The 55,069-nt window shown below is 41.0% G+C and overlaps 1 protein-coding gene across 1 annotated transcript; it reads left to right on the forward strand.

The window, feature by feature from the left end:
• Positions 1-7,157: 7,157 nt before the first annotated feature.
• Positions 7,158-47,156, forward strand: LOC140146819 (mdm2-binding protein-like). Its single transcript, XM_072168699.1, has 17 exons — positions 7,158-7,298; positions 21,568-21,615; positions 23,817-23,976; positions 24,574-24,626; positions 25,720-25,988; positions 26,504-26,650; positions 27,531-27,625; positions 28,043-28,230; positions 29,226-29,381; positions 31,821-31,940; positions 33,429-33,605; positions 34,217-34,354; positions 36,523-36,727; positions 37,887-38,153; positions 42,633-42,981; positions 44,647-44,760; positions 46,968-47,156. The coding sequence occupies exons 1-17, from the start codon at positions 7,238-7,240 to the stop codon at positions 47,085-47,087; spliced, it is 2,667 nt and encodes an 888-aa protein (XP_072024800.1). The 5' UTR covers positions 7,158-7,237; the 3' UTR covers positions 47,088-47,156.
• The last annotated feature ends 7,913 nt before the right edge of the window (positions 47,157-55,069 follow it).

The following is a 55,069-nucleotide window of genomic DNA, read 5'->3' on the forward strand; positions in this document are numbered from 1 at the left end:
TCACATCACAAGTTACACTCAAGATATGTAACAAAATTGGCATCTGAACATACCTCAGTTTGTTTCGTGTGAATCGCCTTTTGCGGTTTCATACACTAACTGGGCTGTTCCAGTTGAAATTCATACAACCTCTCCGGAAGACATTATCTTAATCTCCCACACAGGGAGTGTGAATTTCGAATAGGCCTACCTGAATGGGTGACTCCTTTTGTAATATTCACTCCCTGCGTGGACGATTCAAGTCATGTCTTGCATGAAGGGTGTATGGATTGCAGTTGGAATAGCCTACTAGACGAAAATTTACACGTTTTGATGTATGGATTACGATTGCAGTTGCAATAGCCAGGCGGCGAGTGGCATGATAGAGCCGGCAACTTGTGAAACCGCCCGGCCGTACGACATTTTCCACACGGTTGACGATGGAAATTTACTGAATTTAGAGAATGCACGGCATTCACCACCTGGCAATAGACCAATTCTGACGAAACTTTACATGTTTTGAAGCACAGACAGCAGAACCATTGTCTGTGGTTATCTCTTGTTTATCAAAACACTAGACTAGATGTCTCCATGTTGTTACTGCCCCTAACTGCCTATCAGCCAAATTGCTGCCTCTAATGATAGCTGCTTCATTACATTTCACTTAATATTGTCCCCAAATGACCCCTATCAAGCCTTACATGAACTTTGACCCCAATCTGTGGTACAACTTATTTGAAGCTTGGGCCAGTGGTTCTTGCTGACCATGTTTGGTGGTCATAGCATGTCATTTAAAGGAGCAGTAGCATTTTTAAGATTTTCACAAAATGACCCTAATAACCCTTATATGACCTTTGACCCCTATCCGTGTAGGAGTTATATTAAGCTTGGGTCAGTGCTTCTTGTGGCCAAGTTTGGTCACAATTGGTGCAAGCGTCTTGCACTAGTAGCAATTTTTGGTTCTACTAAAGAAGAAAGAAAGAAAGAAAGAAAGAAAGAAGATTTGAGAGCTTCACAGTATATCAGGCGGATAAATCCGCCTGACATAAAGACAAAATTTGGCACAATTTTTAAAGCTCAATCTCTCTGAATGTGCCTCTAAAGAAATGAAGACATCTTACACTTCCCACAATGCATTTCTTCATTACAATTTTCTGTACTAATTTGCTATATAGTGCAACATATGGGTCAATAGTGAAGAAATGTACCTGTCTTCTGCGTGGCATGCGAGGGGTCCGAGGTTCGAATCCCGGGGGTGCCAAGTGACTTTCTTCTTTATCTTCTCTCCTTTTTCGTTCCTTCTTTCCCTTCCGATAGCCAAAAAACCATGGGTAGGGTTAGGGTTTAATAATGGAGCAGAGCATAACCAGATCTTGCAAAATATGTTTATTTCTTGACTAGGCTTTAAAAAAAGTTGACTTGCCCTTCAGGCACTAACACCTGGGTCGGTCGATTTTTTTTTTTTTTTTTTTTTTTTGTGTGCAATGTCTGTAAAATAAAATGTGACGCTTATACTTTGCATAGAAAATTTAAGAGAAATAGAGACAGTATGCGCTTTACAAATGTACGCATCTTCGGGTGCGTATTTTATCGAAAATACTACAGAAAATGTGAATCAATGTAGGAAACGTGACTGAACACAATTTCCATCCCACATTTCCCTGTTACAGCTGCCAAAATTAACGAAACAAAAGCAGAAATCGAGTCAGAATTTGCAAGAAATTGATGATTTTATGCATTTATGGTGTAGCTTAACATAAATAAAACACATATTTTGAATATTAGAAACCAAAATATGATACTTCCCTAAAGCCAAATTTAAAAAAACACAAAAAAACGCGACCGTGTTTTTTCAGATTTTTGGGTCGGTTGATAAGGGCAAGTTAACTAATTTTTTTAAAGCCCTATCGGCCAAGAGAAGATGTCTTACACTTCCCAGAATCATTTGCAACATGATACATCACCTAATTTCATCAAGTGACAGCCATATTTCCTTGTTCATGTTCCACTTGCTATCATGTTGAGAACAGACTTGGCTAAACATCACAGGCAAGATAATCATGAAATAAACATAATTTGCAAGCTCTGGATATGCTCCGTTCATTGAGGTACCTTTTGTTACTATCGACCCATGTTGCACTAGATAGCAAATCAGTGCAGAAAATTGTAATGGAAGAAATGCATTGTGGGAAGTGTAAGATATCTTCTCTGCTATCAGCCCATGTTGCAGCCAGTCTATTATTCACAACATGAAAACAAAATCTGTACAAAGTAATGGGAGTGTCATTTGATCCAGTCATTTGCTATAATGAGGTGATGCATCATATTGCAAAGGATTCTGGGAAGGGTAAAATATTTTTAAATTTGCTGCATGTCTATGGCTACACTGTGCAAAGCATTATGATGGAATATTGACGCACTCTACTGCCTGTTTTTATTTTTTCCCAAATGGCAGGTGAAGAGGATATTGGACATTTTGATTTCATCATAGAAAAGATCTTATTCCAGAATATCCCCATGTCTTCATAATGGAAGATATCTTCCCCTTCCCAAAATCCTTTGCAACATGATGTATCACCTTACTACATCAACTGACGCTCCTATTATTTTGTACAGATTCTCTTTGTTTTATAGACTGGTTAAACATGGGTCGATTAAAGTCAAGAAATAAACATATTTTTGCTAGATCTGGATGTGCTCTGTTCAGAGGAGTAGAGGTACTCTTTGTCAATATCGACCCATGTCGCAATACATAGTAAATTGGTACAGAAAATTGAATTGGAAGAAATGTATTGTGGGAAGTGTTTAAAGATATCTTCTCTGGTATTGACCCTTTGCAAGGTCATCTCAAAACGAGGCTCTACCCGCAAATTGCGAGTTGTGCGTGCGCTTTAATTACCATGTACGCTTTGCAAAAGCATTTTGGCGCATTGGTAGAAAAGTGTGAGAAATAAAAAATGCACTTTTTGCGCATGCAAGATGGCGGATCCATGCAAAGGGCGACCACATTTAATCTAATATTATTTATTTATTTTATTTATTTTATTTATTACACTTTATCACTGGCACAGAATTACAAGAAATATATAATATTGCACATAAGTTACATCAAAAATTACACAATATTATGAAAGGAACATTTGTTATAAAAAGTCCAGTGAATGGCTGGAGCGAACAGGTGCCAGGCACCTCTAAGACCGCCCACCAAAACCAAAAAAGAAGGGAAGGGAAAAATAAATTAGAGGGGGAAAATGCAGGTAAGTTACATTTGCCTGCAATTTGGACAATTACAAAAAGAGGTCCAAGTGCAAACAGAAGTTGCATCAAAGGTGCGAGCAAATTTGGACTGGTAAAACTCCAAAACTTGGTGCTTAAATGAAGCAACAGAATTTGTAGATCTGATAATACTAGGGAGCTGGTTCCAAATGGGCACCATGCGCTGAAAAAAGCCCATCTTGTGGCACTCAGTTTTAGAAAGCTGATTTACCAGCAACAAAGGATCAGAGGAAAATCTGGTGGTGGGACGGTCTTTGTTAATACCATTAAAAACTACATAATCATCTAGATTGATGTCATATAATCCCAGATTGCACTTGAAAAATATATTGAGATCAACATATTCTCTTCTAAAACTTAATGGGAGAAGAGTTAGCTCTGTTAACCTTTCTTTGTACTCAGCCTCGGGATAATCTAAAATGAATTTAGTTGCCCTTCTCTGGACCCCCTCAACTTTCTGGATGTTGCGCTTTGAGGTACCACTCCACTGCAATATTCCAAATCACTACGAACCAAGGCTGAGTACAAAGTCCTGGATACATTACGAGGGGCATTGCAGCCAATGGTGCGTTTAATCATACCAAGTTTTTTGTTACACTTTTAACAACCCTGTTAATGTGATCATCCCAAGTGAAAGACGAGGAAATATCAAGACCAAGATCTTTAATGGAACTAACACGGTCTAGAATCCCAGAGCAATTACCAATTTGCTAGTGGCACTGTTTATATGCAATATGGAAGTCAAATGGACACTTTGTCCACTGGCGGTACATGTACAAGGTAAAAAAAGGGGATGGGGAGGGGAGTGAATTTCAGCAGAAGGCAAAAATCTTAGTATAATTTGAGGGGGAATTGATTTGCTTACCTAGTTCCCGGCCTAGTCCCCCATGCCCCATACCGTACATTTATATTTTATTATCTGTCAGTCAATTGAGGGCGCTATTATGTATTACTTATCAAGTCAATTTACCAGCAAGGAAAACTTTGGACCAATCACATAATCTTGCTTTATATATTAAAGTGTATTATTCATAGAGGGCAGTATAACAGACATTGAAATGGCTGTTTTATGTTAATAATATAAGAGGGCAGTATAATAGACATTGAAATTGCTCATGAAAATATTCTTACCATTGTACTCATAAACAATCAATATTGTATAATATTGTATAAATATGATAACTTGAAAACTTCAGTGATTTTTGAATAGTTGATTTTACATTTTATTTTTTTGAGGTGTGACTTATCATGAATTGGCAACATGTTTTATGGTTGATCATTTTATTTTGAAAGTCCTACTTTTGAAGTTAAGTCCTATTAACTTACCGTTGATTGTACTTTTCATTTTCAAAAGTGCTGGGGCTTTGCCCCCTTGGACCCTAGTTCACCACGTAAACTTGTATGGCTCAAAATTCGGACCGCTCGCCATTAAGTTTACTACTTTCTGTGTTTTGAAATTTGTTGACGTTTCAATGATCCCCCTTGGACCCTAGTTCACCACGTAAACTTGTATGGCTCAAAATTCGGACCGCTCGCCATTAAGTTTACTACTTTCTGTGTTTTGAAATTTGTTGACGTTTTAATGATCCCCGATTTCCGGTTGATTATTTTAGCTGTGTCATGTCACGTGCATGACGCTAGTGGGTACCAGCCAAACTTCAGAAAATAAAATCACGATCGCCGATAACGATGTGATATGGGACTTACATAGGATTACACAGAGATATTTCTTGCCAAAATTTGACCATTTCTAGGTAGCTTGGCCCTACTTTGTCTGCGTTATATGAAAAAGGACAGTCTTAAGTAAGTAAATGTGCAACGCTTTTGATGTTTTGATGTTTTGGGAGACTGGGAGGATCAGAACAAAAAAATGATGGAGCCTATTCTTGACTGTGTAATATTCCTTCAACCAGCTACCGTGCGGTAACAGTCTTATACGATGGACAGATAGTATCAGTTTGTGAATGAGGACATCGTATAAGTTCCTTGTACCCCCATGAGGGGCGGAATAACCCTGCTGGGAGTTTGACCCCCAGACCCCAGAGTGGGCCGTACCACTTTTGAGGGGGGAGGGAGGGATGGGGAGGGATGGGGAGGGAGGGGAGGGAGGGGAGGGATGGGGAGGGAGGGGAGGGAGGGGGGAGGGAGGGGGGAGGGAGGGAGGAGGGGGAGGGAGGAGAGGAGGGAGGGCGGAGGGGGAGGGAGGGAGGAGGGGATGGGGACCTGTGTGGAACCAGACAAAGCTATACATTTGTAGCCGGCAACCTACCTGATTCTCCAATCAGTCGTTTCTGATGCCTCCTGCAGCTGCCGGGCTGGTGAAATCCCGCGAATCCCTCAAATGTCGGTTCAATTGTGTACGAAATTATTTTGGAAGACCTATGACATGCATGCTCCCGGGCATGCATCGCAGCAACTTGAACTTGATATGCTTGGACTTTGAAGAGCTCGCAAGCAACGGTCACGTTCTGTGCAATAGAGATGACATGATCTCATAGTCTATTGATGAATTTACACTCGTCAGAGCAGATTACAATAATCTGACAAGGTGAGACCCCGATAAAGACAATGGTCAGACCAGGTATTTCTTGCAGGTATCTTTCCCCAACAGGTGTTTTTCCGGATCCCGATGATGTCTGCTCTACATATCAACTCTCTGATGATGCAACCAGATGAAACCGGCTCCAATTCTAAACACCTCGGCTCAAACCAACTCGGCCCAAAACCATCTCGGCTCAGACCGAGATGGCTCAGATAAATCTCGGAAAACTAACAGATGCACATTTTTTTTAGGGGGGCGTGCTTTGGGGTGCAAGCTCCCCGGGGGAAATGCAGGGGGCGGCAAAAAAGAAGGGGCGGCAAGAAGAATTATTAAAGAAAAAAGGGCCGCGGGTATGGGCAGCATGAAAAAATGGGAGACCGTGCGTGTGGATGGGCGGGCGAGCCCCCGGGGGGCGAGCGAGTGAGTGCAACATCAATCTAACCATAATAAGGGATTGGCGCGTATGGGTTCGCACCCGGGGAATGTAGAGAAGGTTGGCGTTGCGTTGCTCAATGATGCTCTACCATTTTCTCCACACACTGAACCTGGCCAGTGGCGACGCCACGGAGGAGGGGGCATGGGGAAAATGCCCCAGTCAGAACTCTTGCCCCCCCCTGTTTCCCCAGTAAAAATACAAAATTTATTTTGCCTCCCCCCCTGAAATTCACTAATTTGCTTGGTCCATAATCGCCCAGTTTTTTTCAATCAGATCCCTTCAGCCCCCATTGCCCCACCTGACCCTAAAATTGCCTAACTTAACCCAGAAATATGAGGAATGAGCAAATTTGAGGCCTTTTAGAGCTGAAATGATCAAAATCAAGGGTCTTTTGGAGGCCTATTTTGGTCAAATATAGGGGGTCTTTTGCCTTTTTTTTGTGGAGCTGCGAAATCCAAGAAGGGGGTCTAAAGTGCCTCCCCCCCCGGCATTAAGGCCACATAAAAATAATTTGGTTCACATCCGCCTCCTTCCTCACTTTTTTCAATTTTCATATTAAATTTAAGTTTTTCCATTATATTAACATGTTAATGCTGATATAAAACAAGTTTATTAAGGGTGAATCACTTTCAAGTGTTTTTGTGGCACTAACCAAAATTTTAAAAAAAGGCTGCACCGTTTTCCTCGAAGATGATGAAACTTGCTGGCGATGTCATTTTTACGTGAAAACTGCTGTATCAATATCAATTATGCCCAAATTAAAAAAAAATTAAATTAAATCAAAAAACACCTACCTCCCACGCACACCTAAATAATGCTCAGCCTGAAAATAATAGCCAGGGAATTGAATGAAAAAGTTCTTCACTGCGACTGGAAACTAAGACTATCAATATGTCAGTGAAAGGTCAAAGTTGAATGATTTTCCCGGACATTTACAAAATATTGAAGAAGAGAGATTTGTGAGTAATAAATCGTCCAATTTTGGCCCTGATTTACCACCGATAATGAACCTAAGGACAGATACTAGACGCTATGTTCTATTTCTACAATTTGAGTGGATAGAAAGTGAGTATAAATGTCCATATGAGGTTAAAATGTTATGCATAAAGTGATAAACCGGGACCTCGGCGTTAAAGCTTTTTAAAAATTAAAATACGGTAAGCATTGTCGGATGTCATGGATGTTATTGTTGTTCATCATGCTACATACAAGCGGCTACGGGACGACAGGTAACCTTGTCAATCAAACACTCAAGCTATTGTTCTCTCTCCGAGCTTCTCCGTGCCTGTGACTGTTATCCACTCAATTACATCGATCGGAAGTCGGGGCACGATGCATTGATACAAAAAATAACAGAAAAACGCAGAAAGAAAAAAGAAAAAAATAACACTGAAATACGTAACATCGTCATGATCATAGGCCTAGGTCTATAAAAAGTAAAATATTACAGGTCTATAATGAAATGAATTGTGTAGAAAAACAGTATATAGACAAAGTAAAATACATGTAAAGCCAAAACTGAAAAAGGAAATATAGGAACGAATTGAGAAAGAAAGTAAATATTTCGAATGAATAAAGAAATATGAAGAAAAAATGTATAAAGGAAAGGATCAGGACAGAAATAGGCCTACTATGAAACCAAGAAAGAAATAAAAATCATATATTAAAGGAGAAAAAGAAATATATTTTTGAAGAAATAGACAGAAAGACGACGAGAACAGAAATAGACAGAAAGACGACGAGAACAGAAATAGAAAATCTAAATTAAAATAAAGAAAAAATAATATAAAGAATTAGGCCTACTAGTGGAATGCAAATGGAAAAAACATTTAATAAAGTTAACAAATAAGGCAAATGCGTATTATAAAGAAATGAATAGGGCCTAAAGAGAAAAAGATAAAAGCAAAATTAAAGAGAAGAAAATAAGACAAATTAAATCATGAAAAATCAAATATTAAGAACGACAAGAACTACATATTTTGATGAGAAGAATAAAGAAAATGAAAGAGAAAGAAGAAAATATAGTGTGGGCCTAACAAAAAGAAAAGCAATAAATGCTGAAAAATAAAATAAACAATTCACAATCAAGAATATTTTTTATCAAGTTATTATTATTAATACATGTATTTAGCGGATATTGGATCAATCGATCAATTAGATTGATCCTGACAGCGGTCAACGAATTTACTGCGTGACAACAATAGCTGACCGGAAGGTTACCTGTCGTCCCGTAGCCGCTTGTTGCTATTGTCCATTGTAACTGCTTCAATCATAATTTGGTTCACCTCAAGTTTGGTAGTGACGTCAATGCTACTTTTGGAAATGCGCAAGGCATTGTGGGAAATTGTCAGAGCTGTGCACGTTGTGTAGCTTAAAGTTCCTTGGCCCCGATATCGAAACAATAAACATGGCGGAATAAAATGACCGTGCGTAAGCAGTAAAGGGACTGGTGGATTAATCCTATGTAACTCATCGGTCTGACAAGGTCAGGTCATACGCATCATCAGAGTTGGTAAATACGTCATCTGCTTAATTATTCATAGCTACGCTTGAACCGCTCGAATACATGGATTACGCCATTTTGTTGTAGCCGAGAGAGCAAGCGTGAGGTCTGGACACTTTTCGTGTTCTGGACACAAATTTGTCATAAATATATTGGCGATGTCCAGTATTTGAGGGCAATTTTTACATACAGGTATGTTTGCTTGTGATAGGGTAGATTCGATAGCTGTACAAATTGTACAAAATATCAATTTCATACTGACCTCAAATTGTTTACAAAAATATATTTTTCCATACGTTGTCATTGTATCCAGTTGTTCGACGTTTACATACACGCATAGTATAGGTATCCCAGGCAAACCTTAACACATTTACTAGTCAGCGAAATTCGCCGAGACCGGGACCCAAACACAATGCATATTTACATAGAAATTTGAATTTTTTCGAGAACAGGTCGGTGAAGGAAACCTACATAAATATGTTTCCTATACTTCACTTGACCCAAATATATGATTTTTTATGGTGATAATCAAGTCGCACATGAAATTTTAGAGGGATTTTGATAGCAGTACCATTTAAAAAAGCTGCTATCGCCATGAGACTAAGATCTAGATTCTAGAAACACCCCTAAATGCCGCTTTTGGGGAATTTTGCTAGCAGAATCTTTTTGATGAAAGTCAATCTTTGACAAGATGTAACTTTGTTACAGAAAGTGCTATGACAAAAAGGTTTTCAGTTTTGGCTCTCTTTACTCAAGGGCTTTAATTTGATATGTAAAATGATGCAGTTTTGCAATCATTTTTGGAGCAACGATTTCTTCGTACCGACGGCTAAGTGTGTACATGTGAATGCACATTAAACACATACAAACACACCCCCAGCACCTGTTGTTACATGGGTCGAATCCATGGGTTCCTACAGTCACCCATGGAAAACAGGGTACTGAAAAGCAGTACACCATGTCCATATAGGCCAAGGGATGGTTTGTTTACATGGCAATAATTCCTTCAGAATAGGCAATACAGATTCCAAACATATAAAACTTACCTCATATCAGTTTTAGTTGCCCCTAAGGCCCTTCACAATTAATTCTTAGTTTCCTGTTTCATGGTTGAAAACCAGGGATGAGGCGACTTTTAATTATTAATTATTAATTATCTTTTATTTTCTTTATTTTAAAATAAGTGGTCATAACCTATATCAAGCCATTTTGACAAGGAGCATGCATTTAATTATTTTACTATGTTTGATTTTATACATAAGTAATGGTACAATTAGGTTCTATGTTTATTCATCATTATAGATGATATGATCAAAGTCAGAAAGTAGCAAATGGTAGTCATTAAAAGTTATTTTTAAAGAGAAAATCCAAAATATAAATAAAATAATTAAATATTTTGCAATTCTCTACTTTGGACGCGGGCGGGAAACAGGAAACTAAGAATCAATTGTAATTGGCCTAATAACTCCAAATTTACATGACATTTAATTCTATTTGTTCAATTTCATTCCAAAATCAAGGAAAACATGGTGTTGTTATATTGCAAAATAACATAAAAATCAGAAAGGTTATATCTGGTCACTGTAGTAGGCCACTTGAAGTAATCAATATTGGTACTTGAATTGCATGACTCAGTGAGACTCAGTACACCGGTCGATCTTACCGTTTCCGATGTTGATTAAGATACTTCTTGCATCGATCCCGAGATGCGGAAAAACCAATAGTCATTTTGTCCCACATAAATGAATAAATAACAAAAAACCCGATCCCCGGTGGACTCACCCAAAAGGTGACGCCACACCATATGATCGCCTTATCCTCCTTGGTCTCCGACTGACACAGACGTGCCTATCGATTGTTCATAGCACTGTGTATCAATTTCTCGACCAAAAGGCGAGATATACGGTTGTAGTTTCACACCTTAGGTAAAACCAAACCGGTATTGTTCGGCTGAGGATAGTTTTGACGGCATTTTCTGGCGAAAAAGTGACAAAAACGATCCAAAACTTAGCTACATATCGTGCCTCCGTTTGTATACGGGACACACGAGCAATTCAAAATGGCCGCTCGTTGACGCCATTCATTTTGTTTCCCACGTAAAACAACCATTGCAGCCTGTAAGTTACAATAGATGTTTGTACATACACATTGTATTTCATGTACGGTAGGTTATTGTTGCTATGTTAGGGTGATTACTCTATCGTTATGTCTTCATTACCGTCCAATAAAGACGAGTTAATCAGATATTCATACGGTGGGGATTGGTAGGGACCCGCCTGACATTTTAGTAATAAAGTTAGCCAGTCCTTACTTTTTACCACTAACGTTAGCGACCAGCCTCCGTGCTCAGGTTTGCTTACTGGGCTTGAGTCGCGTGTTGGGGGTAGTGCCCCCTCCCTTTCTCCTCGTCGCCTCGGCCCTGTCGGGCTTGCCCTTCCTGGTGACGGAGCGGGACCCACACCGCTCTGTTTCACCCACAGGAGTGCTCACGATCTTCTAGATGTCTTTCTTTTGCTTAGGACTCTCCGAGTTCCAGCTTGACGATTGGGATAGGCTCCGCCATCGCCATAAGACGAAGAAGAAATCTACCAAGGGCACTGGTAAGGTCGACACGGTGGATTCTGCTGTGACAGCCCCTATGGGTCATGGCAGGTCTGCTTAAGGGGCTCCGGTCCCCGGACAAGCAGGCGGTTCCTTCGGGACTGCTAAGCGTCCAAAGGCTCAGCAGCCAGCGAAAGCACTGACTATACGCCGGAGCAAAGTAGCAGGCAGCAGAGCGGTAACCACCAGCTTAAAAACCCAGCGGGTTTTGCAGCAGGAGGATACCAGTCGACACGGTAGATTCTGCTGTGACAGCCCCTATGGGTCATGGCAGGTCTGCTTAAGGGGCTCCGGTCCCCGGACAAGCAGGCGGTTCTTTCGGGGACTGCTAGCGCGTCCAAAGGCTCAGCAGCCAGCGAAAGCACTGACTATACGTCGGAGCAAAGTAGCAGGCAGCAGAGCGGTAACCACCAGCGAAAACCCTAGCGGGTTTTGTAGCAGGAGGATACCAGTCCTCTAGCGAAAATCCTCACGGGTTTTTAGCAGGAGGACACCCGCCTGTTGCAGGCATATCTACGGGCTCAAACAGCCACAGTAGTAGCTAGCGACGGGCAGCATGCAAGGGTACCCGGCTTGCCTGGGTTGAACCCTAGCATGCATGGGTTCAGCAGAGACGATACCTGCTGCTAACGCTGTGGGTGTAGTCTTAGCAGAACCAACTGGGGTTGTCACACGGCAGCGTTCCATGGCGGGACCGCCGAGTGATACCCTGGGCCCTAGAATAGCTGCTGGCTGTCCACAGGGACTGGCTGGCGATTATTCAGGGGTTGGGCTCGCAGTCTCTCACGGGACAGCGACCCAGGTGCATTCGGTGGCAGCTACAAAGACGAAGCACGGCTTGACTTCAGTGGTAGCCGCTATGCACCCGCCCATAGCTGCCGTGAGTGGTCCGCCACACACAGCGACCTTGGGCGAAGCTCTAGAGGGTACAGTAAGTAGCTTGAACAGCCTAGCTGATCAACAACCCACTTATGTCCTCGAGAGCCAGCGGAGCGTGGGTGATCCATTACCGTCAATGGGTCAATTACCCTCTCTTGATCGATCACTGTCAAATCAACAGGGCATAGCTCCATTGATTGACGCTGCCTATTCAGGTGGCGAGGTGATTGATCGGGGTATGCACGCTCAGCTACCCGTGGTACTAGGCAAGCTCCCTCTAGCCAAGGGACAGCCGGTATAGCGGGGACCCGATAAACACGGCTTGAGCCCCTTGCGGGGAACGCAGTGAGGCATGGGTACAGTGGTACACAGCCGGAGCCCTCACGGGCACCTACGCTGGAACCACGCATACAGCGGTACACAACCGGGAACCCTCACGGGTACCCATGCTAGTACCGGCGCCGGTACCACGCCAGCACACAGCTTGATCCCCAAACAGGGAACGCAGTGTGGCGAGGGTACAGCGGTCCACAGTTGGGAACCCTCACGGGTACCCACGCTGATACCGCACCGGTACCGCAGCACCGCTTTAGTCGCCACAGTCTCTGTGGCAACAAGGGGAGGCGGTGCTGGTACTGCAGTACCATGGGGTTACCCTGGTGGCGGATCCTTTCAGGGTCAGCTGCCGGCTGGGTATGCCCGTGGTACCCGCCGCAGGGTGTTTCTTCCACGCCCAGCACCGTGGCAAGTGTCGCCAGCGATGGCCACGCAGTACCAACATCAGCTGTTGACCAGGCCAGCCGGCATGGGGCTAACCCAGATCTTGATCAGGGTAGGCCCGTGCTGCTAGCGCTAGGACGACGGCTGCGAGAGCATGCGGACCCAGTGGTGCCATGGCGGATACCTCAGGGTCTTGCGGAGTACTCCTCTTCTGCTGGCAGGTAGTCGGCGAGCCACACAGTGGTTATGCCTTCTTACCCGCTTTCAGATGCCCGTCCTCAGTTACCGCCATCATCGGAGCATGATACGGATACTGTGGGCGAGGGAAAGGAGTCGGAAGCTGAGTCCGTAGTGACATCACTACAATCTCCTTCCTCGCTGCCCCATGAGGGGAGCAACAGCACTGATCTTCCTCCGGACACCCCCTAAGGGGGAGTCCATGGAGGAGGACCAGGGGATCCTTTCAGTAGGATGCTCAGCTGCTGCTTCCTCGCAGGGGACGCCTGCACTCTCATTCCCGGCAAACCTCACGGGTAGATATCGAGGGCTGTCGAGCTCAGTAGAGCTATGACGCCGCGTGCTTGCACGCTTCCTCTGCGTGTAACGGGAGGACCACGGGACCTACCTGAGGGGATCCGAGAGGGACCCAGATGTCGCCAAGCGTATCACGCTCAGACAACATCTGAACTCTTCCGCGAGGTGAGCCTATGAGCGGTGCTAACAGCTAGCCTCAAGGAGAGCTCCATGGGCCTAGCCCATAGGGTGTCCACTCAGCGCCGGGGAGGGGCCTGCCACTCCAATCGCTCAACGCGATGGAAAGGCAGGGTCCTTTTTCTCTTTGGATGCTTCTGCGATACGGTGGAGGACCGTGCAAAGAAGCTACCAACGGGAGCACTCTGAAGAGGTCGGAAACTGCCCTTACCATGGGTAGGAGCTCCGACTTCAGCAGGCCGTGCACCACCAACAGTACCCGAGCCCACTACCTCTGCAGCACCCATTTCTGGGAGGCGCAAGGGTAGCACAGGAACAGCTGGCAAGCCCCGAAGAAGAGCAAGCGCTCTTCCAAGGGAAGCTAGGCAGAGCATTCCTGGGGGCTCAGCGGTTTTTCCACAGGGGATCTCCCAGTGGACGCACCGCTATGGCTTTCACCCAGAGGTGGGAAACCATCTCTTTGAGCGCCTGGGTATGGTCAGTGGTGAGTGGGGGTTACAGACTGGCAACCCAGTCTCCCACATTCGCCTGCACATTTCAGAGGTCCACAGTAGTGCCGCCAGACGGCCACCAGCGTCGGGCACTACTGACAGGGATCACACAGCTTCTCACGAAGCGGGCGATTGTCCCGGTCTACCCCCCGTTCTACGGGTGATCTTGGAGCCATTGGCTCCAAGGAAGACCGGCGACGGGAGCCCCATCCGGAACCGCAGGCTGTTGAACACGTTCTTCAGGCCCAAGAGGTTCAGAATGGGGACTCTCGCCTCGGTGCTAGCCTGCCCCATCAGGGGCATGGGAACAGCATCGCTAGATCTCTCGGACGCCTATCTGCATATGCCAATCGCCTCTCAAGATCGGAGGCATCTGCGCTTCTAGGTACAGGATCAAAATTACCAGTTTTGATACCGCCATCCGACCTGTCCATCTCTCCCAGGGTGTTTAACACTCTTGGTCAGAGCGGTGGCAGCGCATCTGAAGCACAGGGGTGTCAACATCAGTTGCTACCTGGACGTTTGGCTCATATACGGACGCACTCCACTGAAGACTACGGGTCTCATGGGGTTGATAGTCCGTAGGGTGCGGGACCCTGGATTTTTTTGATCACCTCAAAAAAGTCCAGCGTGGTCCCGACGCAGACACCACTATTTGTAGGGGCCCAGGGTGACGAACATGGTGCGGTGTGCCTGACTCTTGGCCGAGTCTCGGGCAAAACCCGCTGTGGCATGGATGAAGGTGGTAGGCCTAATGGCCAGTATGGTAGACCTCGTACTGTACTGCCGCTTTTACGTTAGGGCTTACCCAACTACACCTTCTAGCCTGCTTGCAGGCCCAGTCGTCACCAATATCCTCGCGGTTCCGTTGTCGGAGATCGCGCGAGAGGAACTCTGGTGGTGGACCCATCAGCCCAATTTGACCCAGGGTGTCAGGTGTCCTGCACCCCCGGTATGTCACGCAGTGACGACCATAGCGCCAAAACGGGGCTGGGGGGTCCACATCCACGGAGACCCCGTCTCGGGCCTATGGGGGCTATAGAGACAGAGTTTCACATCACCCTCCCTCGCTTCCGAGGAGGTGATCGTGGAATCACATACCGTTGTCCTGACGGATAACACAACCGTGGTAGCCTACCCCAACAGACAAGGGGACTCCGGGCCACCACGATTGAGCCTGCATGCACGACACCTGATAGGGTGGTGCAAGTTCAGGCAGATTACGATGAGAGCGATACACATCGCGGGCGTCACCAGCATCCTCGCGCACAATCTGTCACGAGGAAGGGTGTCGGGACCAGCAGAATGGTCCCTTGTTCGCAGAGTCGCTTCAGACGATCTTCAAGGGATGTACCACCCCTCGAAAGATCTGTTCGCATCTCATCGCAATCATCCACTGCCGGTGTACTGCTCAAGGGTCGCGGACCCCCAAGCATTCACCGTGGACGCTCTGTCCATAGACTGGGGAGGGATGACAGCTTATGCAGTCCCTCCGATCTCACTACTCATGAGGGTGGTGGCCAAGATCGGGTGGGAAGACTGCATTGTCATTCTGCTAGCGGCAAGGCCGCTGGCACTCCCCGAGGTACCAGATCTACTCCGGATGCCCGGAGCGGAGGTACCCAGTCTATCACTAGAGCACCTGCAGTTAGCTGCATGGCCCTTACCAGGGAACACGCAGCGGAGGGATACTTTTCATCAGAAGCTGTGTTTCTCATCGCCGGGGCTAGACGGAAGTCTACCCTCCGTACGTATAGCCAGAGTCTGGCTCCATACTACGCTTGGTGCAATGAGACAAATAGCTCTCCCGCTAGAGCCTCTGTGCTGCTAGTTCCGGAGTTTCTGACAGAAAAGTTCCAAGCAAGACTTCAGCGGGCCACTGGGGCCAGCTATAAGTCAGCTGTCCTCTCCATTCACCGAGGTTTCGAGACGGGTCGACTATCATAGCCGATGGTTACCTTATTAGTCTACGCCGACGGTATGTTCAACGAGTGTCTACCAAAAGGAAAGTGATCCTCCTAAGGGATCCCAACACAGTCTTAGATTACTTTAAGGGTCACCCTTTTGACCTTCCGCCAAAAGCGACGCTTAAATACGTAACTCTCAAGATGGCTTTCCGGTTTGGCGTTGGCTTCGGGACGGCGGTGCTGAGTTGCACACGGTCTCGAGGTTAGCTTCCGTGTTCACAAACACTGGAGCGACACTGTTTAGGCGCTCTGTTCTCGTGACTACGAACGGGCGCGGTGCATACCGACATTCGCCCCTCTCCAATCCCCAGGGTTGGGCAAGGTTCGGCTGAAGCCAAAGATAGGCTGGGGTGTCCGATAAGGCGCTGCAGCACTATTTCTTCGAACACAAGCCTTGCGAGGGACTTACGACCGCATTCATCACCCTTACAGAGTTTTCGGTCCAGCCGCTGTCGCAATGGCTGGTCCAGGTGTTGGTGGGGTCCGGGGATCGCGAAGGTTTCGCGCCCCACCACCCACTCGACACGAGCTATCTCATCATCTTGGGTATACCGCTCGGGTTGTCCCTTGAGGAGATCTAGTAGGCGGTGTCCCGAAGCCACCTTCGCCCTTCTCTACGATACTTCCGTTTACGTTAGTAATCAGAGACGGGCGGAGGTTTACCGACATTGTTCGGGCGATCATAATACGGTGGTGTACGGGTACCAGGTTTTCAGACTATACAGAATACTCAGCATGGTAAGAACCAGTGTCGCTATTCTTAACCACCAAACTTATTAAGTAAGGAGGTTTATGTCTGTGATCGCGTGGTCTTTTTTGTTTCCCGACCGCTGGGGAAAATATTTTCTGACCTCGCGAAAACCATCGTTACCGCTCCCGATCCCTGATCAGATGCTGACCAATCTTGTACCTCCATCCGTCGGTTACTTGCTAGATCGATCTTTCAGATGTTGATGCAAGAAGTATCTTAATCAACATCGAACGGTAAGATCGACCGTGTACTGAGTCTAGTCCCAAACAGAAATGTTTGGTAGACTCATAACCGTGCGATCTTACCTTTCCGATGTTGATTATCCCGACCCCGCCACCCCCTACAAGTTTGGTCCGGTAGGGGATCCCAAGTCGGATAAGGGACGATCATATGGTGTGACGTCACCTTTTGGGTGAGTCCACCGGGGGATCGGGGGTTTTTTGTTATTTATTCATTTATGTGGGACAAAATGACTATTGGTTTTTCCGATCTCGGGATCGATGCAAGAAGTATCTTAATCAACATCGGAAAGGTAAGATCGCACCGGTTATGAGTCTACCAAACATTTCTGTTTGGGACTACTTTCTGCTCATTGTAAGAGTGATAGTGTTGTAAACTTGATTGCATAACATTAAGGGGTACTACACCCCCTGGCCAATTTTGTGCCTATTTTTGCATTTTTCTCAAAAATTATAGCGCATTGGTGGCAAGTAAAAATATGTATATTGTAGGGGCAAGGACTACAACTACTGCGCTAGAAATTTAGCAACTCAGGGCAAGTAGTTATTGATTTATTGATCAAATATTGGTTTTCTCTCATTTTGACTCCACAACTGTTGTCTGCGTTGAAATAAAATTCCCAGTGCAGTAGTTGTAGTCCTTGCCCCTATAATATATCTTATTTGTCACCAATGCGCTATAATTTTTGAGAATAATGCAAAAATAGGCACAAAATTGGGCAGGGTGTAGTACCCCCTTAAGATTGCCAACTGATATCCTTTGTATTTGAGTTGTCTGTTGATGGTATTAGAACTGTCATGGATGTAAACATTACACAAAATGTCAACAAAACATGCTACTGCAGAACTCTATGCCTGTATGTGTGTGTCTCTGAGGGCTGATGACACACATTCGATGGGTGTAACCTGTTGTAGTGCCGCATACTATTACACTGACTTTCAGATTCGGGCAAGGAGGCGATTTCGACCTCCTGGTTTGTTTACAAACAGAGAGGTAGAAAAAAAGACCGTTCCGCTTGTCCAAACACTCAAGTATTAGAAGGATGGTCCACAATAGCGTGATTCACGTTTACAACATGAATAGGGATTAAAAAGCTGTCACATAGAACTATGTCCAATTTGCCATGAAGACTTCATATGGAAACAGTTCAGACCCAGAACAGGATCATTAGGGTGCATCAGATGCCCCTCATGTCAATGGATTCATCTGTCCCTTGTCTTAAAATGTTCCTATTGTCACAAAACTAACATGTGCCAAGTTTGAATTAATTCGTAGGTCGTCCTGGGGGGCCACCGAGAGCCTAAAGTTACAATGTGTGTTCCTATGTAGTAAAGTTCGTTGACCCCTGTACAATTCCAATTAGAAGCCGATCGAACAATTAAAAGTAGCTGCTATATCAAAACCGTTAGGACTTAGAGAATCAAATCTTTTGCGCTTATAGTACTGATAATCATCTTCGAATCGGTGATAAAAATTAATCACCAACAAAATGAGCATGTGTGGAATTGGCACAAGCGCCCTCGATACAAATTTCAGTGAAATAGGCATTTTGTGGTAATTTTTACCTCAAATTTTACAAATGTTGATGTCCTGGTTATCATTACACTTTTACAAAGCAGATTTTCTGAACTTTAGATCAATATATAATACATATTAACAACTTTCAGTGTGAAATAAAGTATTATAGCACTTGGTTAAGACAGAAATTATAGATTTTCCCAAGAATATGGACTGTGGGGCGCTTTTGACAATAAAACACACACGGTCATTTCTTTGGAGATGGATTTTCATCACAGATTCAAAGATGATTATCAGTACGCTTAGCTCCCAAGATTTGAGCTTCTAAATCCAAACGGTTTTGATATGGCAGCTACTTTAAATTGTTCGATCGGCTTCTAATTGGAATTGTACAGGGGTCAACGAACTTTACTACATAGGAACACACATTGTAACTTTAGGCTCTCGGTGGCCCATCAGGACGACCTCCGAATTAATTCAAACTTGGCACATGTTAGTTTTGTGACAATAGGTACATTTTAAGACTAGGGACAGATGAATCCATTGACATGAGGGGCATCTGATGCACCCTAACTGGATCATGTCAGAAATTAATATTTTGTTCTGGGTCTGATTATTCGGACTATACCTGTGAGAACTCCCGGTCGGAGCCAGGAGTTTCAATTATTGGAACTGTGCGGCACCGGCACAGGACAATGCAGGTAATATGCACATACATGACATACATGTATACCAGTTCCAATAATAATTGAAACTCCCGGCTCTGGTGGAGTTCCAACAGGTGCTGTGTATTGCTGGTTTCATACTTTCTTGCCGCTTTGCTGCTCTGAAGATGATTTTACTTCACTGAGCAATCTCACTAAAGCCGATATATCAATCACTCCACCGCTTTGCCGCCGCGTCAGCACCGCTGGGAGTTGAATTCAAGTCAACTCGGAGCAGTGCCGCTCTGACGTATGAGAACAAAATTTACGATTTTGGAGCGGTGCTGAGCAGCAAGAGTAGCTTTCAGAGTCATGCCGCTGCCGCTCAGCAGTGTGCCGCTCCGCTTGCAGAAAAGTACAAGCGGCATGATGAAGCGTCATGCCGCTCAGCGGCAAGCGGCAGAAAGTATGAAACCAGCATATGTGTATTCACATACCGTACACATTTAGCCGTCGGTAGGAAGAAATTGTTGCTCCATAAATGATTGCAAATTACACATTTGTAATCATTTTTCACCACAAAATATGATATGAAAACACAGGTGAGCAATGTATGAATACCGTAAACGTTCGCCTATTGGCACACCTGGGCTCCTTTGCCTTGTGGTAAATTTCATGTACAAATAGCTCCATCCTCTAAAAATCCCAACAATAATTAAGGGTATGTGCTAGGTTTATCCAGTCTGGACTAAGGCTCTCACCAATTCCCGGGTACCTGAGTTTCCGCCCGTTCTTGGCCTACCCGGGTCCGAATTCACGGGTCAAAGTACCTGAAAAACGCAAAAAAAAACCCAAAAAACATTTTTGGCGACTTTAGAGAACCACTGGATCTACCGTAATGGCTGTAATAAACATTCCCTTCTAATCAACACCAGTGCTGTACGGTGCAAAAACTGATTGAGGAGCGGCTCCTAACTTGATCAATTTAGGCGCCCAAATTTTGCTCCCAAGTAAAAAAACAATTTTTAGTTTTTTTATGCTTACTTCCATTTCCAGTTCCGGGTTCTACTAGGTTCAACTGCTGTTGGATTCCCTGATTTAATTGTTTCATCGTCATCCTTCTTGTTTCCCAAAAGCTCCATCAAATTCAAAGTTTTTTTTAAATTTTGATGTCATCTTGAGTGCTTAAAATCAATCAAAACTTTTGACCTATCCTATATTATCATCCATATATGTACATGTTTTGCATTTGCTGGCGATTAAAAGCTTCAACAGTTGGGCGCCATGGATTGAAGGTTTAGTCGCATCAGAAAAAATCTAGTCGCCAATGCGCCTAAAATGGGCGCACCATACAGCACTGATCAACACCCCCTCCAGTTTTTCAATGAAAAATTGACAAAAATGCAAACCTTTCCATGCCAGCCAAGGATCCAGAGAGAAAAAAATACGGGGGGGCAAAATAGGGATGAGATTTCTAGAGGCGACGAACCATATGGTCCAGAAAAGCGGTGATCGCGTTGGCGCTTATGCTAACGGGGTGTCTGAGGGGATGTGCCCCCTCAGAAGTGAGAAACTTTTGCAAAATGAAGACCTAATTGAAGCCATTTGGTGGACCATTTTGACACTTCTATTCCCAGCAAACACAAAACGTTTTCGACGTCATTCGCAAAAGGTTATAAAAGGTTGTCAGAAAACGTTTAAATGTCAGGTTCCGGTTGATGATGCGACTCACGGTCGAGTGAAAACAAGTCCCTGATTCGATTTTTGTTGATGATTTCTGTCATTGGTGTTATGTAAATTTCGATCGCAAATAGTCAGTGGAATCAAACAATCGTTTCTAAGTCTTCAGAGTGGAAGAAACTTACTTGATTTACCGTTTATATACTAACAAACTTAAAATTAAATCCCATGGTCGAGCGTTGTTTTTCCCGAAATTGAATGTCACTCCAACAACATCGCTATGTAGCTTCCTTCACAGCCGGTTTCTGTTGTTCATAACAAACCGTGAGCCACATGCAGTTTGGGCCCGAGACTAGAGATAGCCCGGATGTTGGACCGACAGAATAGTTCATTTGCGGTCGTTAAATGTGAAACATGTAAATATTGACACCCCTAGTTTATTCGTATCAGCAAATGTGGTGAAATCAATTTTTGAACAGTTCCCTCAACAAAATAGAAACTGTCTTTTAATATTTTGTGTATAAATGCATTTATTATTCAACAATTATTTTGTGTATAAATGCATTTATTATTCAACAATTATTTTGTGTATAAATGCATTTATTATTCAACAATTATTTTTTGTGTAGGTATTGTAAATCTAGTGAGAAACAACGTTGAAGATATCATAAAACAAGGTAAGCTTAGAAGCAGCAACACGCAATAGGTTAGCATCAAGTGATTTAACCCCCTGAGCACTACCTGCCGATCTGACATTGCCTCTTGATTGGTCAATTACATGATCCTTTCACTTTAATCACCAATCAGAATGGAGCTTTGCAAATAATTCACCACAATTTTTTTGTGTGGTGAAATTATTTTAACAGTGTTGCTGATTGGGCCAATTGATAATGAAAACTTCTTTTTGGCCAATCGGCAGGTAGTTCTCAACTTCTCATGGGGTTAAACAGTAGACAAATTAGTGTGCACTGCTTATGCAGATTGAAGAAGTAATGAAAACCTGTAGCCCAAAGACCAATATTGGATATGACCCTCCTTCCCCCTTTGCCTGCTGATGTTGCAATATTGATGCATAAACCTAAATTCGTTGAAATTGGTTGAGAATTAAAGAAACTGCGATCAAAAACCTTTAAGGAAGAAACAAAATCAAAAGTTGCAAATTTGTGCTGTAATCAATGAAAGCATGACATACCTGTAACATGCTATTCAATGGAAGCATGGCGATAGTTCTCTTGTTAGAGAACGCTTTGTGTGCAGATCAATAGGGCATGCAATGGAGCAAACGGCAACTTTTAATTTGCATCTTCCTTGGGTTTTTGGATTGTTGTGTCTTTATTTCTTAAACAATTTCAACAAATAAGGTGTTAAATTCAAGCTGAAAGATGCAGCTATTGGCTACTGGTTCCAATTATGACATATCTGTCTTTATATATCAGGGGTGAACATAACTGGTACCTTAATTCTTTTGCTTAAACTGTATACAATACCATACTTAAAAGTTATATACTATGACCCATTCCATGTCAACTCCAGGGATGTGCACCGCAGCACCTCTTCAATTTTTTTCTTTTTCTGTGTGGTGGTAGATATTAATGAGAAAGTAAAATCCCGAAAATTTGAGCTGTACACATTTTTGATTTCGCATGTATAATGACTTATGTACAAGTCTATGGAGAATGCAAACCTAACTAATGTGTTGAAGCCATCGAGACCCCAAGCCAATATCTCTCAGAAATGTTGTCCAAGGACATATTTTCAACATACCTGAAGTTGATGGTGGATCAAATTGTCTGACATTGGTTTTCAGGGGGGTCAAAATGTACAAAAAATGTACAATTGTGGTTTTGCATGGGTAATATCTCAGCTAAAAGTATTCTAATAGGCTCAATATTGGATAAGAGTAATGTCCTACCAAAGGGCTCTGACTGGCAAAAAATGGACAGTAAAATTATTTTTACTTTTGGAGTTCTGACCCCCAAAGTTGGTCCTGGATGGACGGTTGCATTTTGAGGGCCCTATATCTTTTAAAGTAAAGGAGTTACAAGTTTTCTGATGCCAGATTTGAATTCTACACAAATAAGTTTCCCAGGATACATACTTTTCAAAGTTGTAAAGGGTTCCCTTTATACATTTATGGACCTCCAAACGTCGTCTTTCAAGCGTTCGACACATTTTTATGCTGAAACCCCTAAATTTCAAATTGATGCCACGGGAAAACGAAATGGCGTATGAAGCTCGAATTTTCGGGATTTTACTTTCTCATTAATATCTACCACCGCACAGAAAAAGAAAAAAATTGAAGAGGTGCTGCGGTGCACATCCCTGGAGTTGACATGGAATGGGTCCTATGGTACTTAAAAGTTTAGGGCTCATATTGAAATTCCCTTACACAGGAAGGTGTGCGCCATCCTGCAGCTTTCCTGTGCTAGCCTTCTTTGTTAAAATCCTGGGCAGGGTGTATCACTGATGCATATAATCCATCCGTTTTATGACCAAGCTTTCCTGAGGCGCGCACTTAGCGAGGGGAATCCTGCCTTCTTTCTGTGTGAAAACATGGTAGGGTATTTCAATATGAGCCCTTAAGTAGTATGATACTGTGAGTTCTACTTATATTTGCAAGAATAATTTCTCCAGATCTTATAAAAATTTATCATGAGCAGGTTTTGACTACTGCAAATGGTATGTTGATGTCATACATAGTGATTTTTTTTCCAACAACAGCTAAGAACCGCCACATGCACTTGAGATTTAAATTGTTTAATTTTCATGATTTGTTTGTTTTTTCTTTTGTTGTTGTTGTTGTTGTTGTTGTTGTTGTTGTTGTTGTTGTTGTTGTTGTTGTTGTTGTTGTTGTTGTTGATGTTGTGTTAATGTGCAGCAAGTGACTCCTCTACTGATGTATTAATTGCTGTTGCTGGGAAGCCGACCACACCAGGTTTATCAAAAAGTAAAGAAAGTGGTGCATCATGGAACAGCAATTTAGAAGAAATCAAAACTTTCTTACAGATGGACGGTGTGAGCAACTCTGAGATTGATAGGTGAGCAGGGCAGGGTTGGAAATAAGTAGGGTATGGGCTATATTTGGAGCTTGTTGGGAGACAAATGAAGCCTGGAAGAGATCAAGAGTGTGTTACTGATGGATGGTGTATCATGTGAGGAATTTGAGATTGACAGGTGAATAGAGCAGGGTTGGAAATAAGTGGGCTATGGGCTACATTTGGAGCCTGTTTGGAGACAAATGAAGCCTGCTAAAGATCAAGAGAGTGTTACATATGGATGATTTTGTCAACTCTGGTTAGAAATAAGTGGGTTATGCAGTGGCGATTCAAGGATTTTTCAAAGGGGGAGGGAGGAATGGGAATTCCAAGGGAGGGACAAGATTGGCTGAAAGTGGATCAAAATGCCTGCATATCTGGAAATCGATCCGTATGAGGACAGGGAGTGGGTAAGGGCCACCAAAAATAGTGCTCAGATAAGCAACAAATATCTCAGTCATACCATTGATGCAAATTGTAATGAGTTGAACCTATGTATGCTTATTTGATCAATTGTGGAAGTAGTTAGTTCAATATTAAAAGACTGAAACTTGTTTCATTTTTTCCTTCTAAATTTTGTTGTTTCCTTTATTCTTACAGTAACAAGGTAGCAGAAGACATTCATGAGTTGGCTGATCAATTTCCAACAGCTGGTAAGAGAAGGATAGAATTTTGGTGCAAATTTAGGAGTTAGGTTTTTGTAATGATTAAAAGGTTCTATCCAAGAAGCGAAGTTGAATCCTGCAATGTGTTAAAAAATTGTACCAACCTGTGAAATGGGCGTCAAAAATACTTTAAAAAGTGAAATAAATTGTCACACTTTGCGTGAATCATAATGCATTTTAAACTTGAGAATCGAAGTGAGAATTGACATAACTTATGCTTGTTTCATACTTTCTGCTACTTGCATGCCGGCGAGCGGTGTGGCACTTTATTGTGTCGCTTGCATTTATCTGCAATCGGCAGTCACCAAGCGATACGCCACTGAGCGGCATGAATCTGAAAGTCAATGTTACCGCTCTGTGTTTATTGGCTGAAAAATCATATCCTGTTCTCATATGTAAGAGTGCCACCGCTCTTGAGTTGAATTGAAGTCACTCCAAGCACTTTGGACAAAGTGGGTCAAACCAGCATAAGTTAAACATATGAAAATTCAAATTATGAAGAAAAAAAAAGAAAAAAATAAACCCACAAGCCTATTTTTGTAGTTATTAAGATCTGTCGGAAAGGGCAATACAAAGCTTTCTTTTATTTTTAGACCTAAGCACTTCTCTAAAGACAGGTTAAATCCTACTCATAACATTTTTATATATCTGATTTGTTTGTGTGTGGTGGTACTAAGGGTGTGCAATATTGTGCTAGGCGACGATATCATGAAAAATATTATCACAATGCAATAATTCTCGCAGCTTCATCAATTTCCCCACGATAAACTCAACAACTCCCGAATGAAAGCTGAATAAAGTCACTAATTTGGCAATAATATTCCAAGTTTGTAGTTAGATTTTACCTTTCTAAATATAATGAAGCACTTGCAATGTACCTAATTCCTTTCATGAATCCATTTAATATTCTTTTAATTATTAGTTTCGTCAAAATTGTGCAGAAATTTATCGCGATATGATCAATTATATCGCAATAAATTTTGCCGCGATATTGCGACATGGAAAACCTTTGCGATGCCCACCCTTAGGGGGTACTATTTTCCTTTTATAACTTAATTGTTTCTTGTACCATTTACCTCAGGTTATCATTTAGATATCATCTGGCCCATCACCGTGGAAACAGTCTTCCCAATAGAGAAGCATCTCGCTTTGTTCGGTGCTCTCCAGCGACTGAAAACATGGCACCACGGACACCTAACAGTAGCCACGGTGCAGGATGGGTACAGTTGGTCCATAGAACCATGGCTGACTTATTTGAGAGGAGAGACCAAACAGTTGGCAAAGGATTGTGGGACCTTGTTAGATTGGGAGCTTGTGTGGCGAGGTGATTTGAAGTTTACAGATGGCAAGGTGAGGGTTAGAATTTGTCTGCTGTGTGTAATCCCATAATGCATCTTGTTTCACAGCCCATTTTAAGACTCCAGAAATTATGCCAATTTTTTACTGTTTCCCTTGTTTTTAAATTTGGGTTTCTTAGTTTCCTTATGTTGATCTATACACAAAAGGAATATATTCACACATTGTTATTTTTGTGTTAGAAGCTTGGAACGAGGAAAGCGCAAAAAATTTCTACTTTTGCAGTAATTGACATAAATGGAGTAGAAAACCCTGTTATACAGGCCCGACCGACCCAGATTTTACAAGATTTTTCAAATATCAAAAATATCAGTTGCAATTTTTTTTTTGGTATTTCCCCAAATTGTAAAATATTTACAGATTTAGGTGATTTTTGGGGTTTTAAAAGCCTGACCGACCCTACTTGAAAGGTCCATCTGCCCGTAGAACAGGGTTTTTTTTGTCACCTAATGCCTTTCTTTGTATCTGTGTACCTTTAATATTAAGTGCTTCCCCATCCCATGTTTTAGGGTATAGCTCCTGTGAATCTACCAGGATTTAGTCTCGTCAGAAGTCACCAAGAAGAACCAGTACTTACTATAGATGAGGAGACTAATGAAAAAGAGAACGATGAGGATCATACTCACAATGCTTTGCCTTATGATGATGAAATTAAGGTGAGCTAAAAATTACATGCACATTCAGTAATTTTTTCAAAACAAGAATTACTCGGACCAACTGTCCCTTATTTTGAGGGCCTGTCCCTCATTTGGGGTTTACCAAAGTGAAAAAGAGGGACAGTCCTATTTTCTGAAAATTTCAGTGATGGCAAATTTAAATGTAAAACAGCAGAAAATAATGCAAATTTCACTTTAACATTCTATTGCTATAGCATTCTTTTTAGTATATTGTGATTAATTCAGACCTGCAAAACCTTTTTTGAATTCCGAAAGTATTGCACACCTCAAGTCTTATGAATTTATTGGTACTTGGTTTGTGTACGTACAAGGTTTTGGGTTTTGGTGTCAATGTCCCTCTTTCTGACTTCGGTAGGTTGGCATGTCTAAAGAATATTTAATGAGACCATTTATAAACATGTTAAATCCTTTTTTTTCCAAAATATTGGACCTTAAGACTACCGACTCAGAATTGCCCATGCCTAATGCTACAGAAAATCCGCCCTATTGGTTTGTCATGTATAGAGATCAAAAGAGTAGTCGCCTGTGTGGTTTACTTAATTCGCAAGGGTAGCTTTATACAGTTTGTCCACTCTAACTTCAGCTCATTATAACTCATATAAAAAGAATAAAAATAGCTGGCTCTCAACACACGATTAATTTGTGCCCTTATTTGTTGGAGGGATTTTTATTGGAGGGCACTTTTAGTTTGCCAATAAAATTCCAGTAAAAGGGAGCCCATAGCGCCATTAGGCGAATCTTTACGGTATAAGACATAATGTTGTGATTGCCTGAGGCCTCCTTTACCTACTAGGACAAGGTCTTTACCTTTACTTTTTATGTTGTTCTAACAAAACAAAATGTGATTTTGTTTTTCCAGGAGCTGACTGCATTTGATAGAAGCTTAGATGTGATCCATATCGTTAACTTGGCAGATGTACCTGGGTGCTTGGTATCAGCAAAGAAATTCATCCTGTATCCTTGTGATGTAGATTTTGATTTGATTTGTTTGTTTGGGTTTCATAGTTGGCAGTGGTGATACAAACCCACCCTTTTTATTTCAAACCCACCCTTTTTATTTTATACCCTTTATACCAAAACTTCCAAACCCACATTTTCTAAGCGTGGTTACTGATCATAGATAAGTAGTTATGGTGGTCCAGAAGGTGCAGATTTGCATCCAAAGAGAATTACATAAGTTTGAGATGGCCAAGATAGTTCTTAAGATAGTTCTTGATATTTTGAGAAAATATCTGAAAACTTTTTATGTTGAAGCCTATGGCTAGCATGCAGAGCACTAAATACATCGGGGGGAGAGCAGACACCTGAATGTAATCTGCAGAATGTCTAAACCACTTATTTAGAGTATCTTCCTTAACGGTAACAACATAGCAAAATAACGCCAGGAGACCGCTTGCCAAGAACGTCTAATTTGCATACTTGGCTGGTGTCGGAAGGACGAGACCAAGGCATGGCATTGTTGACAAGAATCGGGGGTACACGTGCAGTGGAAAGCGCCCTCATCAATAACACAGGAGATGAACTGAAAACCAAAGAGTGGAAGATTCACATGCATCAAGGTAAAATAAAAAACACCCAAAGCAACTTGTAAAAGGAGGTTAAGTCACAAAATCATGCAAAAAGAACTAGTGTCAGTTTCTACTCCAAGGGAGCTACACCCTCTGTGCAAGTTTAATAGTGAAATAACGTGGTAGAGCATTGAAACTGCATGGACAAAACCACCTTGCATTGAAACTACTTGACCATAACAACCTTCTTTGCCATTTATGTCGAAATGAACTCAATGTGACTTAACCCCTTGTCAGAACTACTGTGCATATGCAGTCTCCTCAAATGAAGAGTTTGGGTGCCAAATGGATGAGGTGGGTCCGGTAGTCCTACTTAAGATGTGATAGTCCTAAGGTTTGTTAGTCCATAAAAAAGGATCGCTAGCTAGCAACCAAACCCTAAGCCTATCTGTGACTCTAGCCCTGCCTCTAAACCTAACTCTAACTTTCGAACTAGCACCACTTTTTATTTTTCGACACCTTTTTTTTTCTGGACTAGCGAAACCTATTTTCAGACAAGCGAATATTAGGACTAGCGAACAGTCCCCAAATGGATACACCATGTACTGTCTTCAGTTATTGGCTGTCTTGCCGAATGCCTAATATATTATTGGTTAGAGCTTAAAACTTTTACACACACCTAAAATGGATTATTCCAGTTGAAATTCATACAGCCCTATGGAAAAGATAACCTTAATCTCCCACACAGGGAGTGTGTATTTCAAATGGGGTTAACCTGTATGGGGGAGATTAAGGTGATGTCTTCCATAGGGGGTGTGTGTTGATTTCAACGGGAATAGCCAGTTTAGTTGTTTGTAAAAGTTTTAAGCTCAAACCAATAATATATTAGGCAGTCGGCAAGACAGCCAATAACTGAACACAGTACATTTTTTCACTACAAAATGTGAGTTTTTGACATAATGACTGTCTTTTGTTACTGGTGATCTTGAATTGTTCTGATAACCATATACGAATAATTTGTTTCCATAATCTATTATTCCTTTCAGTTCCAAGTGTTGAGGTCAAAGGTCGGCCATTTGCCTTGCATCTATTACTTCACGGGGATGAGAATGGGAACTGTGTTGCTCGTGTGATGCACTCACCAAGCCAGATGAATGCAGCCGTACATGTTAAAATAGCTACATCACAACTACAGTTTGATGGTAGGTTGATAAACTAATAAGCACCTCAGAAGAGTCAGCACATTTGACTGGACATATAAAAAATGTGTCATAAGAAGCAGTCACAAAAAGTGCAGCATTTTGGGCGACATATTTTGTGCAGGTATATTGGGTCACTCTATTAGGAAAGTATCAGTGGAAGCTAGTAGCCTAATGGATAAGGCGTCTGATTAGTAAATGGAAGTTTGTGGGTTTGTATCCCATGCCAGCGCATTTCCTTGCTTTTTGCTCTAGTTGTGTTATCTGCCGGCTGGGATTGGAAAGCAGTCGCAACAAGTGCAGCATTTATGGTGACATATTTTGTGTAGATATTGGGTAACTCTATCAGGAAAGTATTAGTCGAAGCTAGTAGCCTATTGAATAAGGTACAGTGTTCGAATTAAAGAAAGATAAATGGTTGTCCCATGGACAACCAGATAACAATTTTTGGTTGTCCGTCTAAAAAATTTGGTTGTCTGTAGGCCAACAAAGGTGAGTTTTGGCTACAGATTTATGGTTGTCCGGCGGACAACCGAATCAATATTTTTGGTTGTCCAGCAACTTCTTTAGTTGTCCCGGGCGAACGGACAACCGAAATTTCGAACACTGATAAGGTATCTGACTAGTAAATGGAAGGTTCTAATCCCAAGCCGGATTTCCTTGGTTTTTGCTCCAGTTACATTATCCGCAGATTGGGATTTAGTTTATATGTTGTCTAGTTTAATTGTAACACTTGGGATTGGTTGACTGTTCACTCTTTCCCGCAATGATATGCTCTCATCAAGCGCCTTGACTATGTGAGCAACGCCAGGATCTATGCTATGACTGACACCCAGCCTCTCATCAACCTAGTAAAGCAGCGTCAACTTCACCTCCTCATACACATACTGAAGATGCCAGTTAATGAGCCCTGTAAAAGATATGCTCTTCATAAATGTACCATCACATTGTAAAAGGAGACTAGGATGACAAAGGACAAGCTATATGACATCTATACATAAGCTATTAGGGGATACCAACAATGATTTACAACCAGATGCTATTGCCGCAAGAGCTATGGGTCATAGTGCTGGGAGAAACTTTGTATTCACCTGCTCCGCAGTCAAATGAAATGAATTGTATACTCTAAAGCACAATATTTTTTCTGGCATGAAATTTCTGTGATTTGAAAATGATCGTAATTTTTGCAGCATTTTCATGAAAATTATACATTTTTTTAAAAAGCGTATATTAAAAAGGAAAAAAAGAAAAGAAATAAGCATGAAACTTTCACAAATCCATTTCACTCGCGAAATGGGCTATTCCATTTACAAGCCACACTACCCTTGTGGAAGATTTTGGAAATATCTTTCACAGGGGGAGTATGAATTTCAAATGGAATGAACACATTAGCAGCTCCATTTGAATTTCATACACCTCTGAGAACGATTCAACTTGAATCTTCTACATAAGGAGGGCGAGTTTCAGGGGTGGATTTTAAATGGAAAAGTCCAATATGGCCATGCGTTTTTAACTGGGTACGCCAATAGGGTGGAGCAGTACTTTTGTGTGAGATTTTTTGTGCTAATTATTATTATTTTTAAGTCAAGGGTGTCAGCTACCTAGACAAATTACCTATCAATTTAAAGCTTTTGATGAGACCTTTGTATTGATACCAAAACATTTTCTGTAGCATTTACCATTTTCAAGTTATTTTGATGTTAGTGAAAAATTGACAGGGTGGAGCCGAGGATTGATATGGAGGATTGATATGTAAATTTAACTAAAAATTTCAAAAAAATTGGGGTATATTGATATATTTGCTTCTTTTAATTGGTTTTATGTTGTAAAGACTTAAGAATAATTATTTTGAAACTAAAAAAGGTAACTCTGTCCTTAAATTTAGTGAATTTCTAGTGCAAATCACTTGATATACAGAAAATGCCTTAAATTGCACTGTTTGTGTGTAAATCCCTATTCGAAATGCCTCAAATGTGTGTTTCCAATATGTTCGCACACAGTGAAACCTGTAGCAGGTATAACAATAAAAGTATACATTTGTTAAAGCTCTTGAGCCAAGGTACTCAAATATGATGTTCTTTTCAGCATAGGGTATAATATGTAAAAAATATATCCCACTGAAGATAGAACATTTTTATGGAAAATGTTGCTATTCCACTTCCACTACCTCCCTAACCAATCTTCCTACTGGGAAACTAATATCATTTTTGGATTCCCTGTTTAATTTCCTGTCAGGAAATGTATACTTTTCTTGTACTTATGGGTTTAGGTAACAAACAATTATATTTGTATCAAAAAGCGTGCATTTAAAAAGAGGAAAAAAATTTTGAGTACCGAAAAATCTACCAACTCAAAACACATGGCCATATGTGAAATTTTAATGCATACGAACATTGCATTCTTTACAGTAATCAGCTGTGTCTCTTGTTTCTTCTCTCATAGGTAATGAGAATCCAGGGCTTTCTGTCATTGAAGATTTACCAGTTTATGAGGGCAACCAATTGCTGGAAATAGAGAATGATATATCCAAATTACAGACAGAAGCTATAAAGGAATTCCTAGGTAAGACCAGTATAGTTTTTGTAGATTCTGACCACTTAACCTGCTCCTGAGCCATAACAAGATGCTACTATCTACTTATCTAATTCATATATTGTCATCTGCATCACATACTCTCATATCTCAAAAGGCTGCCTTGTGTGATTTTTTTATTATTGTCATCTAATTGTGATGAGATAATATAAATATCACACAAGGCAGCCTTTTAAGATACGACAGTATGTGATGCAGACGACGATATATATCATACTTCCAATTTGTAAACCGATATCATCTTTGCATTTCTCCCATTTCATTTTTCTGTATTGATTTTGCTATCTAAACTGGCCCCAAAAAGAAACTTATAATTTTTCACAAGGTCATATCTTAAAATCCTCTCCATAAAAATGAATAAAAATTGCACACAGGATTACTTCAATACTCTACTCTAAACACTGGTCAGTAACCAAACAGTTGTCCAACTGACACAACAGCAACATGCACTGACATGGAACACCTTCCTGGACCACATTCACAGCCCAACAGATTTCTTTTGCTGGGTTCCAATTATTCGCCTGTACATGAACAAAAATTACACACAGGATTACTTCAATACTCTACTCTAAACACGTGTCAGTAACCAAGCAGTTGTCCAACTGACACAACAGTAAAATACACCGACCCGGAACAGCTTCCGGGACCACACTCACAGGCGAATAATAAGTTTCTTTTTTAGGCCAGTTTAGTTCAACATGGGTTGATAGTGATGACGAAATGTACCTCAATGAACAAAGCACATTCAGAACTTGCAAAATATATTTATTTCTTAACTATCAACCCATGTTTAGCCTTTCTATTCTTAACATGAAAACAAGTTGAACATGTACAAAGAAAGGAGTGTTATTTGTTGAAATGAGGTGATGTATCATGTTTCAAAGGATTCGGGGAAGGGTAAGATATCTTCTCTGACCTAACCCCATCAATTGACCTTTCCCATAATCCTTTGCTGGTAGACCTGTGATGTCGTCATTTGACATCACGTTGATGTGCACATCGTTTAGTGAACATTGTTACTGCACATTTCAAAGCCGCAAAGTGAGCAGTAACGATGTGTGCATCTGCGTGACGACACCACAGATCTACCCGCAAACAATTATGGGATTTACTGAAAAGGTCAATCGTAGAAAATAAATGAAACTAAAGTCAGGCGGCCATCTTGGATATATGCATTTCACAAACATTTCAATGATTGTTCCTCATACAAAGTTTTGAAATTAACACAAAACTTGCATTGTGAATAATCAAATACCATGGTGGCAACTTGGGTGTGCAGGGAATCTTCAAATGTTGGTTGCACATAGGAAATGTTATTGCTAAAATGATCCAAAATTGGGTTAATTTTGGTCTAGTATTTAGAGCCGGGGGGGGGGGGAGGGTACAAATTGCTCCTGCCTCCCTCGATTCTCCACAACTCTGCCTGTTATTTGTTTCCCATGTTATTTTATGTTACAGATTTGCGTATTTCAGAAGGTACGGGATGTTTTATCGCACTAGATGAGCTCAAGGAATTAATGATGGCTGTGAGGAGGGAATACCTAGCTGGGGTAGAGGCTAGGCATACAAAAACAGTCAAGCAATTTATGGATGCAAACAATGGACAACAACTTGGATTGGAATCTTTGCAAACAGGTAAAGGTTAACTGACTACTTTACATCATGAATATTCATGAGATTATAATTAGGAGAGAATACCTATGATTGAGGCTAGACATACAAAAACTGTCAAGCAATTTATGGATGCAAACAATGGACAACAACTTGGACTGGAATCTTTGCAAACAGGTAAATTTTAAGTAACTACTTGCCTGTGATGGAGACTACTAGACTAGGCATACAAAAACTGTCAAGCAATTTATGGATACATAAATAATTGACAACAACTTGGACTAGAATCTTCGCAAACAGGTAAATTTATTTTATATTTCAATGTAAACAGGTAAATTTTTACATATAAGAGAACTGTTTTTGACCTAATTAGCACCTCTCCTGTGAAGTGAAGTTACTTCATTGCTGTCTGGAGAGTTTTAGCCTATAGTATTTCTGCAGTGGTGTCTGTCTGCTCTTTCTGATTATCGTGTGAAAAATCTAAACATTTAGCTTGGACCTCGGAATATTCTTGCGCCCCTCGGGATACTCTTCGGTTCCAAAAGCAAAATGTTTAGATTTTTCTCAATACCCTCATTAACCTCTAAATAGTACTCCAGAATCCTTGATATTGACTTTGTTTTTTACTATGACAGAACTGGATCAGGATCCATCAGAATGGCTTGAGAGACTCTTCATCCATCACAAGGAGTCAGTGGAGAAGAAAATGAAGCGATATAAATCATCTGATATGATGCTGGGTGGGATGGTGGTCAAGAAATGCAAGGATAATAGTAAGTAGAAACCTGGCTATAGCTACTTATCTACCTATACCTACCTACCCTACCTACCTACCTACCTACCAGACAGCATCATGCATTTCTGCACCTGCTGCCTGACGTAGGTGAAACTTCGGTATGGCCCGGTCCTTGGTAGCAACTTCTGCTTCTTCCGCAGACCACCTGGTGCCAAGTCTATCCAAAATCCCTTTATTATCATTATTTCAAGTTGTCCTAGGGCCTCCAGATCTCCTCTTTTGTTGGGTGGGATTACAGGAGAGTTTTTTTGGGATGTGCCTCTCATCCATTCTCAGCAGATGGCCAAACCACTGTAAGCGTCACTTTCTAATGATAGTAGTGAGCTTCTGATGCTTTGTCATGGACCTTATTGGAAATAACACATAAGTAAAAAGTAACTACCCCCTTAATTAATAACCATTATTCCAAAACTGGTTTTTGTATGCCAAATTTGGGATATGTATTGGAAACAGAATTTATTTGTGCACATTATACCATCTTCTTTGTTGCAATGGTCCCAATTTAAATCCTAAACCATTTTGGAATAATGGTCATCATTCATTAACCCTAACGCTCCTGAATACTACAAAATACTACTTGATATATGCGCTGTTCGGCATGCATCCCACGTGGTGTGATGACTTAATCGCCCTAAGTGATATATAGGCACGGTTTTTGGCTGTGTGAAGCCCAAGACCCGTGGCAAAGTGTCGCCGACCGAGTGCTTGGCATGCGAGGGTCTCGGGTTCGAATCCCACCCAGAGCAAACAACTTCTTTCCTTCTTTTCTCTCTTTATTCTTTCCTTCTTTCCCTTCCCGTCGCCAAAAAGCCCCTAGGCAGTTAGGGTTAGGTTACCACTATCGAAACTCAGTATAGGCTTCCTTAACCCTAACGCTCCTGAATACTACAAAATACTACTTGATATATGCGCTGTTAGTGCATGCATCCCACGTGGTGTGATGACTTAATCGCCCTAAGTGATATATAGGCACGGTTTCGCTGGCCAGTGAAGCCCAAGACCCGTGGCAAAGTGTCGCCGACCGAGTACTTGGCATGCGAGGGGTCTCGGGTTCGAATCCCACCCAGAGCAAACAACTTCTTTCCTTCTTTTCTCTCTTTATTCTTTCCTTCTTTCCCTTCCCGTCGCCAAAAAGCCCCTAGGCGGTTAGGGTTAGGGGGGTATTTTTTTGTTGTTGTCAATGTGTTTAGAATCATTAGGTTTGTCGATAATACAATAAGAAAAAAATTCTGTGAACAAAACCAAAACTTTTACCTACTATATTGACAGTTTCACATATCATTTTTGATAGGCATCAGATTTGAATGATGATTGTTGATCCTTGCTTCTGGTTGAAGCAGGAAATCTTAAGTATTTGAATATATTATTGAATAATTAGGGTTCCCATAGACTCTGAAATGGGCTATAAATGATGAAATCCATACATCCTCTATAGAAGACATGACCTTATATAATCTCACACACACAGGGTGTAGATTTCTAGTAGAATCACCCATTTAGATAATCCCATTTGAAATTCACACTCCCAGTGTGGAAGATAAAGGTCATGCCTTCCATTGAGGGAGTGTAAGGATTTCAACTGGAATGGCCCAACCCAATATAAACCCGTCAAATAAAGAAAGTCCCCAGTTATGTGACCCGGCCGTCCTACACCAAAACCTGATCTTGTTATATCAATTTGATTGATAAGGTAGTGTGCAGAATCTTGTTAGCGCCAATTTGATACCATATATATCAAACACTCTAAATTGATGAAGATTGATACCAGTATATAAACGTTGGTGCATTTTCAAAAGTTGCAAATCAAAACAATGCACCTGGTCAAAATTACTAAGCATGGTCAAGCTTGCTTGCCCTGGATGGGCCTGCCGACTATCCCAAGTACCTGTACAATGCACAGTTTATTCAGTTGTGTTAAGGTAGTAAATTTGGTATCAAATTGGAGCTTGTGTGATTCTGCACACAAACTTATCAATCAAATTGTCATAACAAGATCAGGTTTTGGTGTAGGATGGGTTACATAACTGAGGACTTTCTTTATTTGAGGTGTTTATCATGGAAAAAATGGCTCAAGTCAGAGAGTATTCTGACTCGTGAATATTTGCTAATGTAACCATGTTTTCTCTCTCTCTCTGTCTCTTGTAGCAATACGTCTGAATGCTGAAGAATTCTTGCGTCACTTCAAACCAGATGGTCACTCTTTGGCGCTGGAGGAAGCCCTCTCTCCTATAGGTGTCATGGGTGGGAGTATCCCACAATCAAGCCAAGACCACCAGCAGGATACAGCCATTTTGAAGGACAGGGACCACCCGTTTGAAGAATTAGTCAAGCATAAATTCCCAGGAATAAGGTAGCTGTCGTCATAGATTAAAAAACTGCAGATAGCGCACCATCGGGCAACGTCCCCATACTTAGAATGCAATGAGAATTCTTGCATATTCATGAGGGTTGATCATTCAATCAGTTATCTAGCAAATCACACACACATTATGTGCCTTTGTGTTTATGAACAATACCATCATTGGGCAGGAAAAATCTCATGCGTCATTGGCCCCTGAACATGTTTAAAGCAAAACCTCTTATAACCTCTTGGCAGTTTTGTTTCAAACATGTTCAAGGACCACAAGTGTATACTAGGTTTATCCTGCCCAACAATGATATGTGGTATGGATGTAGCATTTTCTTATGTCCCGCTTCATGGATCGATTGGCCCTCAGTCAGAGTCTTAGCCAGAAATCAGAAACCACCCGTCCAATCTATACCAAAATTTGACCCTCAAATATAAAACAACTTGTCTATACCCATGGAAGGGTCACTGGGTTCAAATATGTCCTAATTTGGTCTTTTACATGTCACTTTGAATTAGTCCCAACTTCATATACCCTTAAAATCATCGGTTTTAGAGCTATCACATCTGTAAAATCCATTAAATATACCTGTCTAAAATTAGATTAGCCCGTCTTAAAGACGGGCAGACGTATGGCTGGCTAAGACCTTGCCCTCATTACCAGATGATGCTGGACTTTGCCAATTGGTGAAGCATCTGTAGTTATTATTAGTCTATGGCTGATCACATTACGATATTTTTGGTACAATTTTCACAGCATGCATTACGAACATGTGGCGGAAATAACACCCCTTTAAAACCCTTTAGATCTCCTTAATAGAACCCTTACCATTCCTCTTTGTGTGTCAGCTTTATTTGTCTCAATATTTAAGTGCAAACAACACTACAGTTTCTGCCAAAGAAGAACGGCACTTACACTTTGAGAGCGTGCACAGCATAAACACGGAAGTGGGGTTCTGATTGGCCGATTCAATCGTCTGACAATCATAACAACAGACGGGGTAATCTGATTGCAAAGCTCCATGAATGTCGCTCATTAATAGGGGGCTTGCATCAATCTAAGCAAGGGACTGTAGTTCTTCTCTGAAACCGAGTGTAGGTCATGCTCCGCTCTGACCCTTCTCAATTTCATTATATTTCTCTTCCTCCCACTGCCTTGCAGATATTGTCTGGATCTTGAAAAAGCGCAGAAAAAGGAAGACCATTTTGCCAAGATGCAGCAGAAATTGGTCTGGAACGAAACATCTTGCACCTGCACCATGGAACAAGCAGCCTCGCCTGCCACCATGGAGATAAGAACCACAAAATCAAAACCAGGGGTCAAAGGTCAGACCAGAAGGAAGTTGACGGATAGTGCCAAGAAGAAGATGTTAAGAGGAGTGAAAAGGAAGAGTGAGGATACGGAAAGTTCACAGGCAAATAAACGAAGGTATGTACGGCGTAAAAGAAAAGCGCAGTGATTTATTAAAAGTGTGCTATGCACAGGGCCAGGCACAATGCCTGGACATTGATCCACAGCCTCGGCACACTTTACAGGTTGTCGCTGACCACTATACGGCCCAACTTCATTCCATAAACCATTAAACAACAACACAGGGACTTGCGGCTAAGAAGCACACACCCTAGCCATTCCACAATTGACCTTCCAGGACGAGCTCCCCAAGCTTCGTGAAGGTTAGGCAAAAAAAAAAAAGGTTTGTCTCAAAGCTCGCACGCGCATTTGTAAAATTGTGAGATTTGAAAAAAAAGAAATGCAGACATTTTTTTATTTCAAAAAAAAAAAAATTTTTTAGTTTTTCCGGAAAAATTTGGCGAAAATCAGATTTTTTTCTCTCCAAATACCATGAAAAAGTAGGGAATAAAAAAATTAAAAAATCGCATTTCGCATTTGTTTTCAAACCACTCGTGAGCTTTGAGACAAACCATTATTTTTTTTTTGCCTTATAACAAGACAAAAAGCAGTAGTTCCTTGTCCAAGGGAATTTCAAGCTAACTCATCAATCTTTATCGCCAGGTTTGAACCCGTAACCTCTCGCACCAATGCTGTTGTATGGATCAGTGGTGATCTGAATCTCCCGGACATCAACTGGACTACTCTGACAATCGACGGACATCAGTACCCCCTCAGTCTAAACCAGCGTTTCTTGGACCTGCACTCTGACATCGGCCTGGAACAAATGGTTTTATTTCCTACAAGGAGAGATAATACGCTTGACCTATTTTCTACCAACCGCCCATCCCTTGTTAGCAGATGTACTGCGTTACCAGCACTGGGTGATCATGAGCTAGTGTTTGTGGAATCGTTCGAAGCGTTACTCCTAAGAGAAGAAAGCCGGTGCCACACAAGATTTTTCTGTGGAAAAATGCTAATATTGACAATATGAAAGAAGAATGCCTTGTCTTTCAAAATCAGTTTACTACCAAGTACACTACCAGTAGTCCCATCCAGCCAATGTGGGCAGACATCAAAACATGTCTTCTCAACATCCTTGATAGAGGTATACCTTCCAAAGTTGCCACTACAAGATACAATCAACCTTGGATCACAAAGCAGGTTAAAAGACTCACCCGGCAGAAGAAGCGTAGCTTTAATATAAAGCTCGGCACTCTAAGAAACCAAAAGATTTTGAGAGATACAAGGTTCTTAAGACTACATGCAGATCAGCTTGTAAGAAAGCATACAATGATTATGTGACTAATATCATCTCTCCAGAATCTTCCTCAAATCCCAAGCGCTTTTGGAGCTTTATTAACAGTAAAAAATGTGACAATGCCGGAGTTGTGACAATGCCGGAGTTTCCCCATTGAAAGCTTCCAACGGTATCAGCTACTCTGATAGTACAACCAAGGCAAATATTTTGAATGATCAGTTCTCGTCTGTATTTAACATGAATGAGGATGAAACCACCATAAAAGACAAAGGATCTAGTCCTCACTCAGTCATGGATCCAATCATCATCCATCCTGATGGTATCCATAAACTGCTCGCTGGTCTCCAAATCCATAAAGCGTGTGGACCAGACGAGATCCCTACTAGACTGTTGAAGGTGCTGGCAGACGAGCTTACTCCCGTCATCTCTTTGTTCTTCCAAGCTTTTCTCAACCAAGGGATCATCCCAGAAGATTGGAAGAAAGCCAATGTTGTGCCAGTTTTCAAAAAAGGTGACAGGAACAAAGCTGAAAACTACCGTCCCATATCGCTGACATCTGTCACATGTAAACTTCTAGAACATGTCATCTGCAGCAGTATCATGCGTCACCTCGATAAGCATAACATTCTCAACGATGCCCAGTATGGCTTTCGCACACGACGATCATGTGCGACCCAGCCTCTACACACCATCCAAGCTCTGGCAAAGAGCATCGAGAGTCGAGACCAAGTGGACGTCATCCTGCTCGATTTTCTAAAGCATTTGATCGAGTTCCACATTTGAGACTTCTTCACAAACTTAAGTTTTATGGCATTGAGAACTGCACATATGCCTGGATTGCTGATTTCCTGAACCATCGCTCTCAGCAAGTGATCCTGGATGGAGCCACATCTAGATCATCTCCTGTCCACTCCGGGTCCCACAAGGCAGCGTGCTTGGGCCATTGCTCTTTCTCCTCTTCATCAATGACTTGCCTGATGTTATATCACCTCAATCCACGGTCAAGTTATTTGCAGATGACTGCATCCTCTACCGCAAAATCCAGAAGGAGGAAGATGCAGCTGGTCTTCAGCATGATCTCGATCAACTGCAGAAGTGGGAGAAAGATTGGTTGATGGAGTTTCATCCCCAAAAATGTCAAGTGCTCCACGTCACCAACAAAAAGAAGATCTACAAGATACCATATAACATTCATGGCCATACACTTGAAGAGGCAGACTCTGCTAAATACTTGGGCATCAATATCCACCAAAATCTCACCTGAACCCCCACATTCAGAAAGTTGCTTCAAAAGCCAACTCTACCCGTGCATTCCTGCAAAGAAACATCAATCAGTGCCCTAGGGAGACCAAAGTCCTCTGCTACAAGACACTTCTGCGCCCTGTAATGGAATATGCCGGTGATGTCTGGGATTCGCACTCCACTACTTACATCAGGAAACTGGAAATGGTACAACGTGAGATACGCCCGCTTCGTCTTCCACGACTACAGAACTACCAGTAGTGTCTCAGCCATGCTTTACCAACTGCAATGGCCAACCCTACAGGAAAGGCGTGCCCAGGCTAAAGTGGAAATGATGTACCGCATTGCTTACGGACTTGTTGATATTCCACAGTCCTACCTTGTTCCAACTGTGATGCTACGTGGGCACTCAATGAAATATCATGTGCCATTTGCCAGGACAAATGTTTACCAACATTCATTCTTCCCAGATGGAATCAGGCTCTGGAATGCACTTCCCCAGCAGCTTGTTGACAGCACCTCCCTGGAATGCTTCAGAGGGCAGGTGCAGTCCGTCCAGCTCCGCTAGACGACTTCCAGTTTTTATCGCACCTTAGATGTAGTCAGCACTGTAAATTTCCTGCACCCACCATGCAAAAAGTACGAATATACGCTATGTGCGGACTGTACTATATTGGAAGAAGAAGAAGAAGACCATAGTCGAACACATTATCAATTGAGCGAACTTGACATGTACTGGTGATTAGATAGGGGTAAAGGGTCATAGGTCAAGCTGAGAGGAAGTTAGATATAAAAGATATACTATTGAGACAAAGTTAATCCCAGTGTTGACATGTATTCTACTGGCTTGTATTTGATTGTTTTCATGATTGCCATATTCACAATGTGTTAGCCATCCAGATAGGGGTAAAGGGTCATAGGTCAAGCTGAGAGGAAGTTAGATATAAAAGATATACTATTGAGACAAAGTTAATCCCAGTGTTGACATGTATTCTACTGGCTTGTATTTGATTGTTTTCATGATTGCCATATTCACAATGTGTTAGCCATCCAGATAGGGGTAAAGGGTCATAGGTCAAGCTGAGAGGAAGTTAGATATAAAAGATATACTATTGAGACAAAGTTAATCCCAGTGTTGACATGTATTCTACTGGCTTGTATTTGATTGTTTTCATGATTGCCATATTCACAATGTGTTATCCGTCCAGTGAGCTTATTTAGTTAGGCACTCAACTCTGGTGTGTGATGGTACAAGTTCAAGCCCCTGCAGTGTTCATTTCTGTTCTCTTGGTAAATTGAGCTACAATGTAGCTTGAAATTCCCCTTGATAAAGAACTTGCTGCTAAGGCCAAAAAAAATTGTTTGCTACCCTCTAGTGGGATTTTTGGGGTGGGTGGGTTGATCGGAAAAATTTATATCTTTTTAATGACTCTACTCTATTGGCTTGTAGGCAATGAACATTGGTCATGTGGAAAGATAAATTCAATATTTCACTTCAGACCTTCAATATGCAAAATACCCCATAGTTATTTGATACAGGAATGGACACTTATAAATATTATAATGAGTTTACAGTAATGATTTTCTTCTTGAGAAAATGTTGTTGGCCAAATTTAGCTTCGATATAAAATTTACCCACAGAAAAAATAATAAAAAACCATTAAAATTATAAACTAAAAACTAACAAAGGGCCGACCTTGATTTTGGCCAGGGATGGGATAAAGAGTACTAGTAAAGGGTACCGATCGGTGGAGGCACTGGAGGGCAAGCAAATGTTTTTGCCAGATAGTAGGAAATTCAGGGAGCTGAACCTGGCTGTGATGATTTATGTAGGTGATTAGGGCTTGCGCTGATCTTGAACTGCATATTCCAGGAATGGCTCATAGTATTGTTTGGGCCACCATGATCAGCAACTTTCTGTGAAGTGTATGGCCTTGTGACAGATACCTAAGCCTGGTAATGTAATTGGATATCCTACTTTAATAACTTGTTTTGTTGCTGTTTCTCATCAACAGGCTTTTGGGAGGAAATGCTGTAGAGGAAACGTTTGCAAAACCCACATCAACTCCTCGAGTGAGACGCAAGTCACAGTCTCTCTCATCACCTCGTGGTGCAGCCGTACGAAGCTCACCCAGACGACAAAATCAGCTGAGTAAAGTAGCAGGCATGGCGGATGATGGCAAGAGAAGAGCATCAACATCATCGTTGTCATCATCATCAAAGGTTACCACGGTTACTTTTGATGCAGCTGGGAGGAAGAGGCCATCTAGGAGTAGTAGTTTATCATCAGGGTCATCATCTGGGGGTCAGAGGTCAGCATCATCATCTGGGGGTCAGAGGTCAAGGAAGCAGAAACATACTGAGGTAAGAGTTACACTGGATAAAATATAAGCCAATAGACTGAATCATTAGTAGTCAATGGGCTATTCTACTTAAAATCCACACTACCCCTGTGGAAGATCTAGCTGAAGTCTTACACAGAGGGAGTATATGTTTGGATTAGAATAGACAAATTGGGTAACTTCCATTTGAAATACTCACTCCAGTTGTGGAAGGTATAGGTAAAGCCATAATACAGTAGGAGTGTGGGTTTCAAAATGCTTATCCCTGACCAATTACATTAGGAAAACATACTCCCCCTAAGGAAAATATTGTCAAAATCTTCCACGGGTGTAGTGTGGATTTCAACTGAATAGCCCAATGGAACCAGATTAGTTTGATCTTTCGATCGATCATCTATGATTGTTTTATTCTTATAATTTATAAAAATCAATTAATTGACTTTTGTTGATTGTGATTACATATGAATCTGCACCAGTAATTCTATCTAGTACATGTAATTTGAGGTGCGAGTAACCAGTATTACAAAAAAGGGTGTAGCTTTGAATTGATGTGATGGATTCAATTTTATTCAATATCTATGCTGACCGACAGATCGTTCCATGGTTTCACAATTTAAATTATTTTCCAATGTAAATATGGCTCGAGAAGGCGTTAAGACAAACAGCATGCATGTGAAATGTTCCAATGGTTAACATTTGAGATGTTTGAAGTAAATAGAACAGATACAACTTTATCAAGCTTGTCTCCCTATGTGTTGGTGCATATAATAATGGCCTTTACAACGACCTTTGACCTCTGTGTGTGACCTCTGATACCACCAATACATCAATGTACCCATAATGCAGCTCTGACTCAAATTTGGTTGCGTTATGGTTTAAGCTGTTCATATGAGACCGAAACGTAACCGAAACTTTAACTCTAACCGAACCTGTGGGTTTTTTGCTACCGGAGGGGAAATAAGAAACAAAATAGGAGAGAAATCGAAGATGAACAAAGAAGTTACTACCCCCCGGGATTCGAACCTCGGACCCCTCCCATGCCATGCAAACGATCGCCGACCTGTAGCCACGAGGGTTGCATTGGCCCAGCCAATGATTCCCTGGGTATATGACTTGGGCTGATTGTGTCATCACATCACATGGAATACATGCACACCCGGTGGTTTTAATAGTGAGCTTTAGTGAGACTCGGTTCAGTTAGGGTTAACCAAACTGCCTTATTTTTGGATACAAAGGATAGAAAAAATGTATGTAAAATGTTTTTCTTTCATAACTTTTGGCCAACCTTGATCCATTTTAACTCCTTGGGGAGGAGGTTGGGTTTGGATTGGTATAGTTTCCTCATATATAAATGTTTTTTAAAATTTCTATAGAGGTTGCATTACTTACATAATTCCTTGACTATTCGTGGTTTGGTTGGTTTGTACTATTTCAGAGCTACCAACCCATCTTGATCCTGCAGAAGACTTCCTCATTTGCTGACAATCTTCTGTCTTCTGCAAAAGATATTAATCTTCTGCATTTGCAGCCATCTGGCTAAATCTTCTGCATTTGCTGCTGCCCTTGGCGTGAGAGTGCCACATCCTAAGCTTTTTTTTACACTTCGCAGAAATCTTCTGCATTTACATATTCCAATGTTGGTAGCTCTGACTATTTTAATAAAATGTTTGTGTTTGTGTGTTTACAGCTACTTCAAGGCATAGTACATGAGTTGTTAAATGAGAGAGGCATCAATAAAGACCACCCTATATATACACAGTGCTCCAAGAGACTATTTAATATGACAAAGGAATACGTCAGAGTAAGTTAAATTTAATGTCCTAACTGAAGATAGGGATATAATTGCATAAAATTGGTGAGTGGGAGTGAGCGCCAATGCACTGTAACAATCTTAGAAGCAACCGCAAATTCCTTTAAAAATGGGATTGTATTGCATGGATACATGCAGAACACACCTTTTTACAATGGTTTACGACCAATTTTTCAGGCAAAAAAGAACTTTGAGATTAAAATTGGGTAAAACCTGGGTAGCTCTCGTTTTTCAGGGTTTCCTTTTCAAGGCCTTGAAAGTCCTGGAAATTTGCACAAGGTCCTTGAAAGTTCAGGAAAATTGGAATTGTACTTGAATTATAATTTTGACACAAAATTTGGGGAGTGGAGAGGAGCTGTCACTTTTGTTAATATGTGCCGCATGGAGAGCAGCATCTTGATTTTTGTGTTGTGGTAAGTCCTTGAAAATCATGCTTTTAGACCTTGAAAATTCTTGAATTTTAAAGGCTTCAAGGTGCGGGAACCCTGGTTTTCAACAGGCCCGCTCAGATAGAACAAGGTGCCTTATTAATCAGTCCCAGAACAACGCCAAATATGGATTAAAAGACCTTTGACCTTGGATGTACAACAGCATGTTATGATCTAATGGGAAACTGTGCACATCAACAAACACTATTTCTATCAAAACGGCAACGTCTGATATAATTTGAAACCACATAAATTACTAGAGTTGGTTCTTCTCTTGGATTTGGACCAAGCTTTAGAATATCGAATGTTGCGTTTTGAAATAAAACAAACCAGAAATTTATCACCCATTGTAAAAGATATGGTACATGTACCGAATACATGTACATACATTGGCTGACCTTGTGGATTTCCTGGCCCAGCCATGCTAACCACATAAGGAGATTATACGATTAACCTAGTGCAGCTATTGTCATAGCAGGGTATTATTATGTAATACTCCTGATCCATATTTGGCGTTCTCTTGGACTGTTAATAAGGCGATTCATTCATTCACAAAGAATGCATTATGGGTAAAATATCGGGATAAAATAATGCTGTTCTCCTATACACGGTCATGGGAATGAATTTCGACTGATCAGAAATTCCTGTGATTTTATTTTTCAAAATAAGGTAGGTTCAAATAATTTTTGTTTGTTACATGAAAATTTTATGGGGACATTAAAAAAAGTAAGAAAAGGTTTTTATGAAAAGTTCAGCGCCATTGAAATATTGTCTGAATCTGGTCATGATATCCTGCCAGATTTTTATCATACAATGCATACAATAATAACTGCACACCATCAGTTTTGAAGTCGTCGTGTGAAATTGGATGGGTTTTACTACTTACTGAAATTGCTTATTTAGACAATAATAACTGCGCACCATCTATTTTGAGGTCATTGTGTGAAATCGGAGGGTTTTGTTTTGGGGCAGAGGTATTTTTCCGAGGGAGCGGTAGCTACCGAGGCCCAAAACAAAACCCGACAATTTCACACAATAACCTCAAAATAGATGGTGCAAAGTTATTATTGTCATTCATTACCGTCGTATCTTATTGTGAACAAATCAAAATGGCATTTTAGGTTATTTTATGCCATAAAACGCTGTTAAATATAACCAGTTTTAATTATTGTTGTAACCTACCCAACAAATCGACCAGGCGAATATAACATTCGCGCTGACAACAAGAGCTACCAATCACAGAAGCGCCGACGGCATCAGCGTAGGCGTGTGCGTTAAGCCATAACGCTTAGCTTATACACGTACGCGCGCGCAGAAGTCATTGTTGCGCGTCCGGAGTCATTGTGAGTTTTTAATGACCTCACACTCATTGCGCGGTCAGGCAATCAATTACTTTTGATTGGATCACAGGCTTCGCGTATATAGACAATAATAACTGCACACCATCCGCTTTGAAGTTGTGTGAAATCAGATGGGTCTTACTACTTACTTGCTCTGTCAGGTAGACCGTTGGGGTGATGTGATGACTTTGGCGCATGACTGGCGCACAGTTATGTCAGTTTTATGTGTCGGTGAGTTGGGACTTTTGTGATGTGCGCAGTAACAAAAACCAAATAATTTTTGCATATTATAAACCAAACAAAGTTTAATTAAAAGCAAAAACATGGCAGACCAAAACTAACATTTCGAAAGCCCTGATGTAGGGGCTGTGTGAGCAAATTTACTTTTAATTTACTTTTTTTCTTGTTTGTTTTGTTCTTGTTTTAACAGGCTCTGCCACCCAAAAGCTACTCCAGTCTCACAGATGAAATGAAGAACATTGCCAGTCAAAATGTGGAGTTTGTGGTCGGCTTTGAAGAAAAACTCTATACTGCCAAGGAAAAGAAATGAACTTGGAGGTGGTTTCCCTAAAAAAACTTAAGTCGGAGATGTTTCAAAATAGCCGATATTCTGAGTATTTCTTTTGACCATGGTGAAGACCATGATGACCATGAGTGAATATCATCACAATGACTTTGATTTTGGAATCGCCAACTATAGACTGATCAGCCACGTCACATGTGTGAGATGTTGTATTGATTTCCTAAATGATAAGAATTGACCAAGCATTAATGGTCGATCAAGAGATAGAACTAATTTGTTTCTATCGCCTAATAAAACATCCCAGTTTAGTCTTTATTTATAAGCTAGTAATTAGGTCCATACATGTTTTGGATACATGTATGACCTTTAAAACAATCGGACCGATCCTGTCGGACGTTGAATGATCGAATATAAGGCGCCTGCAGGATTATTAGCGCCTACAACGCATAGAGAAAGCGAGCGGAATCGGACCCCCAAATCCACAGAGGGGCCGAGGACAACCAAACAACTTTTTTGGCCCTTTAATATCTTGATAGGAAAACATATTTAATGCAACCGATTCTCATTTTTTTTCGAAGTGCAGAAAATGATGTTATTTTTCATAATTTTGACATCCTGAATTATAACACGAAAGTTGTTAGTGTATTCACACCTGTACACATGAATGTGTCATATAGAAGAAAATTATCACAATTCTCACTTTATGAGGCTTTTATTGAGCTAATTATGCAGGTTGACAATCAATTGTTTTATGTTTTATTGCTTTAATTAACATATACAATTGTATTTGTATCTCCTATATAACAATAATTAGAAATCCAGGCATGATAATGTAAACTTTCAGAATTTGAAATAAAGTAATGCATTACATTGAGAATATATGCATTTTAAATAATTCTTAGCCAAGATGGAATGCTCGGCATGCCTGTAGCTCCATGATATACACACCTGCGTATAACATGGTCCAGAAGATTGTATGCATGTGCCTTAGATTATAGAAAATTTTGCTGTATCTTGAGTGAAATTTGGTTTAGCTTCCCCTAAAATAAACATTTTTCTAGTCCTATACGCTTCATGGACACAACAGGTATGTTCCAGCTTGGCAAAGATTTACGTAAAATACCTATAGTATTGATTTACTACAATGTAGTCAGGGTTCGCAGGTGGGAAAAACCGTGTTTTTAACCACTTGGCAAAAAACAGTTTTTGCCGGCAAAAATGGCAAAAACTAAAAAAGTGATTTATAGTTCAGTTTTTTCATCTCAAAACAAATAATTAAGTTACAAAAATAAGTTCGCGAGTGTAACAAGGCCAGATTTTGTAATTATAAGCAATATATTAAGAAATTAAAGGCATGCGTTTTCATTGCTCAAGTGCAGTTAACCGAAATGTGGCATGTATCAAATTCAAAACTTTTTCATTTTAAGGACTTAATGAGACAAAAAATATGTTGAATGATTAGTTAAATGTTGTGTGTTACTGTTTATGAGCGTTTTGTGTCACTTTTTAATATTTGAGTGACTATATGTGAGTTTTGCCATTTTTTGCGGTTTAAACCAGGCAAAAACTGGCAAAAACAGTTTTTGCCAGGTTTTTGCCACTTTGCCGGCAAAAACAGGTTTTTGCCGGCAAAAACCGAACCCTGAATGTAGTCTTAAGATTACATGATCCAGATGACAAGATTTAATCCACTTGTGCCAAATGGAGGGCTATTCCATTTAAAATCCACACTACACCTGTGGAAGATTCTGGAAATATACTCCATAGGGGGAGTATATATTTCAAATGAAATAACACATTAGGCAGCTATATTTGAATTTCATACACCCTCTGGAAAAGATTTGAACTTTATCTTCTACAGAGGGAGAATGAATGACAAATAGAGCTGCCTAATGTGTTCATTCCATTTGAAATTCTTACTCCCCCTGTGAGAGATATTTCCAAAATCTTCCACAGGGGTAGTGTGGATTTTAAATGGAATAGCCTAATTAGTGATAAGGCCAAAAAAAAAAAAGGTTTGTCTCAAAGCTCACGAGTAGTTTGAAAACAAATGCGAAATGCGATTTTTATTATTTTTTATTCCCGACTTTTTTTATGGTATTTTGAGAAAAAAAGCCCAATTTTTCTGGAAAAAACTATAAAAAAATCTGCATTTCTTTTTTGTCAAATCATGTGATTTTACAAATGTGCGCGCGAGCTTTGAGACAACCCTTTTTTTTTTGCCTAATAAAAAGCCAACATAAAATACATGGAATTTGTCAGCTTCATTCTATAGGGGCGTAAGGTGGGGCACCGTGAATAAACAACTTTCTGAGAAAATTGCGTTTAAGAAATGTCAATTGAAAACCGAGTTGTGTAAATCAGACATTCATTTTATATGGTATATACTTGATGTGAAATTTCTGTAGTAAGATAAATAGATTTTATCTTTATATAACTAAATATAGACACATTATTATTCCAAATCGTGTTCTGCTCAATTCAGTGTGGCGAGTTTAAAACATGTGGCCCCCTACAGAAGTCTGAAACTGCCAAAAATGCTCCAATTTCAGCAAAGCTGGTATAAAATTGTTTGTCAATTGCATTCTAGACAGAATAAACTATTCCTATGATTAACATGACAAATAATTATTTGAGACCAGTTTCGTTTAAATTTAAAATTCTGAATAAGAATAGCCCCTGTCAGAATTTTTGAGCAGGACACATGAATAAATCTGTCCTAGATGAATGTACCATATTTGTTCCATTAACCGCCCATACCCTATTAGCGCTCACCTAGCCACTTTACTATACGTGGTCCTCCATCATCATTTGCAGGAAACACTCTAGTATTTAAAAAAAAAACATGATTCCCAATCATTATGTGCAGGAAGCAACTACACATCAAACATTGAACCAGCTGTACAATTAAAATCAATATTTTGGGCTGAGCCATTGTTTATGTTTGCAATTATGTAAACAATGTCAAAAATAAGCGGCCACCCAAAATGACTTTGTTAAGCAACCTGGGCAGTTAATGGAATGAAAACAGTACTGTGAAGTTATCATTCTGTGAAACTATATGGTAAACATTTCATTTGAATGAACACAGCTGCCAACATCTGTATGCGATCCATTAAATAAAAAAGCGCAGTGATTTATAGTGTGCTATGCATATGCACAATGCCTAGACATTGATCCACAAGCCTTAGCACACTGAACAGGTTGTCGCTGACCACTACGCCCAACATCATTCCATAAACCATTTAGCAACAACTCGGGGACTTTGCAGCTTCAGCTCCCCCAGTTTCATATGGGTTACAACAAGACAATTGCAGTAAGTTCATTGTCCAAGGGAATTTCAAGCTAACTCAGTTTTTCCATTAGAGCGTACTAAACCACCACCAGGGTTCGAACCCGCAACCTTTCGCACCATAGTCGAACGCCTTATTGATTGAGCTAATTAAATACAAAATATGGGCGGGCGGAAATACTGACCGAACTAGATCAAATCAAATCAAAAGATATTATTGGAAATACCAGCCAATCGGAGTGAATTGGGTTCACTTCTGTGGACGTGTACTACATACATCAATACAAAACAATATCAGTAGATGGGCCACATAGTGGATTTGAGGTTTTTCGTGCAACATATTTGGACAAAGCTAATGGTGTTAATATTTATCTATACACTCTGATCGTTTAATATACCAGGCGCGCCAGCTGTCATTTATAAAATGTGATGTAAGCCAAGTTTTTGTAATTGATTTTAGAAATACCCCCGTTCGCAAACCGTGACGCCCCTCAGATAGCGAGTGAAATGAGCAGCGAGCGTTTTCACAAATAGAGACGCCCTCGAATAACAAGCGTACAAGTGGGGTGTTGGAGTTGAGTGTCATAATGACATTGGCAACAGACTGGGCACAAGGCTAGTGCTAGATTGCTATTAAAATGGTACTACAATTTCAGGATAGTAATAGGTATAAATGGTTGCCATGGTAACTGTCATACATACAACCACCCTCAAATTGAAGTACCAGTTGATAAGAATAATATCAGGAATAATATAAATTTAAAGTTTTATGACGAAAAATGCCTAAAAAGAGATTCTTTTTATGCTGACTTTTGAAAATCACGACCCAAATATCAGAGTGTGTAGATACATTTAACACTACTTTGTCTAAAAATGTTGCACACAAATCTGAACTAAAGCAGATTGACAGATAAGCATGATTAGTGAAAATACCTTTTTATAATAGAACTAATTTTCAGTCTCTTAAAATTCAAAAAAAATGTTTGTAGAAAGTTTTAAGCCCGAATTCATATACATAATATTATCAATAGCTATCAATCAATATGTAAAATAAAATAAAAGTATTACCTAGCTGGGGGGGGGTTACACCCCCCAGCTAGGTACGGTAATGCTATCCGATTCTGCTTCTTTCTGGCAACAAATTTCAAAATGCTTCTCCTCCTACATGTTACACCCTACAATTACGTAACTTGCACATATGTATCGGCTATATCCAGTACCCATAGGGTGTAAACAGAATTGGGGTCAAATATCATTAAGGGGGCATTACAGGTATATAACCACATTCCTTCAAAATGCTTCTTCTACCACAAATTACGTAGCACAATGATGTCACTTGCACATATGCATCGGCTATACCCAGTGCCTATAACTTGTACACAGAATTGGGGTCAAAGGTCATTAAGGGGGTAAAATCTTACAATTGCATTATCTGGAAATCTGTAAGGGGTATGGGGCTCAAACTCATTGACAACAAATCTCATGACCAGGGGAACATTTTGCAGGGGCGGGTCAAAGGTCACGCAGAGGTCAAATCTTAGAAATGTATTTTCAGGACATCTGTAATGGGTATGGGGATCAAACTCTGTGACAACAAACTTACTGACCAGGGGAACACTTTGGAACACTTTGCAGGGGCCAGGTCAAAGGTTAACTGGGGTCAAATCGTGTAATTTCATTTTCTCAGTGACAACAAATCTCATGACCAGGGTAACATTTTGGAGGGGTTATGTCAAAGGTCATACAGAGGTCAAATTTTCGAAATGCATTTTCTGGACATCTGTAAGGGGTACTGGGCTCAAACTCTGTGACAACAAACTTACTGACCAGGGGAACACTGCAGGGGTCAGGTCAAAGGTTATCTGGGTTCCCGAATTTCATTCCTTCTCAAGGACTTGGGAATCTTTCCAACATGATTATAATATATACAAACACAATGACAAGCAACAATTTGATAACATGATTCTGTTGAACGGCATGGTACGCAATCCTTGATTTGGATTATGCACTGACCCGTTGTTTTCTTTGGAGAGTAAAGTCCTTTTATTTGGGCTACTTACCTAGCTGGGGTTTACACCCCCCAGCTAGGTACTGTAATGCTCTCCGATTCTTCTTTCTTTCTTTCTTCTGGCAACAAAAATTTCAAAATGCTTCTCCTCCTACATGTTACACCCTACAATTACGTAACTTGCACATATCGGCTATATCCGGTGCCCATAGGGTGCAAACAGAATTGGGATCAAAGGTCATTAAAGGGGCATATAACCAAATATCTTCAAATGCTTCTTCTGCCACATATTACATAGCACAATGACGTCACTTACACATGTGCATCGGCTTTACCCAGTGCCCATACCTTGCACACAGAATTGGGGTCAAAAGTCATTAAGGGGGTAAAATCTTACAATTGCATTATCTGGACGTCTGTAAGGAGTATGGGGCTCAAACTCGATACAATAAATCTCATGACCAGGGGGTTTTGCGGGGGTCAGGTCAAAGGTCAGACAGAGGTCATATTTTAGAAACGCACTTCCTGGACATCTGTAAGGGGTACGGGGCTCAAACTTGGTGACAACAAACTTAATGATCAGGGAAACATGTTGGAACACTTTGCAGGGGTCAGGTCAAAGGTTATCTGGGGTCAAATCTCTATAACTTCATTTTCTGGATATATGCAAGGGTTATGGGGCTCAAACTCAGTGACAACAAATCTCATGACCAGGGGAACATTTTCCAGGGGTCAGGTCAAAGGTCATGTAGAGGTCAAATTTTCTAAATGCATTTTCTGGACATCTGTTAGAGTGCGGGCTCAAACTCCACAACAACAAGCGTACTGACCTGGGGAACATTTTAGAACACTGTGCAAGGGTCATGTCAAGGTCATCTGGGGTCAAATCGTAGAATTTCATTTTCTGGATATCTGTAAGAGGTACGGGGCTCAAACATGGTGACAACAAACCTCAAGACCAGGGGAACATTATGGAACATCATGCATAGGTCAGGTCAAAGGGCATCTGGGGTCAAATCTTAGAATTGAATTTTTTGGACATCTGTTAGGAGTACGGGACTCGAATTCAGTGAAAACAAACCCCATGACCAGGGGAGCATTTTTGGAACATTTTGTAGGGGTCAGATACCTCCACAACACCAACATGCCCCAGCTAGGTTTGTGGTCTATGACCACCATTTGCCACTAGTTTGTCTTGTTTCAAAGCGATCCCCACATTATCTATAGTCACATACAATCCTCTTCTGGGTGCTAGTGCACCCTCTATTGGTGACAGAAGTTGTATTGATAAACATCACTCTGAAGATGGACATCGTCCAAGATTGTTGAAAATGTCAGGTCAGTAAATAATTTTTGATTTTGACCAGTGGTGTAATCTTACATAATATGCATAAATGACCTAAAATCAAATGGTATCTGACAGGGTGAGGGAGAGACTACGCCAATCTACCAAAAAGTCCCTTGTAAAATATATATTTCTGGTCAAATTCACATAGTTAGGACCCACTTAAAGCCATAATGTATGATTTCTGTCAAATTTTAAAGTTTTGTTATTGAGGTACAATTTAGAGACTTTAAAAGTGTGGAGCTCTATGGGTGAATACAACCGAGGATCACCAGTTTTATTATAAAACTTCTAAAAAATTTTACTGTAATTAAATAACTTCAGGTTTAGTGTTGGTCCACATTTTGGAAGCCCCCTGGTTTATTTGCCAGTGTTCAGATTGGCTTCTTCCCACTTCCATTGAGGATTTAAAATACCCAGATAACCAATAATGGGTTCACCAGGTTAATGATATGTATGTGGGGATCAATGGCATGATGCACCTCACTGGAGGCTGTAGATTTGGATTGTGTCAAAATTAGCAAGCACCAGTGAGCCATCAGGTGTCATGGACAAATCACAGGGATCGTACAATCCCTTGGCTATGCATTGTAGGAATGCACCTGTGGGGGTGTATGCATGAATGTGATCTGTGTTGTCTGTACTGACTACCTTCATTGCAACATATATGTTATCCTCATCATCACACACTATTCCACCTGGCAATACTACCATACCTGTCACATCCTCATCTATCTTGGGTGTGAAGCTGAACACCTCATTACCTGAGTGATCTATTACTACTACCTTACTGTACACTGAACCTGATGGAAGGGAATGAATCAGTATTTGATTCTTACTATTGACAACCATACTTGGATCATAACCAATTGAGCATTTGATCTTCTTGACCACCCTACCATCAGGATATGTATGGCTTGTTATGATATCCCTTGCATCACCAACCAATACATTATCTTCCCTATCTATTGCAATACACCGTAGGTTAGCATGTGTGTTTTCATCTTCACTTTGGGTTAAGGTGTTGAAGCAGTGAAGATACTTGCCTTGCTTATCAAACACGTGTATGAATTTGGATTCATCCCCTACTACTAAGATGTCTCCTTGTGGTGATACACAAATATCAATAACACGTATCGGTTTGTTAGAGTCTTGTTCCGTTGGTGTAAATGACATCTTGTACTTGCCATCACTATCATGAATGTCGATCTTCTTGCTCCGGTAGCCACAGTGTACTAGATCTCCATTATGAGGACTGCAGGCAATATGTTGAGCATCTGCATGGGGGTTGATTTCTCTCTCTAGTGACCAGGTGTACAAGGCTATGTAAGATATAAATGGTATACATAATAGTGTCGATGTCA

Source organism: Amphiura filiformis, chromosome 2 (assembly GCF_039555335.1).
Source record: "Amphiura filiformis chromosome 2, Afil_fr2py, whole genome shotgun sequence".
In the NCBI taxonomy this organism is placed as follows: Eukaryota; Metazoa; Echinodermata; class Ophiuroidea; order Amphilepidida; family Amphiuridae; genus Amphiura; species Amphiura filiformis.

Excerpts from the sequence above, each read along its gene's own strand:
- LOC140146819 (XM_072168699.1), top strand. The coding sequence starts at position 7,238 with ATGAACCTAAGGACAGATACTAGACGCTATGTTCTATTTCTACAATTT. Across the intron at positions 7,299-21,567 it reads ACAATTTGAGTGGATAGAAA|GTATTGTAAATCTAGTGAGA; the intron begins GTGAGTATAAAT and ends TTTTTTGTGTAG. Across the intron at positions 26,651-27,530 it reads CTTATGATGATGAAATTAAG|GAGCTGACTGCATTTGATAG; the intron begins GTGAGCTAAAAA and ends TTGTTTTTCCAG.